This window comes from Somniosus microcephalus, chromosome 3 (assembly GCF_052327205.1).
Source record: "Somniosus microcephalus isolate GS21.2 chromosome 3, FLI_Smic_1.0, whole genome shotgun sequence".
NCBI lineage: Eukaryota > Metazoa > Chordata > Chondrichthyes > Squaliformes > Somniosidae > Somniosus > Somniosus microcephalus.
In genome coordinates, this window is record NC_140989.1 from 241525403 (window position 1) to 241588864 (window position 63462).

General features: G+C 46.4%; 1 protein-coding gene across 1 annotated transcript; it reads right to left on the reverse strand.

Annotated features, from left to right (window-relative positions):
- Positions 1-3715: 3715 nt before the first annotated feature.
- LOC147121773 (4-trimethylaminobutyraldehyde dehydrogenase-like) lies at positions 3716-37131 on the reverse strand. Its single transcript, XM_085982266.1, has 5 exons — positions 36667-37131; positions 24196-24341; positions 17295-17424; positions 10521-10655; positions 3716-3963 (listed from the first exon to the last, which is right to left on the reverse strand). Exons 1-5 carry the CDS (start codon positions 36833-36835, stop codon positions 3731-3733), a joined length of 813 nt encoding a protein of 270 aa, XP_085838392.1. The 5' UTR covers positions 36836-37131; the 3' UTR covers positions 3716-3730.
- Between the last annotated feature and the right edge of the window lie 26331 nt (positions 37132-63462).

Consider the following 63462-nt stretch of genomic DNA (forward strand, 5'->3'; position numbering starts at 1 on the left):
GGGGCGGATGGGGAGGAGGAAGGAGGGAGGAAGGGGGGGTGGAGGGGGAGGAAGGGGGGTGTGGAGGGGAGGAAGGGGGGGTGGAGGGGGAGGGAGGGGGAGGAAGGGGGGGTGGAGGGGAGGAAGGGGGGGTGGAGGGGGAGGAAGGGGTGGGTAGAGGGGGAGGAAGGGGGGGTGGAGGGGGAGGAAGGGGGGCGGATGGGGAGGAAGGGGGGGGCGGATGGGGAGGAGGAAGGGGGGGAGGAAGGGGGGTGGAGGGGGGAGGAAGGGGGGGTGGAGGGGGAGGAAGGGGGGGTGGAGGGGGAGGAAGGGGGGGTGGAGGGGGGAGGAAGGTGGGGTGGATAAAGATAAGATAGATAGAAGATAGATAGATAGGAGCTGGAATAGGCCATTTGGCCCTTCGAGCCTGCTCCGCTATTTAACAAGATCGTGGCTGATCTTCTACCTTAACTCCACCTTCCCACATTATCCCCATATCCCTTAATTCCCAAAAATTTATCGGCCTCTGTCTTGAATATACTCAACGACTGAGCCTCCACAGCCCTCTGGGGTAGAGAATTCCACAGATTCACAATCCTTTGAGTGAAGAAATTTCTCATCTCAGTCCTAAATGGCTGACCCCTTATTCTGAGACTGTGACCCCTGGTTCTAAATCCCCAGCCAGGGGAAACATCCTCCCTGCATCTATCCTGTCAAGCCCCTTAAGAATTTTATATGTTTCAATTAGATCACCTCTCATTTTTCTAAACTCGAGGGAATATAGGCCTAGTCTACTCAATCTCTCCTCATAGGACAATCCCCTCATCCCAGGAACCAGTCTAGTGAACCTTCGTTGCACTCCCTCTAAGGCAAGTATGTCTTTCCTTAGGGAAGGAGACCAGAACTGTACACAGTACTCCAGGTGTGGCCTCACCAATACCCTGTATAATTGTAGTAAGACTTCTTTACTCTTATATCTAATCCCTCTGTAACAAAAGCTAACATATACCATTTGCTTTCCTAATTGCTTGCTGTACCTGCTTGTCAACTTTCTGTGATTCATGTACAATGACACCCAGGTCCCTCCGAGTGCAAACATTTCCCAGACTCTCACCTTTCAAAAAATATTCAGCTTTTTTGGTTTTCCTACCAAAGTGGATAAATTCACACTTCCCCACGTTGTATTCCATTTGCCATGTTCTTGCCCACTCAGTCAACTTGTCTACATCTCTCTGCAGCCTCTTTGTGTCCTCCTCACAGCTTACTTTCCCACCTAACTTTGTATCATTAGCAAACTTGGATATATTACACTCAGTCCCTTTATCGAAGTCATTAATATTGATTGTAAATAGCTGAAACCCAAGCAATGATCCTTGCGTACCCCACTAGTTACAACCTGCCAACCTGAAAAAGTCCCGTTTACATAGAAACATAGAAGATAGGAGCAGGAGTAAGCCATTCGGCCCCTCGAGCCTGTTCTGCCATTTAATGGGATCATGGCTGATCATCCAAATTCAGTACCCTGCTTTCTCCCCATATCCCTTGATCCCTTTAGCCTTAAGAAATATATCTAACTCCTTCTTGAATATATTTTAAAGAACTGGCCTCAACTGCCTTGTGTGGTAGAGAATTCCACAGGTTCACCACTCTCTGGGTGAAGAAATTCCTCCTCATCTCTGTCCTAAATGGCTTACCCGTTATCCTTAGACTGTGACCCCTGGTTCTGGACTCCCCCGCCATCGGGAACATCCTCCCTGCATTTAGTCTGTCTAGTCCTGTTAGAATTTTATAAGTTTCACTGCGATCCCCTCTCATTCTTCTAAACTCTAGCGAATATAAGCCTAATCGACCCAATCTCTCCTCATACGTCATTCCTGCCATCCCAGGTATCAGTCTGGTGAATCTTCGCTGCACTCTCTCCATGGCAAGAACATCCTTCCTCAGATAAGGTGACCAAAACTGCACACAATACTCCAGATGTGGTCTCACCAAGGCCCTGTACAACTGCAGCAAGATATCATTGCTCCTGTACTCGAATCCTCTCGCTATGAAGGCCAACATACATTTGCCTTCTTAACCGCCTGCAGCACCTGCATGCTTACCTTCAGTGACTGGTGCACAAGGACACCCAGGTCTCATTGCACTTCCCCTTTTCCCAATCTATTGCCGTTCATATAATAATCTGTCTTCCTGTTTTTGCCACCAAAGTGGATAACCTCGCATTTATCCACATTATACTGCATTTGCCATGCATTTGCCCAATCACCCAACCTGTCCAAAACATACTGGAGTTTCTCTGCATCCTCCGCACAGCACACACGCCCACCCAGCTTTGTGTCATCTGCAAACTTGGAGATATTACATCTAGTTCCCTCGGCTAGATCATTTATATATATTGTGAATAGCTGGGGTCCTAGCACCGATCCCTGCAGTACCCCACTAGTCACTGCCTGCCACTCGGAAAAAGACCCATTTATTCCAACTCTTTGCTTCCTGTCTGCCAACCAGTTCTCTAACCAAGACAGTACCTTACCCCCAATCCCGTGTGCTTTAACTTTGCATGCTAATTTCTTATGCAGCACCTTATCGAAAGCCTTCTGAAAGTCCAAATACACCACATCCACTGGTTCTCCCTTATCTATTCTACCAGTTACATCCTCAAAAAATTCCAGTAGATTAGTCAAGCATGATTTACCTTTTGTAAATCCATGTTGACTTTGTCCGATCCTGTCACTGTTTTCCAAGTGCTCTGCTATTACATCTATTATAATGGACTCTAGCATTTTCCCCACTACTGATGTCAGGCTTATTGGTCTATAATGCCCTGTTTTCTCTCTATCACCCTTTTTAAATAGTGGAGTTACATTAGCTATCCTCCAGTCCATGGGAACTGTTCCAGAGTCTATAGAATTTTGGAAGATGACCAGCAATGCATCTACTATTTCTAGGACCACTTCCTTAAGTACCCTAGGATGTAGATTATCAGGCCCTGGGGATTTATCGGCCTTCAATCCCGTCAATTTCCCTAACACCATTTCCCTACAAATACTGATTTCATTTAATTCCTCGCTCTCATTAGACCCAATGTTCCCCGACATCTCTGGGAGGTTATTTGTGTCCTCCTTTGTGAAGACAGAACCAAAGTATGTATTTAATTGGTCAGCCATTTTTGTTCCCCATTATAAACTCCCCTGATTCTGACTGCAAGGGACCTAGGCTTGACTTCACCAATCTTTTTCTCTTCACATATCTATAGATGTTTATTCCTACTCGGTTTTCTGTCCATTAACCAATCCTTAATCCATGCTAATATATTACCCCCAATCCCATGAGTCCTAATTTTGTGTAATAACCTCTTGTGTGGCACCCTATCAAATGCCTTCTGAAAATCCAAGTACACCACATCCACTAGTTCCCCCTTATCCATCCTACTAGTTACATCTTCAAAAAACTAACAGATTTGTCAAACACGATTTCCCTTTCATAAAACCATGTTGACTCTGCCTAATCATATTACGAATTGCTAAGTGCCCCGTTACCACGTCCCTAATAATAGATTCTAGCATTTTGCCTTCTACTGATGTCAGGCTAACTGGCCTATCGTTCCATGTTTTTTCTCTTCCTCCTTTCTTAAATAGCGGGGTTATGTTTGCTGCCTTCCAATCCTTGGGGACTGTTCTAGAATCTAGTATCCAGTTTATTTAAATTAACAGCAGCTGCAAACCATTTTGCATAGCTTCAACAAAGCATTTCATGATTTGTACTTGTAACCCAAACCAGCATTTACCTTGATTCCAGTAGGTACACTACCAGTAAAGGAAACCTTTGCCACACCAAGGTGTCGACACAGAAGATCTCCTGTTTCTACAGCCCCTTGAACCACGTTGAACAACCCATTCGGTGCCCCAGCTTGTGTGTAGATCTCGGCGAGCATCACCGCAGTCAGAGGGGTCAGAGGTGAAGGCTTGAACACCATGGCATTTCCTGTTTGGGCAGGAAATAGGAATTTCAGAATATTTTATGCATCTTTTCTTCTCGGAATAAAAAGATTGTCTCTCCTCCCACTTTGCTTCATTTGCACGCAAAGTCCAGAGATAAAACCAGGGCACATGGCGCTAACTTGGTGAAGGACACTCACTTATCAGCATCAGCTGGGCTGGATTTGGACAACAGAATACACTCATCTGCTACAGTGTGATATCACAGCTCAAGATTGGTTATTGTGAAGGGAATGCAGCTAAACATTAAACAGCACAAAGATATTAATAGCACCCTCAAAAGATAAATCTTTTCCTGGAGACACAAAAATCAGAACCATTATTGTGCAGGTGTGGCGGAACCACCAGAGGATTACGGACAATTGTATATAATTCCTTTTACAGCAATGTAGCACAGCTGGGGGCTGCACCTTTAATGTATCTGTTAACTGTACTAGGGCTTCTTTCCTGTACTCCGCGTGATGACGTCATGCCGTCCGTCACGTGATCTCTCAACGGCGGGAAGAACGTGATGACGTCAGAGCTTGGAACCTTCTAGCAGTTGAGCTCGGAACCTGCTAGCAGTTGAGCTGGGAACCTTCTAGCAGTTTCCAGAGAGGCTTTCAAGCAGACCAGACCTATTTGCATTGTATCCTACAGTTTCCTGTACAGCTTCGTTTGTTCATTAAATTTTATTGTTTTTGATTTTCTGAGTCGCTCTCAATTCTTCAGCTAGGAACCCCAGTTCCTACATTGGTGACCCCGATTTCTTCGAACAATTTTCGTTGAAGTTACATCATGGACACGAACGCCGTCACCCTCAAACTGCCGCAATTTTGGGAGCAACAACCGGCCGCGTGTTTTTTCCAGGCGGAAGCCCAATTTGCAATCCGGGGAGTAGCAGCGGATTCGACCCGTTATTATTACGTGGTCTCCGCCCTCGACAGCGCCACGGCCTCACGGGTCGTCAACCTCCTCGAGAGTCCACCGAACGATGGCAAGTATGAAGCTTTAAAAGCACGTTTACTGCAGATTTTCGGTCTGTCCAAGTCGAAGCACGCTCGCAGACTTATCTCCATGCCCGGCGTGTCCCTTAGGCCTTATTGATCTTCTCAGAAACCGCTGGTTTGAGGTAGGTTTTTTTTTTTGGTGAGAAACTGCAGGGCGGACGGCAATTTCTGGCCGTTGTGCCGAAACGAGCGTGGTACGCACACCAGCCTGCAAGAGGAGGAGTCGGATTCGCTTTTGTGGGGGATGGGCGCCTCGTGGCTGCACAAGATTGTTGTGAAACGGTGAATATTTTATCCGCTTCCGCGGCGAGTTCAGCACAATCCGTGATCGCGGAATTGGCCAAGGCCGTCTGTACTGGCTCTGGTAGTTGATAGAGAAACAGCTCGCGCAACAGAAAACATTGCGATTCCGACCCCAAAGGCGTGAGCATTTGTCTCATGAGCTATGAGGGTTTTGAGTCCCCGAGGCCGGGCATGGAGATAAGTCTGCGAGCGCGCTTCGACTTGGACAGACCGAAAATCTGCAGTAAACGTGCTTTTAAAGCTTCATACTTGCCATCGTTGCGATGGCCGTCGGGTCTGCAGGGAAACTCCTATACATTACAGACTCCCTGTCAGGGCGACGTTTTCTCTGTGATACTGGCTCCCAATGCAGTATCCTACCAGCGTCGAAGCTAGATCTTCAATCCGGCGGTCAAGGTCCCCCCCTCAAGGTAGCCAATGGTGCGGCCATTCGCACGTTCGGAAAGCATAGGGTCCAGTTGAGTTTTGGCGGCCAACGTTTTGTTTGGGAGTTCATCACGGCGAAAGTCTCACAGGCCATCCTGGGGGCAGATTTCTTCTGCACGAACGGGTTTCTCGTCGACGTCCGACACTGCCGGCTAATCAGTGCCTCCACTTTTCACTCGGTCCCCTGCCACCGAAGCACCGCGATGTCTTGGTCAGTTACCTGTGCAGTCCCATCTCCAAATGAGTTCCCCGAGCTCACCAGGCCCACATTTTCTTCTTCAGTCGCGAGGCACGGTGTGGCGCACCACATTACCATGACAGGATCCCCCGTTTATGCGAGAGCTCGAAGGCTGGAACCCGGTAAACTCGCGGCCGCCAAGACGGTGTCCCATACAATGGAACGCCTGGGTATTATTCGACGTTCGAATAGTCCTTGGTCCTCGCCATTACACATTGTTCCTAAGCCAGGTGGCGGATGGCGACCATGCGGCGACTACAGAAGCCTGAATGAGGCTACCACATCAGATCGGTACCCAATTCCTCACATTCAGGATTTTTCGGCCCATCTGGCAGGGAATTCCATCTTTTCCAAAGTAGACCTCGTCCGAGGCTATCATCAAGTGCCCGTGCATCCTCAGGACGTCCCTAAAACTGCCGTCATCACACCTTTCGGGCTCTTTGAGTTCCTTCGTATGCCGTTTGGGCTGAAGAATGCAGCACAAGCCTTCCAACGTCTCATGGATTCCGTGTTGCGCGATCTGCCGTTCATCTTCGTCTACCTAGACGACATCCTTATTGCCAGTAACAGCACGAAAGAACACATTACGCACTTGCGTACCCTTTTTTCTCGTCTCAGCCAACATGGCCTTATTATCAACCCGGCCAAGTGCCAGTTTGGGTTGCACAGCATTGATTTCCTGGGACACGGAATCACCTCAGAAGGCGCCGTCCCGCTGGCCACGAAGGTGGAAGCAGTCACCTCGTTCCCCCTTCCTCAGACCGTCAGGGCCCTCCAGGAATTTCTGGGAATGGTCAATTTTTATCATCGGTTCGTCCCCAAGGCGGCATTGTTGATGCAACCTTTGTACGAGGCCCTCAGAGGTAAATCGGGCAAAGACCCGATCGATTGGACACCCCAGATGGACCGGGCTTTCCTCGACACTAAGAACGCTTTGGCTGCTGCGACCATGTTGGCACATCCCCTTCCGGGCGCAACCATTGCCCTTACCACCGACGCATCTGATTATGCCATTGGGGTAGTACAGGAGCAGTGGGTTGATGGCACATGGTAACCACTGGCTTTCTTCAGCCGCCAATTGCGGAAGAACGAACGCAAGTATAGTACTTTTGATAGGGAGTTGTTGGCATTGTTTCTGGCCATCCGCCATTTTCGTTTCCTACTGGAAGGACGCCCAGTCACGGCTTTTGTAGACCACAAGCCACTTACTTTTGCGATGGCCAAGACAGCGGAACCATGGTCAGCACAGCAACAACGTCATCTTATGTACATATCTGAATTTACAACCGACATACATGATGTCTCAGGCAAAGACAACCTGGTGGCGGATTGTCTCTCCCGCGCCCAGCTCCACGCAGTACACCTGGGAGTCGACTACGTTGGTTTGGCAAAAGAACAGAAGGCAGACCCTGCAGTGCAGGCATGCCGGACCGCACCTTCCAGCTTACAAGTGGCTGATGTCAGTTTCCAGGCCGCAGGGACCACACTCCTGTGTGACATCTCAATGGGCGTCCCACGTCCAATCGTTCCAGTCGAATGGCGCAGGAGAATTTTCGACACTATCCACGGGTTGTCACACCCTGGCATGAGAGCGTCACAACGACTCATGGCAAAGAAATTCGTCTGGAAGGGCATGCATCGCGACGTCCGTGACTGGACCAATACCTGCGTGAGTTGCCAGAAGTCCAAGACACAATGCCATGTTAAGGCCCCAGTCGCCACTTTTCCGGTTCCGGAGCGTCGATTCGACCATGTGCATGTGGACCTGGTTGGTCCTCTCCCTTCCTCTCACGGGTACACTCACCTCGGTAGACCGCACCACCAGCTGGCCAGAGGCAATTCCTTTGGTTGCCACCACAGCCGCACACGTCTCCAGAGCCTTCATCTCGTCGTGGGTAGCTCGGTTCGGGGTACCGGCTGACATCTCCTCCGACCGGGGGCCTCAATTTACCTGCGCTTTGGAACGCCGTAGCTCAAGGTTTGGGCACCAAGCTTCGTCGTACCACCGCCTACCATCCACAGGCGAACGGTCTGTGTGAAAGATTCCACAGGTCCCTTAAAGCCGCACTGCGTGCTAGTCTCCGTGGGCCTAGTTGGGTGGACAGGCTCCCTTGGGCGCTGCTAGTTCTTCGCACGGCGCCTAAGGACGACCTGCATTCTTCTTCAGCAGAGCTGGTTTACAGCCAACCACTCAAGAGTGCCTGGTGATTTTCTTCCTCCTCACACGGAACCCTGGTCCCCAGCTCAGCAGCTCGTCAGCCACCAGGAAGCGGCTAGGAATTTCATCCCAGTGCCTACGTCGGATCATGACCTGCAGCGCTCCCATGTCCCGGTGGATCTTAAGAGCGCAGAATACGTGTTCATTCGGCAGGATGCTCGCAAAAACCCGCTCAAACCGCCTTACACAGGTCCGTTCCGCGTCATCTCATCAGGTGGCAAGTCCTTCACAGTCGACGTTGGCGGTAAGCCTGACCACATCTCCATCGACCGGTTGAAACCGGCGCATCTGGATCTGAGCGAACCAGTCGTCACCGCTCAGCCGCCTCGTCCACCGTCGACTGCCGGTCCAGTACAGCCACAGTCATCCGCCGAGTCGCCAGTACCCGCCTCACCGGGTCAACCACAGCCAGCCTCCTCTTCTCCTCCACCTGCAGCGTCATCCCAACCACAGCCAACGGCCAGTTCATCTTCTAGCGCTCTGTTCCAGCTGCCGGGGTATCGCAGTCGGTCGGACAGACTCGTCAGACCCCCTTCTCGCCTTACCTTCTCTGTTAAAAGCAATTCTGGGGGGGCGCATGTGGCGGAACCACCAGAGGATTATGGACAATTGTATATAATTCCTTTTACAGCAATGTAGTACAGCTGGGGGCTGCACCTTTAATGTATCTGTTAACTGCACTAGGGCTTCTTTCCTGTACTCCGCGTGATGACGTCATGCCGTCCGTCACGTGATCTCTCAACGGCGGGAAGAACGTGATGACGTCAGAGCTTGGAACCTTCCAGCAGTAGAGCTCGGAACCTTCTAGCAGTTGAGCTCGGAACCTTCTAGCAGTTTCCAGAGAGGCTTTCAAGCAAACCAGACCTATTTGCATTGTATCCTGCAGTTTCCTGTACAGCTTCGTTTGTTCATTAAATTTTATTGTTTTTGATTTTCTGAGTCGATCTCAATTCTTTGGCTAGGAACCCCAGTTCCTACACAGGCATATTTAACACTGATATGCACATTCCAACCCACAGAGCTCTCTGACCACACAACAATTCAGCTCCGCTTGACCCAAGATTGCATTTACTTCAGCATTAGATTTTATAGCCTTAAGGAGCAGTTCACTGAAATGCAGCCCCACCTTAGCATAATAATATATTGCTTCTTACAGGGTATAATACAGCCTGCTTACCATGAACACCACCACAAAAGTTCCACTGAAAGTGGATTTAAAAAAAAATCACACATCATTCCTCTCAGCCATGTGTTTGATTTCAGAGATAAGAACATAAGAAATAGGAGCAGGAGTAGGCCATTCAGCCCTTCGAGCCTGCTCCACCATTCAATGAGATCATGGCTGATCTTCTGCCTCAGCTCCATTCACCGGCCCTATCGCCATATCCCTTGATGCCCTTACTAGTCAGAAATCTATCGACTTCTGTTTTGAATATACCCAATGACTGAGCCTCCACAGCCCTCTGGGGTAGAGAATTCCTAAGATTCACCACCCTGTGTGTGAAGAAATGTCTTCTCATCTCAGTCCTGAATGGCCTACCCTTTATCCTGAGGCTGTGGCCCCTGGTTCTAGACTCCCCAGCCAAGGGAAACATTCTCCCAGCATCCACCCTATCAAGCCCTGTAATAATTTTGTATGCTTCAATGAGATCCCCTCTCATTCTTCTGAATTCAAGAAAATACAGGCCTAGTTTACTCAATCTCTTCTCATACGACAGTCCCGCCATCCCAGGAATCAATCTTGTGAACCTTCGTTGCACTCCCTCTATGGCAAGTATATCCTTCCTTAGGTAAGGATCATTTTACATTTTACACTGTTAAATGTATACTTGGTTAAAAACAGATTTCTCTGCAGTACAGTATTTTGAAGTGACCACAGCTGCATGGAGTAGAGCCGTGGAAATACGGTATCGGTCAGACTGCTCACAAGCTCAACCCTCTGCCAAATGAATTGATCCGTGTACTGAGGTGCTGTGCACAAATCAGTCCACAATCTTAAACGGGTTTAGCAAAGCTATCTTGGCAGGGGACTGCGCCAGGGAGTAAGCAATCATACGAATAAATGAAAATGACAGGCAGGAAAAAACCACAAGCCTATCCCACAATCATGATGCGTGGAGCATCACGGCTAGACACTACCCGCCCCCCCGCCCACCCGCCGCCGTGTAATCTTCTGGGGAAAGGCAAAAAACAGAAAAACCCAGGGCCAATAAGGGAAACAAGATCTGTAAAATTCCTCTCCGACCCCCTCAGGTGATCGAAACCAGTCCAGGAGATCACATGGACTATGTTAACTAATCAAAATGGATTTAAAAAAAAAATTAGGATACAGTTCCGCCGCAAGATGAAAAGACAATGTTTGCTCTCACCACAAGCCAGAGCTGGGGCTGACTTCCAGCAGGCTATCTGGAATGGGTAATTCCAGGCCCCAATCCCCACGCACACACCTAGGGGCTCCCTCCTGGTATAAGCAAACGATCCGCCAGAGAGCTGAATATGCTGGCCTGTGCACAGGAATAAAGGGAAAATACTTAGTGCGAGTTTCGGAAAATGTACAATTGTTCCATTAAAAAAAATACTAATGACAAAAAGACTAAAAATAAACAATATGATGCGTCATTCTGGTCAGGAATTCCCTAGGGTGACAACACAGTCGGTGCTTCAGCATTAAGTACAAGCTTCCACAGTGTGACAATGAGATCAGTAATTATCAAAATGTGTGCATAGGTCTGCCAAAGGACTAGAAGGGCAGTCATCCATGGAGTCAGACATTCAACCCATCTTCAACTGGGCGAGATGGTCCTTGAGGTATTGGGTACTGCATTTTAACCCCACTTTGGAGGTTCCTCCATTTTAATTCCTTTTTTATTCATTTACTAAACAGCTTAACGTTGAGGATATAGAGAATAAATGTTGAAGTTCTACTGCTTACAGTTTTTATCTTGCAAACAGATCCAACCTAATAACACAAACCTCATAATTACATAATAACAGGACTTCAATATGCTCCCCACTGATATCATGACAGATGTGTTCTATTGTGGCAGAACCACTGAATGACTCTGGCTAACTGTATATAATTCTCTTTAACGATGTTCTAACACCAGCCTAAACCTGTACCATTGTGTTAGGCATTACTGTGTTTTGTATATAGAGTTTGCATGTATGGGGCGTGGCCCCTTTAAGAGCGCGGGAAAACACGGGCAAACGCGATGACGTCACGTCGCAAACCACGGGACTGCCCAGTCAGTCCTCGTGGCATCTCCGTTGAGTAAAGACCTGTTTAATCGTTCTCTGGTGTCGATCTCAGTTATTCGTAGGAATTCGTTAATTCCTACATTGGTGACCCCGTTTTTGTGAACGTTTTCACAAAAGAAGAGCACAGCATGGAAGCGAATGCCGTTTCCCTAAAGCTACCGCAGTTCTGGAAGCAGCAAGCGCCCTCGTGGTTTATTCAGGTCAAGGCCCAGTTCGCCCTGAGGAACATCGATGCGGATCAGACCAAGTATCTTTACGTTGTCTCTGCACTCGACAGCTCTACCGCCTCTCGGATCGTCAGCCTCCTCGAAAACCCCCCAACGGAGCACAAGTATGAAACCCTCAAGGCGCGGTTACTGCAGGTTTTCGGGCTCACAAAATCGGAGCGCACCCGTCGATTACTCGCGATGCCCGGGCTCGGGGACTCCAAGCCTTCAGAGTTGATGAGCCAAATGTTCACACTCCTGGGCTCAGAACGGGAATGTTTCCTATTCTGCGAGATTTTCCTCAGCCAACTGCCTGAACAGGTACAAGCTGCCCTGGCCAGATCTGACGTTGAAGACTGCGCAACACTCGCTGCGGAGGCTGACAAAATTTTTGCTGTAACTCGGCAGTACTGCGCCGCCACGACGCACCCATCCCCCACAGACACCGCCCCAGCTCGTCCGCCTGCTGGGCTGTGTTTCTACCACGCGCAGTTCGGCGTGAAAGCGAAGCGTTGCCGCCCTCCCTGCAGTTTTCCCCCAAAAAAACCCAACGACTGACACCGCGGCCACCGAGGAACGGGTCTAACAGGCACCCCGCGGCCGCGATGGCGATCGGCAACGCGGGAAAATTGCTCATCACCGCCGACACTCTCCCCGGTCGTCGTTTTCTGTGCGACACCGGAGCGCAGTGCAGCATTTTACCCGCGTCCGCCCTCAATGTGCAGACGGGAAATCACGGCCCCGCCCTTGAAGCGGCCAATGGTGGAACAATTCGGGCCTTCGGCAGACGGCGAGTGGAGTTGTGCCTCGGGGGACGTTTTCACTGGGAGTTTGTTACAGCCAAAGTTTCCCAGCCCCTCCTCGGAGCGGATTTCCTGTGCGCCAACAGCCTCCTGGTCGACGTTAGGAACCAGCGGCTGATCAACGCAGCAACTTTTAATTCTCTTCCGTGTTACCGCAGTAACACTATGTCATGCACCGTCTCCTGTGCGTTCCCGACTCCTGATGAGTTCGCTTGCCTGCTCAGCGAATTCCCCGACCTGACAAGACCCACGTTCTCCTCCACAGCCATGAAACATGGTGTGGAACACCACATCACCAGCAACGGCCCCCCGGTCTACGCGCGGGCCCGGCAGCTAGAACCTGGCGGTCGCAAAGGCGGAGTTCACAACCATGGAACGGTTAGGGATTATTCGCCGGTCGAATAGTCCCTGGTCTTCACCCCTCCATATCGTCCCGAAGCCTGGCGGCGGATGGCGGCCATGTGGTGACTATCGACGACTAAACGACGCCACCACTCCTGATCGGTACCCGATCCCCCATATCCAGGATTTCTCTGCCCATTTGGCAGGGAACACCGTGTTCTCAAAAGTCGACCTCGTCCGGGGCTACCACCAGGTCCCAGTTCATCCACAAGACATCCAGAAGACCGCAGTCATCACCCCATTCGGCCTCTTCGAGTTTTTACAGATGCCTTTTGGGTTGAAGAACGCCACCCAGGCTTTCCAACGCCTGATGGATTCAGTGCTGCGGGACCTCAAGTTCCTCTTCGTCTACCTGGACGATATTCTAATTGCCAGTCCTACGAAGAAAGAACATACCTGTCACCTACGCACCCTTTTTCGACGCCTCAGCCAACACGGCCTGATTATCAACCCGGCCAAGTGTCAGTTTGGCCTGCACCAAATTGACTTCCTGGGGCATCGCATCACCTCAGAGGGAGCGGTTCCTTTACCTTCGAAGGTAGAGGCGGTGACATCCTTTCCACGCCTGCAGAACATAAAGGCCCTGCAGGAATTCCTAGGCATGGTAAACTTTTACCACCATTTCGTGCCTAAGGCGGCACTACTCATGCAGCCCCTGTACGAGGCCCTCAAGGGCAAGACTGGCAAGAACCCGGTAGACTGGACGGATGACATGGCCAGAGCGTTCGCCGACACCAAAAGCGCCTTAGCCAACGCGACTATGCTGGCGCACCCGCTGCCAGGAGCCACCATCGCCCTCACCACCGACGCGTCGGACTACGCAGTCGGTGCCATGCAACAGCAGTGGGTGAACGGGACGTGGCAGCCGTTGGCATTCTTCAGCCGTCAACTACGGCAGAACAAGAGAGCATACAGCACGTTCGACCGGGAGCTGCTCGCCCTTTTTCTGGCCATCCGCCATTTTCGGTTCCTTCTGGAAGGACGTCCTTTCACCGTTTTTGTGGACCATAAGCCGCTGACCTTTGCAATGTCCAAGACCGCCGAACTGTGGTCAGCCCGACAGCAGCGTCAACTGACCTACATATCCGAATTCACCACGGATATACGACACGTGGCCGGTAAGGACAACCTGGTGGCAGACTGCCTCTCCCGCGTGATCGTCAATACGGTTCATTTGGGCATCGACTACGCCCTCATGGCAGCGGACCAAGCCTCAGACCCGGAAGTCCAAGCTTACCGAACGGCCATCACTGGCCTCCAGTTGGCCGACGTCAAGTTTCATTCGGCAGGTACCACGCTGTTGTGTGACGTCTCCGTACAGGATCCTCGCCCTGTTGTGCCGGTCGTCTGGCGCCGCAAAGTGTTCGACGCCATACATGGGTTGTCACACCCTGGAATGAAGGCCTATCAGAAACTGATGTCAGCGAAATTTGTATGGCATGGCATGCATAAGGATGTCCGCGACTGGGCCAACACCTGCGTGGTCTGCCAAAAAGCCAAGGTACAGCGCCACATCAAAGCTCCGTTGGCCGCCTTCACAGTTCCGGAGCGACGTTTTGACCACATCAACGTGAACCTGGTAGGACCACTCCCACGGTTTTTCACACATCCTGACCATGGTTGACCGCACCACCAGATGGCCGGAGGCGGTCCCCCTGTCATCCACTACTTCGGCGGACGTGGCCAGGGCGTTCATTTCCTCCTGGATCACCCGTTTCGGAGTACCCGCCGATATTTCGTCAGACAGGGGACCGCAGTTTTCCTCCGAACTCTGGAATGCATTGGCCCAAGGACTCGGTGTCAAATTACACCGCACCACAGCCTACCACCCACAGGCGAATGGCCTCTGCAAACGCTTCCACCGGTCAATGAAGGCCGCCCTGAGAGCCAGCCTCCAGGACGCTGGATGGGCAGACAAGCTACCATGGGTCCTGTTGGGCCTTCGCACAGCCACCAAAGAAGACCTTCACTCTTCATCAGCGGAGCTGGTGTATGGGCAGCCGCTGCGGGTCCCAGGGGACTTCCTACCAACATCGACGGAGCAATGGTCCGCGCCTGCCCAGCTGGCTAGTCACCAAGAGGCGGCCAGATGTTTTGCACCGGTGCCCACTTCGCACCACAGGCCGCAGAGGTCACACGTTCCCACGGAGCTTCACAAGGCTGAATACGTCTTTATTTGCCATGACGCGCATAGGGATCCGCTCAAGGCCCCATATACCGGTCCCTTCCGCGTGTTGGAAGCAGGGGACAAAACCTTCACGGTAGATGTCGGTGGTAAACCGGATCACATTTCGGTCGACCGCTTAAAGCCAGCACATTTGGACCTCGACCGCCCCGTCAAGACAGCACAACCGCCGAGACGGGGTCGGCCACCCGTCGTCGTTACGGCAGACCAAGTGCGACCGCCCACCAGACCGCCAGCCGCCCAGCAGCCTCCACCTCAAGAGTACAGGAGTCGTTCTGACAGGCTTGTCAGACACCCTCACCGTTTGACTTTGTCCGTTAAAGCGAATTCTGGGGGGGCACATGTGGCAGAACCACTGAATGACTCTGGCTAACTGTATATAATTCTCTTTAACGAGGTTCTAACACCAGCCTAAACCTGTACCATTGTGTTAGGCATTACTGTGTTTTGTATATAGAGTTTGCATGTACGGGGCGTGGCCCCTTTAAGAGCGCGGGAAAACACGGGCAAACGCGATGACGTCACGTCGCAAACCACGGGACTGCCCAGTCAGTCCTCGTGGCATCTCCGTTGAGTAAAGACCTGTTTAATCGTTCTCTGGTGTCGATCTCAGTTATTCGTAGGAATTTGTTAATTCCTACACTATGTTACTTATTATCACTTATTTGTAGACTGGACACGATGGGCTGTATTTTGCGAACCCTATGGGTATGTACGCGCCCGTAGGGGCAACGCAAGCTCTGGGTATAGGCAACATGCTTCTTGATGTCAGTTAATGGGAGGCATGTAATTTTGCACTGGGGCAACCGAGCCTCAGATTTCCCCTTTCCTGTGGGGAGGTGCCAGCTGATTGCTCTGTAATGCTCTTCAAGATCTCTTCCTTTATGCGAGGAGCGCTTCAGAAATGCAAGTTGTGATAGCGCGGCCCCTCCTTATGGTAGCATAATGGAGATCAAGAACTCCACATGAGGGGGCTGGAGCCAGGACATAGGAACAGTAGTTGGCCATTCGGCCCCTCGAGCCTGTTAGTCATTCAATGAGATCATAGCTGATCTGCATCTCAACTTCATCTAACTGTTCCGTAACCCTCAATAACCTTGCTTAGCAAAAACAGCCCAGTGTGCGTCCACGTATCACCTTAACTGACAGGTCGCTGGTGGGAAAATCAGAATATTGACAATTTGGCTGCCAAAATCACCAACCAATGAATACTGATTCTCTAAAACACAAAGTCAGCATAAACGTCCCACTTGATCTGTGCACCACGTGATATAGCGGTGGGGAAATATCACCATAGTATGTCTCAATGATTCTAGGTTAGAAAGAAGAAAATAAAAGCCAACAACCATTAAAGTCTTGCACTCAGGTTGTTATCCAGTAATCCTAGTTAGAAAAATAGCTTGGCCTTCATAGCCCGCGCTACCAAATTAGTTACTACACGCGCAATGTCCTCGCTTACACACGCGAAGAATAACCTCCAGGCAAAGTGCCAGAGAGCTGTTACTGCCCAGGGAACTGTATCCTGACATCGGTTTGTTTCTCAATTTATAAAGAAAACATTAATCTCCACACCTTCAGAGAGGGAAGGGGCGAAGGGAGAGAACTGGAGCAGGGGGTAAAAAAAAAGCTTAAACATTACAGGTCAGCAACAAACAAACAAAGGAAATGTCAGTTTATCTATTAGAATGAAGTTTCCAGAACCGCCTACCAGTTTCGACCATGTCAAAGGGGAATTTCTGAAAGTATTTTTGGGTGAGTCAGAGGAATGACTACAGTTTTGGTACCACAGTGTGGTCAAATACGGTACTGCCCAGCTTTACTGCGGGGGGTGGGGGGGAAGAATTCATAAAGAAATGCAATTAATAAGCAGAATCAATGAAAAGCAGAATTGAGATTGACAACAAAAGAGAACAACAATTTGCATTTCTATAGCACCTTCAACATAGTAAAACGTCTCAAGGCACTTCACAGGAGCGTTATCAAACAAAATTTGACACCGAGCCTCAGAGATATTAGGGCAGGTCCACCAGAAGCTTGGTCAAAGAGGTAGGTTTTAAGGAGCATCTTAAAGGAGGAGAGAGGGGTAGTGAGGCAGAGAGGTTTAGGGAGAGAATTCCAGAGCTTAGGGCCTAGGCAACAGAAGGCACGGCCACCAATGGCGGAGCAATTAGAATCGGGGATTCAGCTAAGCTCTACCAAGACTCCAGATGGAGTTTCCTTCACTATTATTAATCAGGGCTCTGTCCAGGTTTTGGGGTTTTTTGCTCAGTTTTGCACACGTGTTCTTACCAGCTAGAGTTCCAGCAATTCCAGCGTAATATTCCACAGCCTGCCATGCTGTGTCCACATCAACTCTGGACTCGGTGATGGGCTTTCCAGTGTTGATGGACTCTACAATTGCAATATCTTCTCTCTGTTCCTGTTTTGAAAAAGACAAAGCATTTTACAGTACTTGCTTGTACTACGAACAGGACAAGGCAACTTTTTTTTTCACTTCATATATTATATTGAAGCTTTCTCTCCTTTCCCCCCTTCCTTCAGGCTGCCCCCTGGCATTGGCCAGTGTCACTTGGTACCAGCCAGAGAAAACGCCGCTAGCTCCCACTGACTTGCTCTTGCAATGCCCATGACAGAGTTTCATCCGTGTCTTCAAAAAGATTCACAAACAAGATGATGCTACAAAAAAAGAAAATTGCTTGCATTTATATAGTTCCGTTTATGATCTCAAGACATCCCCAAATGCTTCACAGCCAATTAAGTACATTTTTTTTTTTTTTTAAAGTGTAGTCACTGTTATAATGTAGGAAAATGCAGCAGCCAAATTGCGCATCGCAAGGTCTCACAAACAGTGATGAGATAATGACCAGATAATCCGTTTTAATGATGGTCGAGGGATAAATATTGGCCAGGCGCCGGGGAGAAACTCCCCTGCTCATCTTCGAAATAGTGCATGATTATTCAAAATAGCAACGCTATGACACCGAGTCATAGCAAATGGGCTCATGCCAACAATCTTCCATGTTGTAGGTCCTTAATATTGTCTGGAATATCAGGAGGCGATGTCAACCACATGAAGTAGCCTCGTAAAAAGCAAAATAGTGCAAATGCCAGAAATCTGAAACATAAAACGGGAAAAGCTGGAAACACAGCTGGTCAATCAGCATCCGCGAGGAGGACAGACAGTCGGCGTTCCGGATAGGAGCCAGATACGGCAACCTGTCGCTTCTCTCCACAGATGCTGATTGGTCTGCTGTGCACTTCCAGCTTGGTTCTGTTTTTGTTACAGGAAGCAGTCACTTTGGGCCAATCTCGTGCACTTCTGACAATCAGTCATTTGGCCACGTGACAACCTTTGCTAAACTTTTATAGCACATAAGACATAGGAGCAGGAGGTCGTCATTTGGCCCCTCGAGCCTGCTCCGCCATTCAATAAGATCATGGTTGATCTGATCTTGGCCTCAACTTGCAGGATTCGGCCGGTGCCAACATCAGTGGGTGCATGTGCCTGAAGGATTTTTTTTGACTTTTAAAATGGATATGTACCCTTTTAAAATGGAGACGCACTTGGGCCGCATTTCAAAATGGAGTTTGGACTTTAAAAAGGACTGACTTTTGGTTTCTGTGAAGATAGCAGGAACTGTCTGACTTTTGGGTTGCCATGGGACCAGTCTCAACACTGATGTCATGAAAGGCAGGAGCCTTTTTATATTTGAACCGGTGTGATTTGTGGAAAAACAGCTTTTGTCCATGGAGCCAGGATGTCTAGATGGACAATGAGGTTTGCAGACCAAAAGTAACACCTCTGGACTCTTTCAATGAAGGAGCACTCAAGAACTTAACAGTTAGCATGTCGAGAACTGCTCATCTACAGTAATGGCCTGCCATTGTTTTCATCAAGATGACCAATCCAGGACAGAGACCTCACCAGGAAGACCAACTAGCATCTCTGCGACCATGGTAACCAGGAATCGCCCAGTCAGTTTTGTGTATTATACGGGGTATAAATATACTGAAATTTGGGGATTCAGTGCTTGCTTTTCTCTACCATCTGTAACGGGGTTCGCCACGTAGCTATGCGTCCGTCAACTCTCCAGGAACGCCCGAAGTGAGTGCCTCGCCCTACCGCCAGAATGTAACTCTCTAGGCCTCATCGCATGCCTCCGTTAGGCACGGTTTTGCCTCTGGAGTCGAACGGACCCAGGACCGTGTGAATCAACGACAAGGGCTGGTAATTATATCTAGCATATACTTCTAGAAATCCCCAGGACCGCCCGCGTGTTTGGCTGCTGAGGAACTGCAAGTGTCCAAGATGCAGACTAACACACGTGTGTGTGTGTGTGTGTGTGTGTGAGTGAGAGGAGGCTTCCAAGTGTGGGTTCTGACCAAACTGGGAGAGGGGTTTAAGGTTATAAGCTAGTGTCCACGGTCACCTACTCGTTATGCCGTAGGCGAGAGGAGTAGGGATTGTCATTTTGTGAGTGCAATAAAAAGGAATCGATCTTTGACCAGCCTGAACCGTTTCGTTTTGTTTGAGTCAATTATAATCTATCCATAGTAGCTCCTTGGGTCCGAACTAGGGGGTTGTGGGGCTTGTGGTTCGCGGTATAATTCGGAAGACCAACCGGGTGGCATCGGGCATAGAAGACCTATTTGGCCTTGGTCTGTCTCTGTGTGGGATTGCCCGCTAATCGACAGGCTAGGCAGGGACTATTGTCAAAAGCTCCTGCCGTCCAAGGGAAACAACCCAAACCGGGGAATTTTTTAATGCACGGGTTGACTCAAGGGAGAGTCAACACGGGGCTCACAAAAACACCCTACAACTCCACTTCTCTGCCCGCTCCCCATAACCCTTCACTCCCTTACCTTTCAAAAATCTGTCTATCTCCACCTTAAATATATTCAATGACCCAGCCTCCACAGCTCTCTGGGGAAGAGAATTCCAAAGATTCACGACCCTCCGTGAGAAGAAATTATTCATCTTCGATTTAAATGGGTGCCCCCTTATTCTGAAATTATGCCCCCTAGTTCTAGATACCCCCACGAGGGGAAACATCCTCTCTGCATCTACCCTGTCGAGCCCCTTCAGAATCTTTTATGTTTCAATAAGATCCCCTCTCATTCTTCTAACCTCCAATGTTCTCTCCTCTGGGCAAGGGGTGGGGGGTGGAGAGAATCTTGCTGATGAGGATATGATAGTTGAACAATCAGACAGTGGAAAGGCACTAACTAAGTGCATGTGCACCTCCTCCACTGGGATGTACTATTTTTACAAATGACACTCCACCCAAGAACAATTGCATTCAAATGTAGTTGAGGTACTGACGAGAGGTAGGAAATTCAAGTTTCACAGGAGTACAACAGGAATATATCAGTCACTCCATGAAACAGCATAAATCTGATAGAAGAGAACCAGAGTCAATTGTTCGCAAACCATTTCTGTAACCATGGTCACGTTGCTTGGAAACAAATGGTGCGTACCTAAAGGGTTATTTCGCATCAGCCTAAGCCCGTGTTTACAGTGCCACAGACAGAGTATGGCCAGAAAAACAAGCTCACAAGCTGTTGGGTGAAGTAATTTGCATTCATTTTTAATTTTCTTCCCTTGCCTGAAAGATTAATTTCCTTCCCTCCTTTAAATCTTCACATACCAGTCCCCAGCCAAAGGGACTGAGAGATGATCTGTTCCCAGGCTGTGATAGCAAGGCCGCTTGAGACTGGCTGCCAGACGGAAACACAACAGCTGGGGGGAATCTTCCCCTGTCCATCGCTCCTCTCTCCCAATAAGGAAAACAGCTGGACTCTGTGCCTGTTGGACAGTGCAACTAGTCAGAAACTTGCCATGAGGGAAAATCACTGCTGTAACCCCACGCCCCAGTGCGAGCGTGCCAATGTGCTGTGCTGATCAACTACCAAATATGAAGACAGTATTGTTTCCCTGATCGTTTAGGGAATAAATGCACAAACCATAAGGTACCAGGTTTGATTACCGCACGTACCGACTGATCGCAGGCAGGGAGCAAATCAATGGGCTCAATCAATTGGCCACGTCATTACTGGGTTAGGGAAGGGCCAGCCAGGATTCCAGTCCTGGTCACTATCCAGTAACACCAGCTGGGAAATCTCCATTTGTGGACATTGGGCAAAAACGGGATGGAGCTCAGCTGTGATGCTCTTGACAGCCAAATATCCTGCAACACCTGCCATCTCAGAGGGCAAGGTACCAGAGTGCTGCCAGCAATCCTTGGAATCGCAAACCTGGGCCTCCAGGAAAGGAGACAAAATCTGGGACAAGGGGAATAGACAAATGAATCTGGTAAAACCAGCTCGCCACCTCCCTACTCCTTCTCAGCTGCTTACAACATATATTATGTAGTGATATATTCGGATTATGTATCGACAAAGGGCTTTATTCTAGGGATTAGCTTGGTTTTATTTACTCTTGCGTCCTCTTAATTCTGTCCCCTCCCTTCCTTCTCTCACGGGGAGGGAGAAAGGACTTGGTTTGTTTAACCATTTGTTTGCACATAAAACTGAAGGTGCCGTTCGTCATAAATAAAGCGGACAGATACCGAATCGCAAGCAAAGCAATCTGAAGCAAACTTTAATTGGAATTCAGCAGCACCACTTGCATTTGTAGCAACTCCAACATTCGTGATTTGTGCCAATGGCTCAGTGGGTAAAGGCACTGCGCAGTATAGCTCGGAGCCATACACTGTAGGAAGGTCCTGGGGCCAATCCCTCATTCTGTTCTGAGTCAGTTGATTTTAGCCAGGGCCGCAGCTGGACGCACGAGTACTGTAGTGTAGTGGTTATGTTACTCGACTAGTAATCCAGAGGCGTGGGCTATGAGAGTTCAAATCCCACCATGGCCATTTGAGAATTTGACTTCAGTAAAGAAAATATGGAAATTAAAAAGTGGTTACCAGAAAGATTGTCATAAAAACTGAACGGGTTCACTAATGTCCTTTCGGGAAGGAAACCTGCCGTCCTTACCTGGTCTGGCCTATGTGTGACACCAGCCCAGACTCTTAACTACCCTCCTAAATGGTCCAGCAAGCCACTCCGTTGTCAAACCGCTACCAGCGGTTCATGTCGACAGCCCAGTCCCACCTTCCCAGGGCAATTAGGAATGTCACCCCTGTGCTCGCTGACCTACATTGGCTCCTGATTAAGCAACGCCTCAATTTTAAAATTCTCATCCTTGTTTTCAAATCCCTCCATGGCCTCGCTCCTCCCCATCTCTGCAACCTCCTCCAGCCCTACAACCTTCAGAGATCTCTGTGCTCCTCCAATTCTGGCCTCTTGCGCATTCCCGATTTTAATTGCTCCACAATTGGCTGCCGTGCCTTCAGCTGCCGAGGCCCTAAGCTCTGGAATTCCCTCCCTAAACCTCTCCGCCTCGCTACCTCTCTTTCCTCCTTTAAGACACTACTTAAATCCTACCTCTTTGACCAAGCTTTTGGTCATTTGCCCGAATATCCCCTTATGTGACTTTGTTTGATAATGCCTTGAGACGGTTTACTACGTTAAAGGTGCTATATAAATGCAAGTTGTTGTTGCTGTTGATGATGATGTTGATTGGAAATAAATGCCAACCTTCATTGCTTAAAACTAACTGAAGGGCCCCCCTGGGGGCACATTGCGCAAATGCACTGCCCAGTGTGATACGGAGCCATACAGACCAGAAGTATCCCTGATTTGCATTGAGCTAAAGGATCTCAGTGTGGGCACGAATAGGGACTCTCCAACTGCCCTACGCTAAGAAAAAAAAGCGTGCTAGAGTTCCCACTCCTGACTGCTGGAAATTGCACGTGCACAGCAAGTGGGGATAGGATCACACTCAGCTGCAATACTCGGCAGTCAAATATTACAGCACTGAAACAAGCCATTTGGTCCTACTGGTCTGTGCTAGCCTCCTCTCAACCCTACTTCATCTCACCCTATCAACATATCCCTCTATTCCTATCTCCCCCGTGTACTTATCTAGCTTCACCTTAAATGCAGCTGTAGCCAAGAAGCCTGATGACACTGGCCAGCTGGGCTTGCACAGGGGGAACAGACACTCCGGTAAGGGAGCAGCAGCTGCTGGTTATCAATGGAGTCAGTGCCTTCAGAGGTGAAAATGCATTAAGGGAACAAAACAAAGTTAAGTAACAGCCGAAGAAACCACGAAACAAAACACAGCGAAACATCCATTTCTGACCCTGATTCCAGTGTTCCTTCTGTCAATGCTGCACAGCTGTATCTGTACTTTGTTTTTTTGAAAGAAAATATATCCATGCAAAATATATCCATGCTCAGACAGGACATTCAATTGGGCTCCTGAATTTAAACTAAATGGAATGACTTTCCTTTAGTACAAATGCTGGTACTCATTCTCTCCAATGTGCTCGATTTCCAACCAGCAATTCCATGAAAAAACTCAACTAACTCTTCTTGCATACTATGCACTTGATTTATAATTCTTCATAAAAAGCATCAATTAGAATTATGATCTGGAAAATATCTCTAACATTTATAAGTTATCTATTCAGTCTCATCAGTCAAGTTATCTTCCCTTATCCATGTTCTTGTTACCTTCAGACTCAACTATTCCAATGCCCTCCTGGCCGGCCTCCCATCTACACCGGCACCACCCCCCCCCCCCAATAAACTTGAGCGCATCCAAATCTCTGCTGCCCGTATTCTAGATCACACCAAGTCCCGTTCACCCATCACCCCCCGTTTTCACTGACCTACATTGGCTCCTGGTCCAGCAACGTCTCAAATTTAAAATTCTCATCCTGGTGTTCAAATCCCTCCATGGCATAGCCCCTCCCTATCTCTGCAACCTCCTTCAGCCCTACATCCCTCCGATAATGCTGCGTTCCTTCAATTCTGGATTCTTGTGCATCCCCAAGTTCTTTCGCCCCTCCATTGGTGGCCGTGCCATCAACTGTCTCGGCCCTAAGCTCTGGAATTCCCGCTCTAAACCTTTCCGCCTCACTACCTCTCTGTCTCCGCCTTCAAGACTCTCCTTAAAATCTACCTTTTTGCCTGTCCTAATATCTCATGTGGCTCGGTGTCAAATCTTGTCTGATAACACTCCTGTGAAGCACCTTCCGATGTTTTACTACGTTAACGGTGCTATATAAATGCAAGTTGTTGTTGTTGTTTCAGTGGGCTATAAATATAAATGTATCCCTCATACCCTTATGAGTCTTGCAGCGTCAAGTAAGATGCGGCTTCTTTCTAACCCCGACAGTTGACTCCAGGTTGTATATGCTTCCTTAGCGTTCTGCACAGCAAGATCTATTTCATGCTGTCCTGAACAACTGAAGTCACATATCACACGACCTACAAAAAAAAATAAGGAAACATTAAATCCTAAAGCATAGGAAGAGAACTGTCAAACGAACTCAGTGAAATAGTTCAATCCTTAGAATTTGCTCAGTCAGTAAATGCACTGACTAGCATGAAACTGAGGCATACAGTCTAGGAATGTCCCACGTTTCACCCCTGGTCTGCACTTTTAACTGATCTGATTGGGGCACAACACTGTCCACAAGACTGAATCACTCTGGCAACAAAAGCAAAATGCTGCAGATGCTGGAAATCTGAAATAAAAACAGAAAATGCTGGAAATACTCAGCAAGTCAGGCAGCATCTGTGAGAAAAAAGAAAGATCTGCATTTATATCGAGACTTCAGGATGTCCCAAAGTGCTTTACAGCCAATGAAGTACTTTTTGAAGTGTAGTCACTGTTGTAATGTGGAGAGAGAAACACAGTTAATGCTTCAGGTCTGTTGTGTATGTAATATGTGTGCTACTTTGAACCTATGGACAGGACTGCACTACTTGTAGGGCATAGTGATACGCAGTACCACTCCTGGCCATAGGGGTATAAATAGTACTGTGGGTACTGATCTCCCCTCAGTTCCCGCCTGTGGGCATGAAGTAAAGACCTACGTATAGTTCCTACCTCCAACCAGTAAAGACCTGTTTGAGTTATACGTTTAAGTCTTTGTGTTAATTGTTCAATACAATACACATACTTAACACTGGCGACGAGTCAGGTTCTTACCCTGCGGCAGTTGAAGAGAGGTTTCAAACATCACCACCCCACTAGAAGCGACAGGCTTTAGGACTCTGAAGCCTCCATCAGCGACTGAGCACTGGAGTGCAGCAGCCATCCTGACAGCTTCCAGCGACTGGCAGAAGTCTTTCTGCAGTTTCCTTGTTCAACCTAGGTGGTGGGGTAAGCCGTGCAGCGTTGGCTGCAAAGACAGGGCTGGGGAAGTTGGAGGAGATAAGGGCCATCGATCGCGATCGGAGATAAGGCCGGGCCGCTTTCAAGTGCGAGGCGCAGCGCGGGCCAGCGATCGGGACCAAAGATAAGGGCCGCACTCGGACTGAAAGGCGCAGCGTCGGCAGACACTGAAGGCGCGAGAGCCGCGGTGAAAAGCGCGGGCCATCGATCGCGGCGGAGATAAGGGCCGCACTCGGGGGCTGAAGGGAGACGGCGTCGGGGGACGGGTGAAGACCGCCAAGCGCGGGAAAACCGCCATTTTGTGGGCGGAGGACGACGGCAAGAGCGGGAGGCCGCCATCTTTGATAACAAGAAAAGAAAATCTGAGAAATTGCAAATCTACAATGCCTAAACACGGGAATATTAGCACCTTTGATAGTGACCTCAAAGATTGGGCCATATATGTTGAAAGAGTAAAAAATTATTGTAAGGCCAATAAAATTCGTGACCAAGATAAAGCTCTAACATTATTAAATTTAATGGGTGCGAAGACATACGGGCAATTGAAACACCTGTTACCACCAGATGAACCGGCGGATAAGACGTTCGATGAGATTGTTACTGTCCTGAAAGATCATCTAAACCCCACGCCGCTGATGCTAGCGGAACGATTTAAATTTTACGACAGAAGGCAGCTACAGCATGAAAGCAATGCTGAATATTTGCTGGAATTGCGTAAATTAGCGAAATATTGCCAGTTTGGAACGGGACTGACAGATGCACTACGAGACAAATTTGTGTGTGGTTTATTTAAACAGGATACACAAAAGCGACTGCTCGAGGAGAATGAGCTGACGTTTGAGAAGGCGGTCACTATGGCAGCAGCACACGAAGCCGCAGCGAGAGGCACGGCAGTAATGCAGCTACGGTCACCGGAGCTCAGTGCACACAAATTGGGTGTGAGTTCTGGCAAATGTTATCGTTGTGGAAAGACAACGCATGATCAGAACCAGTGTTGGTTTAAAAACCAAGAATGTAGAACTTGTGGTAGGCTTGGACACATAGCTAGAGTATGCAGGTCAGGGAAGAAGACCAGCAACAAGAAGTCACCGCAAGGAAAATACGCAAAAGTACACAAGGTGGCCGAACAGGAGTCCGATTCAGACGCTAGCAGTAATGAACTGGCTGGCTTAAGCAGTATTGAACTGGCTAGCTTAAGGGTACTCAACGTTGGTAAGGGTGCAGACCTCCAGACAATTTGGGTTACTCTGCAGATAGAAGGAGTCCAAGTAAAACTGGAATTGGACACTGGATCGGCATTGACGGTCATAAATAAGAAAGATTATGGAAGGTTATTCCAACATATTCCCCTACAGGATACAGAGCTCATACTGAAAACATACACGGGGCAAAGAGTGTACCCCATCGGGAAAATTGAGGTCACAGTGGTCCACAAGGGCGAAGAAAGTCAAATAATGGACTTATATGTGCTATCTGAAGGAGGTCCTCCACTACTAGGACGGGAGTGGATTAGGAAAATGAATATCGACTGGCATTTCCTACAAACAATAACGAGTGAGAACTCGGTGAACATAATCAACCCAGACTCTGGAACGGATGATGGTAAGACCAACCCGTGTGCAAAAGACAAAGTTTCAGCACAGAATTCCACTGAGATAGAGAATTCTGAGTCTGTCCAGTCTACTGACATGCACATTTCTGAGGGACACCGGGCTCGAACTCAACTCCATTTCAAACTGCAACAGCAATTAGAACAAATGATTCGCCGTTTTGAGCAAGAGATGAATGCAACGAAAGAGTTCTTTGATATAGAGTGGGAACATCTGGAAAGACAACAGAAGCAGCTGCTGGAGCAAATGGAGCAGGAGCACACAAAACGTCTGATGTCAGAGGAGTTAACGGTCAGCCAACTCCTGCATATGCTGAAGGACAGGACTCTGAAATGGGAAAAACTTGAACACGAACTTCAATATTCAAACGAAAGGGGTTCGGAGCTCTCAAAGGTTATTGGAAGAGCTGAGGTGGCAACACAGACTGAGATGACTGCAACAGAGCAGCCCTTGGATGCCAAAAGTACGCTGACTCACGTCAACGTAGAACAACAGACCGCTGAAACAGCTGCTCCGGTAGAGGGATTGAATAGTCCGATCAATCAATCTCCAAAAGAAGTTGAAGTAGTAAAATCTCAAATGAGGTCATTAGTAAACGACTTGCTGAAAGCCCAGAAAAAGCTGGATGAAGAGGTACACATGAAGAAGTCTCTTCAGGAAAGATGTCTGGACTTGGAACAAAAGCTGGCTAACGCCCAGCTGGGTATGGAGGAAATAGAAGACCCTCTCGCTGGCCTAGATCAGGACGACACCGAATATTACTATGTCCTGTCCTGCCCAACTTGTAACTTCGACTCCCACCATACAGAAATCATGGAGGAGCACCGAAAGTCTACGGAACATCGGGAGAAGGTGGCTCTACTACGGAAAAAGGAAGAGAAGGAGGAACTGCGCATGCAGCTGGCAGCTGACAGTGGAGCCCAGAGAGTCTCCAAGAAGCAGAAAAGGAAAAGTCGAAACAGAAGATGACCCATCTGAACCATTATTACCTCTACCAGATCACACACGTGGTCCCTCCGAACGGAGCCAATTCAGTTCGGAAGTTCAAACTGTTAAATCCATGGAAGGACTATTGAATGAGTCACTCCAGCAACGTGAACCGACTACACCACAGAGATTGAATCTGTGAACTGTTTTCCGCAGAGACTGAATCTGTGATCTGTTTTGACATGAAGTTATCTATGTATCTATGTTATTCTGTTATGTAACCCTGAAGTTATATATGTATATATGTTATTACGTTATGTTAAATGGGGAGATGACTGTAAAGCTAAGACGGGAGGAATGTTGTGTATGTAATATGTGTGCTACTTTGAACCTATGGACAGGACTGCACTACTTGTAGGGCGTAGTGATACGCAGTACCACTCCTGGCCATAGGGGTATAAATAGTACTGTGGGTACTGATCTCCCCTCAGTTCCCACCTGTGGGCATGAAGTAAAGACCTACGTATAGTCCCTACCTCCAACCAGTAAAGACCTGTTTGAGTTATACGTTTAAGTCTTTGTGTTAATTGTTCAATACAATACACATACTTAACAAGGTCGATGACCTTTCACTCAGAACCGTTCTGATGAAGGGTCATCGACCTGAAATGTTAACTCAGTTTCTCAATCATTCCGGGTTATCATACTCCTATTTACTTACTCTCCGGGCTATCACGTCCAGAAGAGCCCCTTGAGAAGTTAGTAACTGTGGAATTGCTGTGTTGGATCAGAAGCCAGTCTAGCTTAAAATCATAAAAAATTATAATTCTGATATTTCTTTGTGGGAAATTCACAGCTTGGCAGTATAACGATAAGTTGAAAATACCTCCTTTGCTCCCTGGAAGGACTGTATCTCTATTACAGGAAAATCATGTGTTAAGGTAATTTCAAAATGGGTTCTTTAACAAGCATCATAAATAACCAACATTAATAGTGCTGGCCAACCCACTGATGGGGATGGGGGGGGGGGAAAGAGAGGGCTATCACTCTGTCACAAGTTCTTTGTTTCAGAGGTGTGAAATGTAACTGTTTCTGTGCTTCTGAACACTATTTTGGTTGACAATGTTTGTCCCAGACCAAACTTCAAAGCAAAGAGGGGGTAAAATTGGGGCTATGTATCAATGAGTCTTAAGTGAATCTGTATTTGGCAAGGCATCTACCAAGCTGGCAGGGAATGGGGAAGGAGGGGTGGCCAGTATTGGCACAGTCCGGGAATAGCGGATTCCATATTGCAACTTTGCATCATGTTGGTCCAAATTAAGAGCGTTACTTCCAAGATTCATGAGAACCGAGATATTTTATGCTTTTACATAGAATCTGCAGCACAGAAACAGGCCATTTGGCCCAACTGGTCTGTGCTGGTGTTTATGCTCCATGTGAGCGTTCTCCCATCCCTCTTCATCTAACCCTATCAGCATATCCTTCTATTCCTTTCTCCCTCATGTGCTTATCTAGCTTCTCCTTAAATGCATCTATCCTGTTCACCTCAACTGCTCCATGTGGTAAAAAGTTCCACATTCTAACCACTCTCTGGGTAAAGAGCTCGTGCCTGAATTCCCTAATGGATTTTTCAGTGACTGTCTTATATTTATGATCCCTAGGTTTGGACTCTTGTAACTACAATTGCAATACTGTAGTTTATCTATATGCTGTTGTTTGACTTTTGCTTCTGCTCATTCCTTTGAACTTAAGGCCACATAGGAAGCGTGGGCTTGTCTGTGACTAGTCGAGCCCAAATTGCAGTATTTATATCCTGGCATAAGGCAGTGCCATCAGGAGAGGAACGGAGAAAGTTAAGGGAAACAAAAATATAAACAGGCAGTCTGAAAAAGAAAGAACGTGTGTTTATATAGTGCCTTTCACGACCTCAGCACGTCCCAAAGCGCTTTACAGCCAATGAAGTACTTTTGTCGTGTAATCACTGCTGTAATGTAGGAAATTATGCTAACTATGTTGTGCCACATAAAAAACATGCACAATGCAGAACCTCTGCGCCATCCACTAACATTTACATCGCACATGGGACCTGCATCTTCTTCACCAACCATCTTCCTTTAGAACATTTGCAATCACTGCTGCTCTCTTTCCCAACCTGCATCACACAGTCGCATTATGCTTGTAATGTCCGCTTTCTCCAACTGCTGTCCTGATTGGGCCTGCCGGCAAGGTGCTCAGGATTGAGGCCCGATTTCCAGTGTAACTACGAGGGGCTCTATTAAACTGATGTGGCATCTTCACTAATGCTCACTCGATTCTTCTTGCGCCAATCTAACTGCCATAAACTGACAATTTGACTTGAAAAAAATGATCTATTTGCAGTCTGAATTAAATGAAATGAAGCTAAATTAGGGCACTTCCCCTACTGGCCCCCAGGTTAGCTGATATTGTAAGCAGTTCCTGCTTCTCAGGTGCTGTTTCCCTCACTTTCAAATCGGCCATCATCACCCCCCTCAAAAAACTCTCCCTCGACCCCTCTGTACCGCCCTATCTCCAACTTTCCCTTCCTTTCCGAAGTCCTTGAACATGTCGTCGCCTCCCAAATCCATGCCATCTTTCCCGCAACTACATGTTTGAACCTGTCCAATCAGGTTTCCACCCCTGCCACAGCACTGAAATGGCTCTAATCAAAGTCACAAATTACATCCGCTAACAAATTATGACGACACCCAGCTCTACCTCACCACCACCTCTCTCAACCCTTCCACTACCTGTGTTGCCCGAATGCTTGTCCGACATTCATTACTGGATGAGCTGCAATTTCCACCAATTAAATATTAGGAAGACCGAAGCCATTGTCTTCGGCCCTGCCACAAACACTGTTCCCTCGCTACTAATTCCATCCCTCAAACTGGCCACAGTCGCAGACTGAACCAGACTGTCCGCAACCTCAGCATCCTATCAGAACCCGAGCTGAGCTCCTGACCCCATATCCTCTCCATCACCAAGGCTGCCTACTTCCAACCCTGTCATATTGCCCGTCTCCACCCTTGCCTCAGCCTGTCATGCACTAGTTACTTCCAGACTCGACTAAGCAAACACTCTCCTGGCTGGCCGCCCATCTTCCATAAACTTGAACATATGCAAAACTCTGCTGCCCATATCCTAATGAGCACCAAGCCCTGTTCGCCACCTGCCAACTTCTTGCCAAATCAGTTAACTGGTCTATATCCCATTGCAACCTCTTGCTTACTTTCCCACCTAGCTTTGTATCATCAGCAAACTTGGATATATTGTACTCGGTCCACTCATCTAAGTCACTGATAAAGATTGTAGACTAATCTAGCGCCTCTAACAAGTACCCGGTGTTTCCTATCTTTCAGTTAATTTCTTATCCATTTCCAAGATTTACTTAAATCTCCACAGCTTTGAGCTTGACCTTTAGCTTTTCACGTGGTACTGTTGTCAAATGTTTTTTGAAGTCTAGGTACACATAGGAACAGGAGTAGGCCATTCAGCCCCTCGAGCCAGTTCCATCATTCAATTAGATCATGGCTGATCTGTAGCAAACCTTCATCTACCCGCCTTAGTTCCGTAACCCTCAATATCCTTGCCTAACAAAAATCTATCAATATCAGTTTTAAAATTTTCAATTGCCCCTCAGCCTCAACAACTTTTTGGAGGAGAGAGTTCCAAATTTCCACTACCTTTTGTGTGAAGAAGTGCTTCCTGACATCATCCCTGAATGGCCTAGCTCTCATTTTAAGCTCATGCCCCTTTGTTCTGGACCCCCCCCCCCCCAATCAGAGGAAATAGTTTCTCTCTAACTACCCTATCAACTCCTTTGATCTTCTTAAACAACTCAATTAGATCACCCCTTAATCTTAAATATTCAAGGGAATACAAGCTTAGTCTATGCATCCTATCCTCATAATTTAATCCTTTAAGCCCTTGTATCATTCTGGTGAATCTGTGCTGCACCCCCTCCAAAGTCAATATATCCTTCCTGAGGTTCGGTGCCCAGAACCTAATGCAGTTGCTCCAGATGGGGTCTAACCAGAGCTCTGTACAGCTGTAACACAACTTCCAGCCCTTTGTATTCAGCCCTCTTGAGATAAAGGCCAACATTCCATTAGCCTTTTAAATTATTTTTTGTACCTGTCCACTAGCTTTTAGTGATTTCTGTACTTCGACCCCCTAAATTTCTCTGCTCATCCACCATTCCTAGCTTCTCACCATTTTGAAAATACAAGAAACTTTGGTTTATCCGGAGGTTGTATGGCCGGAAACCTCGATCTAACGGCAGAAATCAGCAGCCGTTTTGTTAGGTTTTTTTTCTTTTTTTTTTCTTCTCCTAGCATTTTTTTTTTTTAAACAGTCAGTCTCTGGAAAGCCTCTCTGAAGCTGTTGCTAAGCTACAGAGACGCTTCCAAGGTACAGGCCGACTGTTTACAAGCTGTTGCTAAGCAACAGTGTTTGTTGTCAGATACAGAGATGAAAACCTCCGTATCCTTCAACATTAGCGCTGGTCTGTCCGGAAGTTTTCATAGATCGGCATCACGCCGGTCCCGGATATCGCAAAGTTTCCTGTACTCTGATCTGTCTTTGAGGTCCAAAGTGGATGATCTCACACTTTGCCACATTGAACCCCATCTGCCAGTTTTGCCCACTCACTTATTCTATCAATGTTCCTTTGCAACTTTCTGCTCCCATCTACACTATTTACTGTTCCACCTAACTTAGTGTTTTCAGCAAACTTAGATCTACAGCTCTCTAATCCTTCATCCAAGTCATTTATAAATATATAGTGAAAAGCTGTGGCCCCAGTACAGAGCCCTGGGGAACACCACAAATCACATCCTGAGTCATTCACATTATCCCTACTCTGTCTCCTACCTCCTAACCAATTCCCAAACCAAGCCAACAGGTTGCCTCCAATTCCATACACTCTCATTTTTGCTAACAGTAAACAGCCCACCACATGGTAGGGCTTTCCACACTCCACTCCAGATGTCACCATTACACTTTTGGCATCTTCTCTATCCTTCTTACTCTAGGTTTTTCAGCTTTTGTATTTTAGCTCACTCTCATAGGCAAGTCTCAGCTTGTTATGCCTTCACGAGTATTTTCACTAGCCTTGACATCTAAGTAAACTTTTGGCACCGTTCCCCCCCCCCCCCACAACAAACAGAACAGCCTTTCTATTAATTATTTTAGCCGCTGGATTTATCCTAGGCCTCCGCAGGATCCTTTTCCAGTCTTCAACAAGTGGTAAAGTATCGCAACACCGGACCTTGTTTTAGGTTTAAACTACTAAGCTATGCTAAGAATGCTAAGCCATTCTTTTATAAAAATATCTTTTACACATGCAGTTTCTTTTCTTATATTCCGACCACTGAGATCTGCACTAGTCTGAACTGCATCTCTTGGAAGTTCCAAACAGACTCCAAGATTCAAACAGATAAAGTTCCTCAAACGTGCATGAATGATGGGTGAAGGAGCTGAAACTTCAATTTTCAAACTTAAAGAAGAGAACTATATGGTGTGGGTTCAGCACTTTCCTTAGGCCCCAATTGTTTATGCTGTTTTCGACCATTTTTTATGTTCAGTCGTATTCTAATGAGATTGACAGAAAATTTGAGCGTAACGGGACATCGGGAGAATGGGCACATTTTCGGACCTAACTTCCAGGTTGCACCCACTGAGGAATTTCCAGGCCTCTTGTGCCAGTAATGTCACACAATCAGCCATGAGATGAAAGTTGGTCATGGGATCATAAGAACGTTCTGCTGAGCAATAGTGACCACAATATTATTCGAATTCAATTGGTTAGTAAAATTCTAGGTACTAAGAATCTCTAGTTAATTCTAGATTTTAAAAGGGTTAGTTTTACTAAAATGGCAGAAGACTTAAATTGGGTCAACTGCTTAACTCTACTCAGTGGGAATGCTACCGATACTATAGACAACTGGCAAATCTTTTAAGAGTTTATTAAAGCACAAAAAAGCATGTATGTCCCTAAAGTCAAAAGAAGAGCACATGGCAAGACTAAGTCATGGTGTCTGAGAGTCATGTACAAAGGCAAATTAGACTATCAACAAAAACATTTTTAGCTCCGTTAGAAGTTAGAGGTCATGTTAAAGACTGTGTAGGGCAACTGAAAGTTCCCAGGGACAGGTCCACATGGACTCTCGGGATGGCAGAGGTATGAAATGATTACTTCGCATCAGTCTTTAATCAAATTGTAAATGTTAAAATAAATGCCCATCATCTTAAATAGAACTGGAAACCTTAAAATAGATCGGGATGCATTTAAATGAGCCAGATGATATCCACCCGAGGGTCTTTAACGAGTTGGTACTTGTGCTTTGCGAGCACCTTGCCCTCCTCTCTAGCAGCTTGTTGGAGTCGGGGACTGTGCCCTTGGATGAGAAGGATGCACAGTGTACCTTCAAGAGGGAGCTGGGCCTGTTCCTGTTCCTCGCGGAGTTTGCACTGTACAAGAGGCAGGCATCAATTCATGCAAGTCACAGTCAATGTGATCTCCTGGACTAGTTTTGATCGCCTATAGGGATTGGAAAGGAGTTTTCTAGATTGTTTGCCCCTAATTGGCCTTGGGTTTTTGATCTGGTTTTTGATCTCTCCCAGGAGACTACATGGCACCTGGGGGGGTAGGAAGTCTCTTGACCTGATGCACAAGGCATCACAGCTGGCCTTTTTCAGTCCACATTTTCCTATGTTCACAAGTCTTAAAGGAAACCAGAACACCCCAGGCTTACATCCGTTGGCGCCAGGTGTGAGACTGCTTTGAGGTACCCTCACGCTATTTTGATATAATACTCATAAAAAGATGCTGTTATAGCACAGTGAGCATGCGAGCCACTGTGGTTGGACTCATGTCAGTTAAATCCGGGTGCGAGACTACCTTGAGGTGCCCTCACACGTTGAACATATGCTACACTGGAAGCAATGCAATGCTGCTCTGCCACTTGACCACCAATGCAATGATGGTGGTGGTCTCAGGGTTGAGACGGTCCAAACTGTTTGGATTCAGTGGTTCAAACAGTAACAGAATTTTCACAACACTATAAGCACAGGTGCAATGGGTTTCTGCTCCAACTGTTGCAGGAACTGGCGCTGCCCAGAAACTCCACAGTAAAGGCGGTATGACTCCTTTAATGTTGGAGTTATAGTTCAGTTAAGACTGTTAGAAGCAGTACCTGTTATCAGAGCAAGACAGAAGGATCTGGTTATACCACTGCCAGCACCCTGCCCTGTGGGCAGGAGAATCCAGAGCTCCGTACACATGTACTTAAAACTCAAGCACACTGCACAATGTTAGCAACAGCCAACGTGGCTGTCTGTCGCTACCAGAAACACAAAGATGGTAAAGTTGGGCACTTTGACGTTCTTTTGAAATTTAAAACAGTTGACTTTGTACCAATTGCAATTCTACTGTAGCACGAAAGTCAAAATGGTGCAAGGTTACTTCGAGTCAGTCTCATGGCTTTAGCCAAAAATCCCAAAGTCATGCCAATTTGCCTGGAATTATAATGCAAATTTTGTATGTTTATAAAGTGATCTATACCAAGCAGTGCAAGTGCCCTATGACAAGACTACTTACAGATAGTAAGGGCAGGAAGACACCTCCTATATTCACAACAAAACACTGCAGCTACAGAGCAGCACTGTCAGGCAATGTCCCTGTTAATAACAACAAAAAATGCTGGAAAAACTCAACAGGTCAGGCAACATCCGTGGAGAGAAATTTGAGTTGACATTTCGGGTCGAAACCCTTTTTCAAAACTGGAAAGAAAAGAAAATAGATCGAAGGCAGGGCTGCGATCGAACAAAAGAAGTAACAGAAACAATAAAAGGTATTCAAAACCAGACGAGATGGTAATAGGCCGGTGGAGACAAAAGACGGCTGAAATTAGGTGTGAAGTGTACTGGCAGGATAAGAGACAGCTGCCAGATGGGAGAGAGAAACAAAAGGAAAGGGGGGAGGTGGGGAAAGGAAGACCCAAAACAAAGGGGTGGAAAAAATTATAAGTAAAAAAGTAATAGGGGCTGAGGTTATGATCTGAAATTGTTGAACTCGATATTGAGTCCGGAAGGCTGCAAAGTGCCTAATCGGAAGATGAGGTGCTGTTCCTCGAGTTTATGTTGAGCTTCCGTGGAACAATACAAGAGGCCAAGGATGGTGAGGTCCGAGTGGGAATGGAGCAGTGAATTAAAATGACAGGCGACCGGAAGCTCGGGGTCACCCTTACGGACTGAACGGAGGTGTTCCGCAAAGCGGTCACCCAATCTGCGTTTGGTCTCCCCAATGTAGAGGAGACCGCATCGTGAGCAGCGAATACAGTATACTAGATTGCAGGAAGTACAAGTAAATCGCTGTTTCACCTGGAAGGGGTGTTTGGGGCCCTGGACAGTGGGAAAGGGGGAGGTATAGGGGCAGGTGTTACATCTCCTGCGCTTGCACGGGAAGGTGCCAGGCGAAGGGGAAGGGCTGTTTGGGGTGACAGAGGAGTCGATCGCAGCCCTGCCTTTGATCTATTTTCTTTTCTTTCCAGTTTTGAAAAAGGGTTTCGACCCGAAACGTCAACTCAAATTTCTCTCCACAGATGTTGCCTGGCCTGCTGAGTTTTTCCAGCATTTTCTGTTGTTATTTCGGATTTCCAGCATCTGCAGTATTTTGCTATGGTACTAATGTCCCTATTAAGTTCAGTTTAGTACAGTACTCAGGCCACCCTGTGAACATTTTGAACTCAATTATCATTTCAGATCATCTTTCAACAATTACAATACTGGGTAGGCTGGCGGCAGCTATTAATAAAAGAGTAAATATCCCCCGCCCCCACAGCAGCCGCTTTACCTGAGGCAGGTTCATGCACCTTCTCGCTCCTGCTGCCGTCCCCGTCCTCTCTGCCCGGCTGCACTCGGCCCCCGTGCCGGTAGTTCAGCGGCTCCTTGAGGTAGAAAGCGCCGGTGGAGGCGGCGCGGAGCAGAGGAATTGAAATCAGACGCGTGCGGAGGATCTCCATGCCAGCAGGCCTGGCCAATATGCTTCAGTAAGAGAGAGAGGGGGGAGAGGAGCCCCAGCCCAGAACCGACTTGCAAATGTGTTGGAAGTTAAAGCAAAGTCCAACAAAAAGCAAAGGAAACCGCTGCAGCCGGAACTTATGCTATTTTTATTTGCAAATGTTTACGGCAAGTGTACAAGTTTTTTTTTAAATGCAAACGATTAATTGAAGTTTGCAGCAATTTATCATTAAATGGACGCACAACAGACTTTCTATGTCTCTCTCCCGTCAGGCCAGATCAGCGGAAGCAACTCCCTCCCCCTCTCTGTCATTGGAGGGAGATGTTATGACCCTGATTTGTGTCTGCAATGCACATTGCCATTTCGTGAATTCACTTTATTATTTTGCACTGTTAAACTGCACTTATTTTTAAATCTTTCACAATATTTTCTTCTTGTAGTCATTAATGCTGTACAAAATTCACTTCTTTTCCCAAACAGGCGTGTTATGTTAGCGTTACTTAAAATAAGAACAATCTGCATTTATACTGCCCCTTTAATGTTGAAAAATGCGCAGCGGCGCTTCATAGACAGTGTAATCAGACAGAACTGGACCCCGAGCCAAAGAAAGATTTATGGAGGGGAGGTGGACTTTCGGAGGGAATTCCGGAGCGTGGGCCTAAACGACTGATGGCATAGCTGCCAAAAGTGGGGTGATGGGAGGGGAGAATGCACAAGAGACCAGAGTCATAGGACTGGAGAGTTCTGGGGCTGGAGAAGTTACAGACATGGGGAGGGGCAAAGCCATGTGGGGATTTAAACATGAGGGTGTTTAAAAATTCTGAGCGACAGTATTAATTTGTCATTTAGAAAGGCAAGGATTAATCAAAGACAGCATGGAATTCTTAAGGGAAGGTCCTGTCTGACTAACTTGATTTAATTTTTTGAGGAGGTAACAAGGAGGGTCAATGAGGGTAGTGCGTTTGATGTAGTCTACATGGATTTAGCAAGGCTTTTGACAAGGCCCCACATGGCAGACTGGTTAGTGTAGTGTATCTACCTTTAAGAGAGAACTACTTTTACAGTTCCTGTATATACTGTAGTACCGGCAGTGACCACACCTGTATATAAGCCTTGAGCATGCCTCTGTACCCCAGTCTCGAGACTACCCTACTCCAGTAAACACCTGTTGATTGTTACAGCATCCGTGTGGTTATTGAAAAACATCATACTCTCAGAATCACGGATCTAACAGTGGCGACGAGTGTCGATTCGAATCTACCTGCAACTCTGCATTTCACTTCGAGGATTCGCTCCGGGAGGGCGGTGGAAGAAAGTCGAGGCCAGAAACACGGGCGTCGACCACAAGCAACCGCCCATTCGTCCGGCAGAGAGTGAACATCGCAGGGGAGGCTGTGGAGAGCCGGGCTTGGTTCCCCAGCCACGACGATCAGCAATAGACTGACGACAGGTACAGCGCAGACCCTTCCCGGACAGCGGCGGCTGGAGCCGACCGACGGCGGAGAGAAAGCCGAGCAGCGTCGACGGGGTAAGACAGAGGGTGAAGCGCACAGGGCGCAGCCGGGGGTTGAAAACCGAGCGGCGTCGAGGAAAAACAAAACGGAGAGAGGGTAAAGCAACAGCCGGGTTCAGGACCGAGCGGCGGAAACGGGAAAGGCGCACAAAAAAAAAGAACGCGCAGAGCACAGCCAGGGCTCAAGGGCTGAACAGTGTCCGCGGGGAGAAGAAGGAAGAGCGTGGGAGACGCCATTTTTAGAAGCCGCAGTGGAGAAGAAGGGCGAGCGCGGGAAGGAAGGAAAGCGCGGGAGACGCCATTTTGTGCCAGCGGAGAAGAAGGGGAAGCGCGGGAGACGCCATTTTTGACAGTTAAATCACACCCAGGGATGCCGAAGAGTGGCAGTATCTCTACGTTCGACAATGAAGTCGAAGATTGGGCGACATATGTGGAACGTATTGAGGTGTACTGCAGGGCGAATGAAGTGCCAGATGCTAGGAAAGCACTGGTTTTGTTAAATTCCATGGGCGCAAAAACTTATGGGTTACTGCGAAACATAATAACCCCAGAGAAGCCGGTGAACAAGAATTTCGAAATCATAGTAGAAATCCTACAGGACCACTTAAACCCCACACCGCTGCTGATAGCAGAACGATTTAAGTTCCATAAAAGGAACCAACACAAAGACGAAAGCAATGCTGAGTACCTAACGGAACTGCGCAAGCTATCGAAACACTGCCAGTTTGGAGCGGGACTAGCAGATACGTTAAGGGACAAGTTTGTGTGTGGGCTGCAAAGTGAAGGAACCCAGAAACGGCTTCTGTCAGAAAAGGATCTTACGCTGGACAAGGCTTTCAGTATGGCAGTATCACACGAAGCAGCCACAAGGGGCGCTGCAGAGATACAACGGAGACCGCAAGAATATGGCACCAATGAAATGTCCTATGGAACAGGGAAGTGCTATCGCTGCGGCAGAACAACACATGACCAGAAGGATTGTTGGTTCAAGGACCAAGTGTGCAGACAGTGTGGAAAAGCAGGACACATAGCAAGAGTCTGCAGGTCTGGGAAGAAAACCAACAGTAAGAAATCTCCACAGGAGAAGTACAAAAAGGTACACCAGGTGATGGACAGTAGTTCAGACGAACAGAAAAGTGACACAGACTCCGGAAGCAAGGAGCTGGGTTGTCTGAAACTACATAAGGTAACCAAAATGGAGGATCACCAGACTATCTGAGTTACACTCAAGATAGACGGAGTCCAAATGAAAATGGAATTGGACACAGGATCAGCCCTAACAATCATAAACCAAAGGGACTACAAGCGGCTATTTTCACATATACCCTTGAAAGTTACAGAGATTGTCTTGAAGACGTACACGGGGCAAAAAGCCTACCCCAAAGGAAAAATAAGGGTGAAAGTGATATATAAAGGCCAGGAAATACCTAAAATGGATATATATGTATTGCCAGATGGAGGACCACCACTGCTAGGACGTGAATGGATCCAGAAGATACAATTAGATTGGCATTCCATACAGGCACTGAAGGTTGAGGCCAAAAAGGATGACGACGTCACACCTGGATGACTGTCAAAAATGCTACCTGACGCAAAAGAAGTGTTCCAGGAGGGACTCGGAACACTAAAAGGCATAACAGCAACGACTAAAATAGAGGAAAATGCAAGCCCAAAGTTTCTTAAGGCCAGACCAGTGCCTTATGCGATCCGACCAGCTGTCGAAGCAGAGCTGGAAGGGTTGGAATGTTCAGGAGTACTGTACAAAGTAGACTGGAGCGAGTGGGCTACACCCATCATTCCTGTAATGAAGAGGTCGTTGAGTAATACGCCTGGGGAACCAAAGAAGGTCCACATCTGTGGGGATTTTAAGGTGACAGTGAACCCAGTCCTTCACACGGTACAATATCCGCTTCCACGAATTGAGGATATTTTCGCCTCGCTATCTGGAGGTAAACGCTTCACCAAAATTGATCCAGCCCAGGCGTACTTGCAAATGGAAGTAGAAGAAGCCTCGAAACAATACCTTACGATTAACACTCATAAAGGTCTTTATCAATACAACCAGCTGGTGTTCGGGGTAGCATCGGCTCCGGCTATTTGGCAAAGGGCGATGGATCAAGTCCTGCAAGGGATTCCAGGGACCCAGTGTTATTTGGACGACATCCTGGTCACGGGTGAAAATGACAAGTGTTCACCTCGCCAACTTGGAGAAGGTGCTCACCAGATTAAAGGAATATGGGCTACGAGCTAATCGCCACAAGTGCGAGTTTTTCCAGAAGCAGATCTCGTATTGTGGCCACGTCATCGATGAAGAGGGGTTACATAAGTCCCCTGAAAAGATTGAGGCAGTAGTCAAGGCTCCAGCACTGGAAAATGTGTCACAACTGAGGTCGTTCCTCGGGCTGGTAAACTACTACCATAAGTTCTTACCAAATTTGTCCACGGTATTACACCCACTGAACACCCTACTGCAAACAGGGGTACCATGGAAGTGGAATGACGAACGTAGACGAGCTTTCCAGAAGTGTAAAGAATTGATCACATCAAAAGAGGTGTTGGCCCATTTCAACACAGCACTACCAATTTGTTTGGCATGTGATGCATCACCCTATGGTATTGGAGCGGTGCTGTCACACAAATTCCCAGACGGGCTGGAGAGGCCAGTAGCCTTTGCGTCTCGGTCACTAACCTCAGCCGAGCGCAACTACGCCCAGATTGACAGGGAGGCCCTCAGCCTAGTATGGGGAGTAAAAAAATTCAACCACTATCTGCATGGGCAGAAGTTCACCTTGCTGACTGACCACCAACCACTTGTCTCCATCTTTAGTCCTAAGAAGGGTGTTCCAGTGATGACGGCACAACGGTTACAAAGATGGTCCCTGTTTCTAGGGGCGAATCAATATGAAATCGAATATAAAGGCACGAAACAGCATGAAAACGCTGATGGGCCTACTGTGGAGGAAGCACCAGCAGTGGACCCTATCGAGATATTTTATTCGTCAATAATTGAACGATTGCCAGTAACGAACGCGGATATTGAGAAGGAGACCCGCAATGATCCGACGCTGTCTTGGGTATATGATTTGACAGTGAGGGGATGGCCAACACATGGCGACTCACTGTTGCCAGCATTCTCATCCAGAAGAGAACAGATGTCAGTATGCCAGGGGACAGTGATGTGTGGATCTAGAGTGGTGATTCCACCCAAGTTAAGGGAGAGAGTGCTAAATGAGCTACATGAAAGTCATCTGGGGGGAGTGAAAATGAAAAGCCTTGCTAGGGCTTATGTGTGTGGTGGCTGGGAATCGATCAACAAACCGAAGACCTAACCAAGAGCTGCTCAGGATGCCAGATGGTCCAAAATGCACCACCACATGCCCCTCTACACCCATGGGAGTGGCCCTCCTCTCCATGGCAACGGGTGCATATTGATTTTGCTGGTCCATTCATGGACTCAATGTTCTTAGTAGCAGTGGATGCTCATTCGAAGTGGCCTGAGGTGATAAAGATGTCCTCAACCACTACAGAGAAAACGATTGCAGTCCTATGGACCATATTTGCCAGAAACAGCTTGCCAGAGCAGATTTGCCCTGATAATGGACCACAGTTTGTGTCCGAAGAGTTTCGAAAATTTATGAGAAGGAATGGGGTAAGGCATTACACATCCGCCCCGTATCATCCAGCCACAAATGGCGATAAAGGCCATGTGCGACGATGAAATTCCACTGCAGCATAAGGTGGACAATTTCTTATTAGCCTACCGAAACGCGACACATGCAGTTACCAACCAGACCCCGGCCATGATGTTCTTTAACCGAAGGTTGCGATCTCGTCTGGACTTGCTTAGACCAAATGTGCGAAGAAATGTTGAGGATAAACAATTCCAGCACATCAACGAGAAGCCGACAAGGAGCTTCAATGTAGGACAACCAGTCTTGGCCCGTGACTACCGAACAGAGAAATGGCAACCCGGAACGATATGCACACGGCAGGGGCCATTAATGAACACAGTGGATGTCGGGGAGAACATTGTGAGACGCCACGTTGATCAGATCTTAGCGTCACAGGAACGAGTCAACCCCATGTCTTGCGTACCTGGGGATGAACCCGACATAGCGGTAGCATCTACCTCCGAACCAGTAGCAGTGGAACCCGATGAACTCACCGATGAAAAGGGGCCAGAATCGCCTCCGCACCAAGAACAAGAACCTCAGGAAAGGCGCTATCCCAAAAGGATCAGGAAGCTGCCCCAAAGACTGAATCTATAAATGGACTATTGTTGTTTAATGTACATGTTAAAGTGTTAATTGTTATTTGAATATTATGGGTACTACTAATCTAAAAGGGGAGGAATTGTAGTGTATGTACCTTTTAAGAGAGAACTACTTTTACAGTTCCTGTATACTGTAGTACCGGCAGTGACCACACCTGTATATAAGCCTTGAGCATGCCTTTGTACCCCAGTCTTGAGACTACCCTACTCCAGTAAACACCTGTTGATTGTTAAGTTACAGCATCCGTGTGGTTATTGAAAAACATCATACTCTCAGAATCACGAATCTAACAGTTAGAAAAGTAAAAGCCCATGGGATCCAAGGGAAAGTGGCAAGTTGGATCCAAAATTGGCTCAGTGGTAAGAAGCAAAGAGTAATGGTTGACGGGTGTTTTTGTGACAGGAAGGCTGTTTCCAGTGCGGTTCCGCAGGGCTCAGTACTGTACTAGGTCCCTTGCTTTTTGTGGTATATATCAATGATTAAGACTTCAATGTAGGGTGTAATGTATATACCTTTAAGGGGGGAACTATCTTTTACAGCTCATGTATACTGCAGTACCGGCAGTGACCACACCTGTATATAGCACTGAGTAGTAATCTGTACAGATCAGTTCCCGTGTGAGCCACATTGAGTAAATACCTGTTGTACCGTTCTCCTGCAGTCTGTGTCTTATTATACACAGACACAACATTGGCGACAAGGCAAGTTTGAACCTACCTGCAACTCTGCATCACCTCCCGGGGATTCGTTCCTGGAGGTCAGTGGATTGGAGGTCAAGGCCAGAGACTCAGGCGTCGACCACGGGCAACCGCCCAGTCATCCAGCAGAGACTCGAGAATTGCGGGGGAGGCTGTCGAGAGCCAGCCTTGGCTTTCCAGTCGAGGTGGTCCAGCGAAACGGGCTGGCAACAGGTAGTGCGCAGACCCTTCCCGGACAGCGGCGGGCTAGAGCCCAGCCGAGCGGCACAATGTAATGAAATCTGTTTGTCTTGATCCTGTATTTCCTGTATTCATTTTGCACTCATGTATATTACCCTCCCCCACACTGTGTATAGTTTCACTTCCTCTTTCCTGACTAACCTGGAAGGTTCCAGGTCTTGGCTCTTGGCTCCGCCCCTGACTTCTCTTACATAAAGATCCCAGGATCTGTATGACTCATTCCTGTGAACCAGTCGGCGTGTTGAGATGTTAGCTCTGATCTTAGTGATTAAAAGCCAACTTGTTTAAGTCTATAACTTCTAGTTTTGTGGTTATTGAAGGCACATCACACAGCAAAGGGCCGAGCAGCGTCGACGGGGGAGAGAGAGGGCAGAGCGCACAGGGCGCAGCCGGTGTTCAGGGGCCGAGCAGCGTCGAAGAGAGGGAGAGAGAGACGCGCAGAAACCCACAAGGTGCTGCCATTGCCGCGAGGACCGCCGAGAGCGGCGTTAGCAGCAGCGCAGGAGAAGCGCGCGAAATCTACAGGGCACCGCCATTGCCACGAGAACCGCCGGGAGCGGCGTTGGCAGCAGCGGGGGTGGAAGGAAAGCGCAGGAGACGCCATTTTAAGCCACTGGGAGACGCCATTTTAAACCACACCCAAAATGCCGAAGAGTGGCAGTATCACTGCATTTGACAATGAAGTCGAAGATTGGACTACATATGTCGAACGAATAGAGGTATACTGCAAGGCAAATGAGGTGTCAGATGACAAGAAAGCGTCGGTATTGTTAAATTTAATGGGTGCAAAGACGTATGGTTTGTTACAAAATCTAGTAACCCCAACGAAGCCAATGGAAAAGAGTTTTGAAGACATAGTAACGATATTACAGGAACATTTAAACCCCACACCGCTGCTGATAGCAGAAAGATTCAAGTTTCACAAACGGAACCAGCATAAAGATGAAAGCAATGCTGATTATTTAACAGAACTGCGCAAACTATCGAAACACTGCCAGTTTGGAGCGGGACTGGCAGATACCTTAAGGGACAAGTTTGTGTGTGGGCTTCAAAGTGAAGGAACCCAGAAACGGCTTTTATCTGAAAAGGACCTTACGCTGGAAAAGGCTTTCAACATTGTGGTATCATATGAAGCAGCAGCACGGGGCACTGCAGAGATACAACAGAGACCGCAAGAATATGGCACAAACGAAATGTCATATGGAACAGAGAAGTGCTATCGCTGCGGCAGAACAACACACGACCAGAATGATTGCTGGTTCAAAGACAAAGTGTGCAGACAGTGTGGAAAAGTAGGACACATAGCACGAGTCTGCAGGTCGGAAAAGAAAACCAGCAATAAGAAACCTACCAAAGAAAAGTCCAAGAAGGTACATAAGATGACGGAGAATAGTTCAGACGAACAAAAGAGTGATAACAACTCCGAAAGCAGGGAACTGAGTTGTCTGAAACTACATAATGTGATCACAACGGAGGATCACCGAACCATTTGGGTCACTCTCAAGATAGCAGGAGTCCAGGTAAAGATGGAATTGGACACAGGATCAGCCCTAACAGTCATAAACCGACGGGACTACGAGCGGCTATTCTCACACATACCCTTGAGAGACACAAAAATTATTTTGAAGACGTACACGGGGCAAAAAGTCTACCCCAAAGGAAAAATAAGCGTGACCGTTATATATAACGGTAAGGAAACACCAAAACTAGACCTGTATGTATTGCAAGATGGAGGACCACCATTACTGGGGCGTGAATGGATCCGGAAAATACAACTGGATTGGCATTCCATACAAGCACTGACTGTGGCTGACAAAAAGGATGACGACATCACACCTGGGCGACTGTCAAAGATCCTAACTGACGCGAAAGAAGTGTTCCAGCAAGGACTCGGAACACTAAAAGGCATGACAGCGACGATTAAAATTGAAGAAAACGCAAGCCCAAAATTTTTTAAGGCCAGACCGGTACCTTATGCAATCCGCCCAGCCGTCGAAGCAGAGCTGGAGAGTCTGGAACGTTCAGGTGTACTGTCCAAGGTAGACTGGAGCGAGTGGGCTACACCCATCATCCCTGTGATGAAAAAGTCGTTGAGCAGCACGCCTGGAAGGTTCGCATCTGTGGGGACTTTAAGGTAACAGTGAACCCGGTCCTTCACACCGTACAATATCCACTTCCGCGGATTGAAGATATTTTCGCCTCGCTATCTGGAGGGAAATGCTTCACTAAGATTGATCTGGCCCAGGCGTATCTGCAAATGGAGGTAGAAGAAGCATCAAAAAAATACCTCACAATCAACACCCATAAAGGTCTCTACCAATACAACCAACTGGTATTCGGGGTAGCATCAGCTCCGGCTATTTGGAAGAGGGCAATGGAACAAGTCCTGCAAGGGATCCCAGGGACCCAGTGTTATTTGGATGACATCCTGGTCACGGGCGAAAATGACAGTGATCACCTTGCCAACCTGGAGCAGGTGCTCACTAGATTGCAGGAATATGGGCTCCGAGCTAACTGCCCCAAATGCGAGTTTTTTAGAAAACAGATCTCGTATTGTGGCCACGTTATCGATAAAGAGGGGTTACATAAGTCCCCAGAGAAGATTGAGGCAGTAGTCAAGGCTCCAGCACCGGAAAATGTGTCACAACTGAGGTGGTTCCTCGGGCTGGTAAACTACTACCATAAGTTCTTGCCAAATTTGTCTACAATACTACACCCACTGAACACCCTACTGCAAACTTGGGTGCCATGGAAGTGGAGTGACGAATGTAGACGAGCTTTCCAGAAGAGCAAAACACTAATCACATCGAAAGAGGTATTGGCCCATTACAACCCAGCATTACCAATTTGGTTGGCGTGTGATGCGTCACCCTATGGCATTGGAGCGGTGCTGTCGCACAAATTCTCGGACAGCTCAGAGAGGCCAATAGCCTTTGCGTCACGATCACTAACCTCAGCCGAGCGTAACTACGCCCAGATTGACAGGGAGGCCCTCAGCCTAGTGTGGGGAGTGAAAAAGTTCAATCACTATCTGCATGGGCAGAAATTCACCTTGCTGACTGATCACCAGCCTCTTGTCTCCATTTTTAATCCGAAGAAGGGCGTTCCGGTGATGACTGTGCAACGACTACAAAGATGGTCACTTTTTCTAGGGGCGCACCACTATGAGATTGAATATAAGGGCACGAAACAGCATGGAAATGCTGATGGGCTATCACGCCTGCCACTGCCTACTGCGGAGGAAGCACCAGCAGTGGATCCTGTCGAAATATTCCATTCGACTATAGTTGAATACCTACCGGTAACTAATGCTTGTATCTTAAAGGAAACCCGAAATGACCCGACACTGTCTCGGGTATATGATTTGACGGTGAAGGGATGGCCAGCACATGGCGACTCACTGTTGCCAGCATTCTCGACAAGGAGAGAACAGCTGTCAGTGTGCCGGGGGACCTTGATGTATGGATCCTGAGTGGTAATTCCACCCAAGTTAAGGGATAGAGTGCTCAATGAGCTTCATGAGAGTCATCTGGGAGGGGTAAAAATGAAAAGCCTAGCCAGGGCTTATGTGTGGTGGCCGGGAATCGATAAACAAATCGAGGACCTGACCAAGAGTTGCTCAGGATGCCAGAAAGTCCAAAATGCACCACCACAGGCCCCTCTACACCCATGGGAGTGGCCCTCATCTCCATGGCAACGGGTGCATATTGATTTTGCTGGTCCATTCATGGACTCAATGTTTTTAATAGCCGTGGATGCGCACTCGAAATGGCCTGAGGTCATCAAAATGTCCTCCACCACCACGGAGAAAACTATTGCAGTCCTACGGACCATTTTTGCCAGGAATGGCTTGCCAGAACAGATTTGCTCTGACAACGGACCACAGTTTGTGTCCGAAGAGTTCCGGAGGTTCTTGAAAAAGAATTGGGTAAGGCATTACACATCCGCCCCGTATCATCCAGCCACAAATGGATTGGCTGAGAGGTTCGTACAAACCTTTAACAAGGCAATAAAGGCGATGTACAATGACAACATTCCGCTGCAGCACAAGGTGGACAATTTCCTGTTCGCCTACCAGAATGCGACACATGCAGTCACCAACCAGGCCCCAGGCATGATGTTCTTTGACCGAAGGTTAAGATCTCGCCTGGATTTGCTCAGACCAAACGTACGAAGAGATGTTGAGAGTAAGCAATTCCAGCACATCCATGAGAAGCCAACAAGGAGCTTCAATGTAGGGCAACCAGTCTTGGCCCGCGACTACCGAACAGAAAAATGGCAGCCAGGAACGATATGCACACGGCAGGGCCCACTAATGTACACAGTGGACGTTGGGGAGAGCATCGTGAGACGCTATGCTGACCAGATCCTAGATTCACAGGAACAAGTCCACCCCATGCCTCGCCCTTACGTACCTGGTGATGAACCCGACGTACAGGTCGCATCTACCCCAGACACAGTAGCATCGGAAGCTGATGAACCAACCGACGACAGGGGGCCAGAATCGCCTCCGCACCAAGAGCAAGACACTCGGGAAAGGCGCCATCCAGAAAGGATCAGGAAGCCTCCCCAAAGATTGAATATATAAATAGACTATTTTCAGCTAATGTTGCATGTTAAAAGTGTTAATTGTAATTAGTTTGATATTTAATTATTAAATGAGTGTTATGGTACTGTTAATCGAAAAGGGGAGGAATTGTAATGTATATACCTTTAAGGGGGGAACTATCTTTTACAGCTCATGTATACTGCAGTACCGGCAGTGACCACACCTGTATATAGCACTGAGTAGTAATCTGTACAGAACAGTTCCCGTGTGAGCCACGTTGAGTAAACACCTGTTGTACCGTTCTCCTGCAGTCTGTGTCTTATTATACAGACACAACATAGGGGGCATGATTAAAAAGTTTGCAGATGATACAAAAATTGGCAGTGTGGTTGATAGTGAGGAAGAAAGCTGGTCAGGTGGGCAGAAAAGTAGCAAATGGAATTCAACCAGAGAAGTGTGAGGTAATGCATTTGGGGAGGGCTAATAAGGCAAGGGATTACACAATAAATGGTAGGATACTGAGAAGTGTAGAGGAACAGCGGGACCTTGGAGTGCATGTCCACAGATCCCTGAAGGTAGCAAGGACGGCACAAACACAATGGGCTGAATGGCCTCCTTCTGTGCCGTAAACTTCTATGAGAATTTTAAATTGGAGGTATTGGGGACTGGTCGGGGTGATGGATGAGCAGGACTTGATGAAGAATATAAAATGGGCAGAAGCGTTTTGGATGAGCTGTTATTTATGGACGTTAGAGGATCGGAGGCTGGACAGAATAGCTTTGGTAGTGTCACATATTGATCTACCATGACATTCTAGGCACTTCTTTTAAAATCTTCCTTGCTTCCAAAGCCAAGTAAATGACTGAACAAACATGCTCAGTTAGGCCAACAATGTACCCTGCTGTAAATGCTATGTTAAGAATATACATCAGTGTGAAAACCAAGCACAGCTTTTCTCTTTTGTTAGGGGAGGTGGAAGCCGGCAGAACTTGTCTTTTATCACTGCTGTGACACCGTTAAGTATATGGTCCTTTATCATAGTTTCTCAATCGAAATACATTTCCAAAATATTCATTTCCATGTTCTTCAACTATGTTTAAGTTGAATCCCTGATCTCCGCAACTTCCTCTTCCATTTTTTGTGATCTCATGGCATCACTAATGTTTGGCCAAGTGGTAAATCATGATGGTCTCCATCCCTTTCAAGCACTCATGAGGCTAGTGTAGGTTTTACAATTTAGCCTGGACCAAGATAGTTAACCTATTGAGATGTAAACATTGCAGAATAAATGTCTATAACTGAATCGATGCAGTGTTGTCTGAAGGTTCAGTGGTAAGGAGTTGGCTGTTGCTGGAATTAGGCTGCAGCATTTCTGGACAGTCTACATTTTCATACTTTAAATTTCCTAGTTTTTTCTGTTTATGCTAAAATGTAGCTGAACTGATTACATACATAGAATTTACAGCTCAGAAGCAGACCATTCAGCCCAACTGGTCTATGCCACTCCCAACTGGTTTACACTCCACACAAGTCTCCTCCCACCACTCTTCATCTAGCTATCAGTATAACCTTCTACTCCTTTCTCCCTCGTGTTTATCTCACCTTCCCTTAAATGCATTCTAGGGTTTATTTGCATGGGTATACCGACACACCACTAGCTTTCCAGGGGGTATGCAAAATAATTTCCAGGCCATAAGTACCAACTTTTTCCCCCACTCACCAGCAAAGATGTTAGCATCATGTTAATAATTAATCTAAAGGCTGGAATACATGACAAATCTCTGAAAAGTCACTCTTGAAGAAGCATCTTTGTTTATTTCTTCTGGACATGCTAGAAATGGCAATCAGGAATGTCTTAGAAAAGTAACTGTTTCACTATGCCCATAGCAAAATATATATTAATGGTTTTCATGTGATCTTGCACGGCGTCTGTTAGAAATTCAGGTTTCCTTAGATATTCTTGAGTACAGCAGTGTTAATCACTGCGAAGCATCTTATGACTCAGGTTGTGCTGGTACTGCCCAATATCCAATTAGCATAAACCAGGAGTATAACAACAGTATCCCCTTGTAATCTGAACTGGATATGTGTCTTTTGTGCATGTGCATATGCTGCAATCTTTTCCAAGTCAGACTGAGAAAATACTTCGAAAGGCAAAGCCAGATGTGAATCGTTAAGATGTTCTATTTCACAGAAAGTGAACATGCATAGTAACTGTTCAGAATCATTTAGATCAACCAGTACAACTTGTCTTTACGTAATAATATAAAATATAAAAATGGCACAGATTTTGCGGTGGGTATGACGGCGTACTCTCAGATGGCATTTCCACAGCGTATGGGGATATCCAAAATGAAAAAAAATGCGTTAAAAAAAATTAAATGACATAAAAGCTTTAATGAGAAGCAATCCTAGTGTATGTTAAAGCTGCAGGTTTTAAAAAAAATAATGCTTACATTTCATAACTTTCTGCACAGTATTTGTTTAGAAGTGGAAATTATGAGTAATGAATTGGATACCCATGATAAAAGCTAAATCTGTAATGTATTTAAAAGGCTGTAGTAATGAAGTAATGTAGTAATTTAAATGAATGAAAGACAATCAGTTTTCTGATTGGAGGACCAGGCCCACGTGATCCCAGGTATGCTTCCGCAGCGTCAGAGTGCAAATTTTTGCAGGAGGGCCGCCATCAGGTAGGTGCGGATTCTTTTCGTAGGTCGGCGGCCTACTCCGGAGGTACGCTGCCGACTGCAATTTCTAGCCCAATAAATACATCACCCTTCCCTACATCAGTTACTTGATTGGAAAAAAAACTCCTAACTAACCTCCTGCATTCTCCTTCTGAGCCTGGAAAAAACTTATCCATACAGCTGGTTTTAAACCAGACTTTGCAGCTTTTGCTGGATTTGCCTGCCTACTTGTGTCTGTCTTTTATTTCTCCTGTTCAGAGCCCAGACTACCCAACACAATAGGTGTGAGGTGTTTATCGATTGCCAAGGCAGGCTACAAATTGATTATTTAGTCTATGGGGGAAATAACTTCAAATATTAGTTCATTAGTGTTTAAACCACCTATCGTAGCAGTGCCTTTAAAAAAAACTCTGGTTTTAAAGCACACTTTATTCACACAACATTTAAAAATAACTTCACCTCCACGCCCCCCTTCAAAATCCTTTGTGTGGAAAAAAATCCCCAAACTATACATCAACTAGATTATGTGACCTTGAAAGGGACATACCAGCTCAACAACAGAAAAATACATGGTACAATGCTCCTGTCCTTATAAAGCAGCGCATCTTCTGACTTACCATAAGCAACTCGTAGAGCCAAAATCCTTCAGTGGACAATATCATGGTGTGGAAATGAAAAATCTTTTTCACAAGTATACCATTATCAGCTGTAGAGAGTGGCGCTACAGAATTCATTTTTTCCTTGCACCCTTCATGAGCACCCAAGCAGAAAATTTACCCTTACTTTCTTACTACTTCACTGAATAGTTCCTTGGTTAAAGATACTGAAAGTGCTTTACCACCTTAGTTTAGCGGACAATAATCTTGTGTTATCAGGTAGAAGTCATGTCCAAGAGAATTTGACAGAACCCAACCTCCACGTAACATCTTTCCCATTCTCCGGCTGTAGCGAGGAATGGTACGTGATGACCGAGTGGTAATTGATATAGGGATATGATATGAGAGCATGAAATGATAAGTGTTTGTCAACCCCATGTTCAGACACAGAGAAACTAACCGGCATCTACAAATGTTGCAAAGAAAAACACAAGAGTTGGAAGTTAGGTAGCTAAACCTTAGCATACAGTTGTAGTTTAACTCATTTAAGTCAGGATATGTCATCCTTCTAAATAAAGTTTAGTATTTATCCAGTAAAGTTGATGAAAATGTTTTGAGAAACATAGGTACTGTATATCTGATAAATATATTCAGTGAAGAATGAAAAGTGTCAGATTAAGTCTCCCATTAAAGTGGCTTGAGTTCAAATCCTGTCAATACCAGATGGTGTAACCATTTGTGTAAGCTCAGGTTTAGAGGCAGCTCTCAGAAGTTTTTTCACTTTTTTTGTCAGACATTTTTTAATTGCAAGAAAAACACATTTCATTGATATATTTATTCTTATGCTAAACCAGGGGAAGTAGTGTTCGATTGGCCAGGTCATCTTTGAGCTTTGGCAATCAGTTAGGAAACTTGCCATGTACAATTCAGAGAACATAAAAAATAGGAGCAGGAGTAGGCCCTTCGACCCCTCGAGCCTTTTCCGCCATTCAATATGATCATGGCTGATCTTCTACCTCAACTCCACCTTCCCGCACTATTCCCATATCCCTTGATTTCCTTAATATCCAAAAATTTATCGATCTCTGTCTTGAATATACTCAATGACTGAGCCTCCACAGCCTCTGGGGTAGGGAATTCCAAAGATTCACCACCCTCTGTGAAGAAATTTCTCATCTCAGTCCTAAATGGCCGACCCCTTATTCTGAGACTGTGACCCCTGGTTCTAGACTCCCCAGCCAGGGGAAACCCTCCCTGCATCTACCCTGTCAAGCCCTGTAAGAATTTTGTATGTTTCAATGAGATCACCTCTCATTCTTCTAAACTCTAGAGAATATAGGCCTAGTCTACGCGATCTCTCCTCAGAGGACAATCCCCCCATCCCAGGAATCAGTCTGGTGAACCTTCGTTGCACTTCTTCTATGGCAAGTATATCCTTCCTTAGGTAAGGAGACCAAAACTGTACACAATACTCCAGGTGTGGTCTCACCAGGGCCCTATACTCAAATCCTCTTGTAATAAAGGCCAACATACTATTTGCTTTCCTAATTGCTTGCTGTACCTGCATGTTAACTTTCAGTGATTCGTGTACAAGGACACCCAGGTCCCTCTGAACACCAACATTTCCCAATCTCTCACCATTTAAAAAATACTCTGCCTTTCTGTTTTTCCTACCAAAGTGGATAACTTTACATTTCCCCACATTATATTCAATTTGCCATGTTCTTGCCCACTCACCTAGCCTGTCTACATCCCCTTGAAGCCTCTTTGCATCCTCCTCACAACTTACATTCCCACCTAGCTTTGCATCATCAGCAAACTTGGATATACAGGAAACTCTTTTTTATCCGGCACCGACGGGACCGGCGTGGTGCCGGTTTATCAAAAAGTCCAGATTACAGAGAGGTCTAGTTAAAAGGTATGAAAGCTCCATACACAGCAACAAATCCAAGCTTCCCTATTGCTTAGCAACAGCTGCAAGAACCCCGGCCACAGACCAAGCGTCCCTGTTGCTTAGCAACAAGTGCAGAAACCCCCCGATTACACAGCCAAGAATCAAGAAATGGCCACTAATATGAAGAAAAACTTAACTGAACCTACTCCTGAATTTTGCCGGTCAACTCAGATTTCCGGTTGTTTGGGTGCCGGTAAATTGAGAGTTTCCTGTATTTCATTTGGTCCCCTCATCCAAATCAGTGATATTGATTGTGAATAGCTGAAGCCATTCACTGATCCTTACGGTACCCCACCAGTTATAGCCTGCAAACCCAAAAATGACACGTTTTTCATAGAAGATAGGAGCAGGAGTAGGCCATTTGGCCCTTCGAGCCTGCTCCACCATTCAATGAGATCATAGCTGATCATCCAATTTCAGTACCCTGTCCCTGCCTTTTCCCCATATCCCTTGATCCCTTTAGCCTCAAGAAATATATCCAACTCTTTCTTGAATATATTTAATGAACTGGCCTCCACCGCCCTCTGACAGAGAATTCCACAGGTTCACCACTCTCTGGGTGAAGAAATTCCTCCTCATTTCAGTCCTAAATGGCTTACCCCTTATCCTTAGACTATGACCCCTGGTTCTGGACTCCCCGGCCATCAGAAACATCCTTCCTGCATCTAGTCTGTCCAGACCTGCCAGAATTTTATAGGTTTCGATGAGATCCCCTCTCAATCTTCTAAACTCCAGTGAGTATAAGCCCAATCGACACAATCTCTCCTCATACGTCATTCCTGCCATCCCAGGTATCAGCCTGGTGAATCTTCGCTGCACTCCCTCCATGACAAGAATGTCCTTCCTCAGGTAAGGTGACCAAAACTGCACACAATACTCAAGGTGCGGTCTCACCAAGGCCCTGTACAACTGTAGCAAGACATCCTTGTTCCTGTACTCGAACCCTCTTGCTACGAAGGCCAACATACCATTTGCCATCTTAACCGCCTGCTGCACCTGCATGCTTACCTTCAGCGACTGATGTACAATAACACCCAGGTCTCTTTGCACTTCCCCTTCTCTCAATCTATTGCCATTCAAATAATAATCTGCCTTCCTGTTTTTGCCACCAAAGTGGATAACCTCACATTTATCCACATTATAGTGCATTTGCCATGTTTCTGCCCAATCACCCAACCTGTCCAAATCGTACTGGAGTTTCACGACATCCTCCTCACAGCTTACCCTCCCACCCAGCTTTGTGTCGTCTGCAAATTTGGAGATATTACATCCAATTCCCTCGTCCAGATCATTAATATATATTGTGAACAGCTGGGGTTCTAGGACCGATCCTTGCGGTACCCCACTAGTCACTGCCTGCCACTCGGAAAACGACCCGTTTATTCCAACTCTTTGCTTTCTGTCCGCCAACCAGTTCTCTATCCAAGTCAATACCTTGCCCCCAATCCCATGTGCCTTAATTTTGCACGCTAATCTCTTATGTGGGACCTTATCGAAAGCCTTCTGAAAGTCCAAATACACCACATCCACTGGTTCTCCCTTATCTATTTTACCAGTTACATCCTCAAAAAACTCTTAACAGATTTGTCAAACATGATTTCCCTTTCATAAATCAGTGTTGACTCTGCCTAATCCTATTATTATTTTCTAAGAGCCCTGTTACCATGTCCTTAATAATAGATTCTAGCGTTTTCCCTACTACTGATGTCAGGCTAGCTGGTATTTTCTCCCTCCCTCCTTTCTTAAATAGTGGGGTTACATTTGCATTTGAGTGTGTAGGGTGAATTGCACATCTGCAAACCCATTTTCAAAAAGGCGGACCTATCAAAATATATCACAATTGAAATTTGTCAAACTCATGAATGAAGTTTCCCCTCCCCTGATTGGCTGCAGAGTGCTCACCTGATCCCAGCCGGCACATCGCACTAACTACGCCGCTGGATCAGGCAAGCACATTGCGCCGACATCTGAACCGGGCCAGTGACAGGAATTCCAAGCAGGCCCAGGCTTCAGATGTCGGCGCGCCGGGTGAGTGCACATCGGGGGCTTGCACACGCGGCAAGCACCCGATCCTAATTTCTGGCCCAATAGCTTATACAATTTCAGGAGGAAAAAGCCAGTAAGCCTGGAAGTTATCCACTCTTAAGCAATCTAGCTTCTCAGGATTCCAAGGTTACTGCATGAGGATTGGATTGCTGCCCACCAAATATATTTTTTACTATTTTAAAACAAAAACTATTTGCTGAGAGAGAAAAACACAACACAAAATTATGGCCGTGGGAGATATTTCTACTTCAACGGTACTACCCAAGTAATTCAAGCATTTAAATTTACATTTTAAATAAAATCTGCTAATGTCAGGGATTGTGAAAGACACATTACTAGGCTAATCCACTTTTCTCCTCTCCCTGCTGCATGAGTCAATTATTCTAGGTCCTGCAGCTATAGAAGCACTTGGAAAATGTTACCAAAGTTCTCCTGGCAAACTAGTTGCATCATTGCAGATACATAAAAATACAACTAGGTTTACACTTAAAAACACAAACACCTCACAGCTTTTAGTACTTTAGTGGCAGGAGCGCCTTGTAGTTAGATACTGTACTGTACTTGATTTCTGTCAGCAAAGTCTGAAATTGTTTTAAAAAGGGACCCTGAACACCCCTTTCAAGAGTGCCAAAGAACTGATATCTTTATGTCATGTTCATTGCAATTACTTAATTTGAGTAGTTTTGTCTGAACATTAAATGCTAATCACGTCAACAGACTAGGAAGCATTATTGAACCTGATAGTTGCTGCTGAATCATCCCCGGCTTCAACAGACTTCTAATAATTAAGTGGCTCTCTACCAATCAGCCTTAGTAGCTCCTTCAAGCCTGTAAATTCAATGAGATCATCTAAACAATTGAGAGTGACGAGAGGTATAGGAACCAAAAGGGTGTTTTTTAAAAAAAAGGATCCTGATGGCATAAATCCCTACTGCTTCTCTAGTAGCTGCGTAACAAGCTGTACCTTTATGTTTGCAGATTAATGAGTACTAGCACACATAAGAACATTAGGAGCAGGAGTAGGCCAATCGGCCCCTCGAGCCTGCTCCGCCATTCAATAAGATCATGGCTGATCTGATCCTAACCGCCAATCTACTATCACAGAACTATCTCCTGAATCTAACAGAATTAGACACATGAAATAGGAGCAGGATCAGGCTACACGGCCCCTGGGCCCGCTCCGCTACCCACAGGGCCATGACCGATCCGAACCTAGACTCATGTCCAAATTCCTGCCCGCTCCCCGTAACCCTTAATTCCCTTTACTTCTAGGAAACTGTCTATTTCTGTTTTAAATTTATGTAATGATGTAGCTTCTACAGCTTTTTGGGGCAGCATATTCCATGGACCTACCACCCTCTGAGTGAAGTAGTTCCTCCTCATCTCAGTTTTGAAAGAGCAGCCCCTTATTCTAAGACTATGCCCCCTAGTTCTAGTTTCACCCATCATCGGGAACATCCTCCCCGCATCCACCCGATCCAACCCCTTCACAATCTTATATGTTTCAATAAGATCGCCTCTCATTCTTCTGAACTCCAATGAGTAGAGTCCCAATCGACTCAACCTCTCCTCACATGTCCATCCCCTCATCCCCGGGATTAACTGAGTGAACCTTCTTTGTACTGACTCGAGAGCAAGTATGTCTTTTCTTAAGTATGGACACCAAAACTGTATGCAGTATTCCAGGTGCGGTCTCACCAATACCTTGTACAACTGAAGCAATACCTCCCTATTTTTATATTCTATCCCCCTAGCAATGAAAGCCAACATTCCATTGGCCTTCTTAATCACTTGCTGCACCTGCATACTAACCTTTTGAGTTTTGTGCACCAGGACCCCCAGATCCCTTTGTACTTCAGTATTTTCCAGTTTCTTGCCATTAAGATAATAACTTGCTCTACGATTTTTCCTGCCAAAGTGCATAACCTCACACTTTCCAGTATTGTATTCCATCTGCCAAATCTCTGCCCATTTACTTAGCCTGTCTATGTCCCCTTGCAGGTTTTTTTTATGTCCTCCTCACTCACTACTTTCCCTCCCATCTTAGTATCATCTGCAAACTTTGATATGTTACACTCGGTCCCCTCCTCCAAATCGTTAATATAGATTGTAAAGAGTTGGGGACCCAGCACTGACCCCTGCGGAACACCACTAGTTACTGATTGCCAATCTGAGAATGAACCATTTATCCCAACTCTCTGCCTTCTGTTAGATAGCCAATCCTCTATCCATGCCAGAATATTACCCCCAATCCTGTGATTTTTTTATCTTAAGCAATAATCTTTTGTGTGGCACCTTGTCAAATGCCTTTTGGAAGTCTAAATACACTACGTCCACTGGTTCCCCTTTATCCACCCTATATGTTACTTCCTCAAAGAACTCCAGCAAATTTGTCAAACATGACTTCCCCTTTTTGTCCTATTAAATTATGATTATCCAAATGTCCTGTTACAGTCTCCTTAATAATGGACTCCAACATTTTACCTACCACAGATGTTAGGCTAACCGGTCTATAGTTTCCAGCCTTCTGTCTACTGCCCTTTTTTAAATAAGGGTGTTACATTAGCAGTTTTCCAGTCTGCCGGGACCGTTGCTGAGTCCAGGGAGTTTTGGAAAATTATTACCAATGCATCCACAATCCCTACCGCCACTTCCCTCAAGACCCTAGGATGTAAGCCATCAGGTCCAGGTGATTTATCCGCCTTGAGTCCCATTATTTTACCGAGTACCACTTCCTTAGTGATTTTGATCGTGTTTAGCTCCTCCCCCCCCATAGCCCCCTGTTTGTCCAGTGTTGGGATATTCTTAGTGTCCTCTACTGTAAAGACTGATACAAAATATTCATTCAGTGTTTTTGCCATCTCCATATTTCCCACCATTAATTTCCCGGTCTCATCCTCCAAGGGACCAACATTTACTTTAGCCACCCTTTTTCTTTTTATATAACTATAAAAACTCTTACTATCTGTTTTTATATTTTTTGCTAATTTACTTTCATAATCTATCTTCCCTTTCTTAATCAATCTTTTTGTTATTTTTTGCTGTCTTTTAAAGTTTTCCCAATCCTCTATCCTCCCACTAGATTTGGCTACCTTATATGCCCTTGTTTTTAGTCGAATACTATCCTTAATTTCTTTACTTAGCCACAGATGGCTGTCTTTTCTTTTACACCCTTTTCTTTTCAGTGGAATATATATTTTTTGGAAGTTGTAAAATAACTCCTTAAATGTACACCACTGATCATGTATTGTCTTACCCTTTAATCTATTTTCTCCTGTCATTGGAGCTGTAAATATAATAATTTCTTGGTAGAACAAGTCCACTCTGCATCCATAAAGCAAAACAAGCTTCTACTTTTGCTTGTAGGGCTACACCAGACAAAAGCAAAGTCTGAAACATTCTCACATGTATATTTCAGAATATGTTGAAGTTTGGCATTATTTGTGTTTCTCACTTAAGTATAGAGAAAAGGGAAGGTTTTTGGGTGGGGAAAGAGACCAGTAGCACAATGGATTGCACACTGTTTTCAATTCTGGGGATTTGAATCAAATCTAGCCAATCCAATGGGGAAAATTCCTTTCTCTAGCTCCCTCCCTCCCACCTGCCCCCCACCTTTCCATGTGGAATCTCATTCTAGCAAAGAATACTGCTAAACTAAAAGTCTAACTCAAGGACAATAAGGACTGTTTGTGTATAAAGTGCAAAATTCAATGTTAAAAGAAAAAACTTGCATTTATACAGCACCTGATCAGCTTGGATTTATATAACACCTTTACCATAGAAACATATCCCAACATACTTCAAAGGTGTAAAGGATATTCCAAAGTGCTTTACAACCAATAGATTATTTTTCAAGTGTTGTGTAGCCTGTTTGCACACAGAGACTTGAGCACAAAAATCTAGGCTGACACTCCAGTGCACTACTGAGGGAGTGCTGCACTGTCGGAGGTGCTGGAGACACTGCGACACATCAGGGAGGGGGAGAAGTTCCTGGACTCTATGTTTCAGGAGGTGGTCACACCTATGAAATTAATTAATGCAGATGTAGTCCATGGTCAGGGACAGGACGGTGTGACTACGAGTGAGGCAGGTACAGGGATCCAGGAGGTAGTGTTGAAGGAGCCGCAGCCCTTGCTCTTGTCAAGCAGGATCGAGGTTCTTACTCCCTGTGAGGGCGGGAGTGGGGACTGCAGGGAGGATGAGCAACCTGGCCACAGCACCATGGTACAGGGGGCCATTCAAGTGGAGGGAGTAAAAAGAAACGTTGTAGTGGTGGGGGATAGATAGGGTTCTCTGCAGTCAAGAGCGGGAGTCCCGAAGGCTGTGTTGCCTGCCCGGTGCCAGGGTTAAGGACATCTCTTCTGGGCTGGAAAGAAACGGAGTGGGAGGGGGAGGATCCAGTTGTCGTGGTCCATGTTGGTACAAACGACGTAGATAAGACAAGGAAGAAGGTTCTGTTAAAGGAGTATGAGCAGCTAGGGGTCAAATTAAAAAACAGAACCTCAAGGGTAATAATCTCTGGGTTATTACCTGAGCCACGAGCGAATTTGGCTAGGATAAATAAAATTAAAGAGTTAAATGCGTGGCTGAAAGACTGATGTGGGAGAAATGGGTTTTGCTTCTTGGGACACTGGCACCAGTACTGGGACAGGAGGGAGCTGTTCCATTGGGACGGACTCCACTTGGCCAGTGCTGGGACTAGAGTCCTGGCGAATCATATAACTAGGGCTGTAGAGAAGGCTTTAAACTAATTAGTGGGGGGGAGGTTTCTAGAGAGCAAATAATAGAAATGACAACGGAGAAGGTCATAGACTTAGGTAGCAGTGGGGGAATTAAAAAACAGAACGTGTCAGGAAGGGACAGAAGGTATGGAGTAAAAGGGGAAAAAACAGGAACTAAGGGTCACAAAACATATTTGAAAGTTCTTTATCTGAATGCACGTAGCATTCGTAACGAAATGAATGAGTTAACGGCACAAATAACTACATATGGGTATGATCTTGTGGCCATTATAGAAACATGGCTGCAGGGTGACCATGACTGGGAATTAAACATACCAGGTTATTTAACAATCAGGAAGGACAGGCAGGAAGGGAGGGGAGGTGGGGTGGCTACGTTAATAAAGGAAGGAATCACTATAATACAGAGAAATGATATGGGTCAAAGGAGCAGGATAGTGAAACAGTTTGGGTGGAGATAAGGAATAATAAGGGGAAAAAAACACTAGTGGGCGTAGTCTATAGGCCTCCGAACAGTTGCAACTCTGTTGGACGGAGTATTAATCAGGAAATAGTTGAGGCTTGTAATAAGGGAACAGCTATAATTATGGGGGATTTTAACTTTCATATTAACCGGACAAATCAAATTGGGCAGAGCAGCCTTGAGGATGAGTTCATTGAGTGTATTAGGGATGGGTTTCTTGAGCAGTATGTAACTGAACCGACCAGGGGGCAAGCAACCTTAGATTTGGTCCTGTGTAATGAGACAGGATTAATTAAAAATGTCCTAGTAAAGGATCCCCTTGGAATGAGTGACCATAACATGGTTGAATTCCATATTCAATTAGAGGATGAGAAGATTGGATCTCAAACAAGCGTGCTGAGCTTGAATAAAGGAGTCTATAAAGGTATGAGAGCGGAATTGATTAGAGTGGACTGGGAAAATAGATTAAAGGGTAAGACGGTACATGATCAGTGGTGTACATTTAAGGAGTTATTTTACAACTTCCAAAAAATATATATTCCACTGAGGAAAAAAGGGTGTAAAAGAAAAGATAGCCATCCGTGGCTAAGTAAAGTAATTAAGGATAGTATCAGACTAAAAACAAGGGCATATAAGGTAGCCAAATCTAGTGGGAGGATAGAAGATTGGGAACTCTTTAAAAGACAGCAAAAAATAACTAAAAGATTGATTAAGAAAGGGAAGATAGATTATGAAAGTAAATTAGCAAAAATATAAAAACAGATAGCAAAAGTTTCTATAGTAATATAAAAAGAAAAAGGGTGGCTAAAGTAAATGTTGGTCCCTTAGAGGATGAGACCAGGAAATTAATGGTGGGAAACATGGAGATGGCAAAAACGCTGAACAAATATTTTGTATCAGTCTTTACGGTAGAGGATACTAAGAATATCCCAACACTGGACAAACAGGGGGCTCTTTGGGGGGGGGGGGGGGGGAGGAGCTAAATACGATTAAAATCACTAAGGAAGTGGTACTTGGTAAAAATAATGGGACTCAAGGCGGATAAATCCCCTGGACCTGATGGCTTACATCCTAGGGTCTTGAGGGAAGTGGCGTTAGGGATTGTGGATGCATCGGTAATAATTTTCCAAAACTCCCTGGACTCAGCAAAGGTCCCGGCAGATTGGAAAACTGCGAATGTAACACCCATATTTAAAAAGGGTAGTAGGCAGAAGGCTGGAAACTATAGACCAGTTAGCCTAACATCTGTGGTTGGTAAAATGTTAAGAGTCCATTATTAAGGAGACAGTAACGGGACATTTGGATAAACATAATTTAATAGGACAAACTCAGCATGGTTTCATGAAGGGGAAGTCATGTTTGACAAATTTGCTTGAGTTCTTTGAGGAAGTAACATACAGGGTGGATAAAGGGGAACCAGTGGACGTAGTGTATTTAGACTTCCAAAAGGCATTTGACAAGGTGCCACACAAAATATTATTGCTCAAGATAAAAAATCATGGGATTGGGGGTAATATTCTGGCGTGGGTGGAGGATTGGCTCTCTAACAGAAAGCAGCGAGTTGGGATAAATGGTTCGTTCTCAGACCGGCAATCAGTAACTAGTGGTGTTCCGCAGGGGTCAGTGCTGGGTCCCCAACTCTTTACAATCTATATTAACGATTTGGAGGAGGGGACCGAGTGTAACATATCGAAGTTTGCAGATGATACAAAGATGGGAGGGAAAGTAGTGAGTGAGGAGGACATAAAAAACCTGCAGAGGGACATAGACAGGCTAAGTAAGTGGGCAGAGATTTGGCAGATGGAATACAATACTGGAAAGTGTGAGGTTATGCACTTTGGCAGGAAAAAAATCATAGAGCAAGTTATTATCTTAATGGCAAGAAACTGGAAAGTACTGTAGTACAAAGGGATCTGGGGGTCCTGGTGCACGAAACTCAAAAAGTTAGTATGCAGGTGCAGCAAGTGATCAAGAAGGCCAATGGAATGTTGGCTTTTATTGCTAGGGGGGTAGAATATAAAAACAGGGAGGTATTGCTGCAGTTGTACAAGGTATTGGTGAGACCGCACCTGGAATACTGCATACAGTTTTGGTGTCCATACTTAAGGAAAGACATACTTGCTCTCGAGTCAGTACAAAGAAGGTTCACTCGGTTAATCCCGGGGATGAGGGGGTGGTCATATGAGGAGAGGTTGAGTCGATTGGGACTCTACTCACTGGAGTTCAGAAGAATGAGTGGCGATCTTATTGAAACATATAAGATTGTGAAGGGGCTTGATCGGGTGGATGCGGTGAGGATGTTCCCAATGATGGGTGAAACTAGAACTAGGGGGGCATAATCTTAGAATAAGGGGCTGCTCTTTCAAAACTGAGATGAGGAGAAACTTCTTCACTCAGAGGGTGGTAGGTTTGTGGAATTTGCTGCCCCAGAAAGCTGTGGAAGCTACATCATTAAATAAATTTAAAACAGAAATAGATAGTTTCCTAGAAGTAAAGGGAATTAAGGGTTACGGGGAGCGGGCAGGAAATTGGACATGAGTCTAGGTTCGGAATGGTCATGGCCCTGTGGGTAGTGGAGTGGGCCCAGGGGCCGTGTAGCCTGGTTCTGCTCCTACTTCTTGTGTTCTAAATTCTGTGTTAGATTTCAGGAGATGGTTTTATTCCTGTTCCTGGCTGGGGTGGAGATCGCCTTTACAGAAGGTAAGTACTGTAGAAAATATAGGGACAGAGTGATCTCCTGGACGAGTTTCGATCGCCTAGATGGGTCGGAGAGGAATTTCCCAGATTTTTTTCTCCCAAACTGGCCATTGGGTTTTTTATCTGGTTTTTCGCCTCTCCCGGGAGATCACATGGGTTCGGGTGGATG

Excerpts from the sequence above, each read along its gene's own strand:
- LOC147121773 (XM_085982266.1), bottom strand. The coding sequence starts at position 36,835 with ATGGAGATCCTCCGCACGCGTCTGATTTCAATTCCTCTGCTCCGCGCC. Across the intron at positions 24,342-36,666 it reads GGTGCATGAACCTGCCTCAG|GTCGTGTGATATGTGACTTC; the intron begins GTAAAGCGGCTG and ends TTTTTTTTGTAG. Across the intron at positions 3,964-10,520 it reads AGCCCCAGCTCTGGCTTGTG|GAAATGCCATGGTGTTCAAG; the intron begins GTGAGAGCAAAC and ends CTGCCCAAACAG.